The following is a 72,089-nucleotide window of genomic DNA, read 5'->3' as shown; positions in this document are numbered from 1 at the left end:
GGTACAAGGCCCCTCAAAGTGTCATTGTGGCTCTGAACTGGAAGAGGAAGAGGTTAATCACGTCTTTTGTATAGGGAACTAGCCCAGATAGTTTGGAGTAGATTCTAGTGTAGCCCAGGAGGGTCCGTGGTGTCCACATTTAGACATATGGTGATCAGGTAGTGGCTGCACTGAGGGCAAAATAGGTATATTAAGTTCGTATATCGCCTTCTATCGATGCTGGTCTGTTGGGAGTTGTGGAAAGCGAGAAATAGGGCAGTTTTTGATGGGAGGAAGATGGTGTGTACAGAGGTGGCGAACCAGGTACTTCAATAGCTATAGGTATTATTTCATTGCCACTTCCCGGAGATACCGTGTTCCTTTGGTTCTTGGGAGGCTTTTCAATCTGTTGTGTCTGGGCCGAGACGGAGGGTTTCGATTCTTCCGGTTAGTTGGGTGGCCCCTGTGACAGGGTGTAAGCTGAACTCAAATGGCTATACTAGGGGAAACCCGAGGACAAGTGGGGGTGGAGGTGTGGTTCGAGATTGCGAAGGGAAGTTCATCCATGGCTACTCATGTTTCATTTGTTCTTTGACGAGTTTACATGTGAAACTTAAGGCCATGCTTTTTGGGTCCGATTATGTTTTGCTCGGGGCTTGCATGTGTTGCATGTCGAGGCTGACTCGCTTAGCTTGGTGAGAACTATGCAGGGGCGACAAGGTTGCCCGTGGAGGCTGCAACGGGAGGTGGATGAGTTACTAAGCTATTAGCAGTATTTTCGAGAAATTACTCACTGTTATAGAGAGACGAACAAGCCCGCGGATTACTTAGCCAACTGGGGAGCAGATACGGGGCATGAGAGCATTTTTAATAGCCACGGCGACTTGCCTGCCGTTGTCCGTGGGGAGATTAACATGGATTGTTTGGGTTGCCCTAATTTTGGTAGGAGATTTTTATGACTTTCTATTATTTTGATCAATAAAATTATATAATTTCCAATAAAAAAAACAAAACAACTCGCATTTTTACTTTTTATTATATATAGTTGATCAAACATTACATTTTGTTGTAGTCTTATTATATGTTATTTTACTATTCATAATTGATTAATTCTAAGATCTAGCTTGTTTAGATGCATATAAATAGTTGGATTAAATGCACTAAACTGCCCTATACAAGTGGAAATGGAAAAGAAGGAGAAAAAAGAAACAAAAATAAATAGCATATAGGGGCCTATCATTCTAAAACATCAAGCAAGGAGGCAAACTACCTGTAGTTGAAGTCGAAGGCAGTAAAGTGTAACCAGAGTTAAGGTTCAAAGGGGTTTAATGCATTTAACCTTCTTTTAGTTACGTGTATATTGTTTAATGTAATTCCTACTTTTTCTTTTATTTTTTCAAGAGATCGATCATAAACCAAGTGAAGCTACGTCTTCTTGTATATATCACGAACAATGCTTTGATTTTTGTTGTTAGAGATTACCAATACTTAGTTTTAGATTTCAACTATTTTGATCTTGTTTGTGATGCCATTATGTAGAATGACTTAAAAATGGTACACCTTTTAATATATGTAGAGTTAGTACTGATGGATTTTTGCAATACACTCAAGTTAAATTCCTAAATACACCCGTTTTGCTACATGTATATAGATTGTTCTTGTAATATAGGGTGTATAAAGTTTCATTCCACGAGGAGCGTAAAAAAAATTACTAGATCGTTAATTAGCTCTATCATTTATACAAATATCAATTAAACCAATGAAAAAAAGCAAATACTCTACTAAACTTGGAAATACGAAGAATAACTTGTAGAGGAAAGCTTGAGAGAAAAAGTAACCAAATTTCAAAGTTCTAGGGAATAGATTCTACTAATGGTCAAGAAATTGAATGAAAAGGTTTTACTCTTGCTAGGGATTCATTTCTCAAGTTAACCAAAACTCACTCTCATAATGAATCGGTTATTATTAGCATTAGGTTTTCCTACTCTTATGGTGAAATTCTAAGTGATAGCTCATTTCCTTCATGAAATGTGATAAGAAATTGATAAGTGTATATTTTAGATCTTTTAGTGTGTTGTGGTTATTATAGGAACTAAATAGTTAGGATTCTAACAGAATTTTGCATTTTGTAGTTAAGTGAGAAAATTTGCAGTTCTACAGAGTTAACTATGAAAATTTTATGTTTTTGTAGGTTTTATTGATTCGATCATGAATTGAAGAGAAGTAAAAAGATACTTGTGTGATTAATGATTTGAATTGGAAATCATGTAACATGAAAAGGACCAAAAGATGAAATGCAATCAAGAAATAAGAAGAAAAGCATCAGTAGCGATGGCACATTTTGGTACTTTTGGCTATATCTTAAGCTACAAACTTGGATTGAGATGATTCTTCATTCATTTTAAAGTTAAGATGAAGGCATATAATTTTGTAAAGACATTAAAATCCAATTCTTACATTTTCATAGCCAAAAATCCAAATTAGTGAAATACTTTTCTTGTGCAATGCTTTCTAAACAGTCATTAGTTTATTGACAATAACTCAGCCTCTAGATCTACAAATGACTTGATTTTTTGGAAAACTAATTCAAAGAACTACAACTTTCATGTTTTGCTCCATAGAGAAGAAATTTTCATATCAATCTGAGCCCGAATTGCTGGAAGGATCCAAGGCAGAAGCTCAGTAAGAAATTGACAAAACAGAGAAGCAGAATCCGTAGCAAAATCCTTGACCGGATTCTGGGCTGAATTCAATCTAGCTAGGTATACGCGGCCATATTCTGGGAGAGATTCTGGTCAGAAATTACAACTACAAATTGGTTTCAACTCAATTATTTCACAACTTTTGAGGGACAAATCTACAGAATTTTGAGCTATAAAGTGGAGACTCTGGAACCAATTTTGGACCATTTGTTCTTTATTTAAACAGATTTTGAGCAAGAATAAAAAAAAAAAAGGTTTTTAGAGGTTCAGGTAATAACCACATAAAAAGTAGTTCTTAGTTCTTTAGTTTAGGTTAGTATAGGATAGTTTAAATTAGTTAAACTCACGTGATATAGGTAATATCTCTTAAAACTTGTATAATAACTAAACATGAAATCCAATAAAAGAAAAAATTTGATAGGAGATTAAAATCCAAATAGACCACATAATGAAGATAAAATCCACAATTGTATTATAACTAAACACGAAATCCAGTATAAGATAGAAAGTGGTAGGAGAGATATCACCTTTGTCACATTAGTTCAAATTCTCTATCCTTGCTCCTCAATCTTCACCCAAGTTTAGTTATACGGAAAAGAGAATGAATCTAACTAATCTAAACTATTCTACACTACCCTAAATTAAAGAACTAAGAAACTAGCTAAGAACTACATGTTTAGTGGTGTGTTCTTGCACTTTCCAGACTTCCTTCTGAAATAAAAGATACAAGTTCTATTTATAGAGAAATCTTCAAACCCTTCACTTGTATTTTCAATGTAAACATAGCTCCAATAAGTCAACTTTTTTGCTTCCAAACTAAAGCACATTGATAGGGAGCAAAATTGCTATTCAATTTATGATTATTTTCCTCTTGATTTTAGCCAAATATTATATTAATTGATAGATTCTACTGATATTTGGTATTTGGTGCTAATTGTAGGGAGGTGGAGTAAAAAGTGATAAAAGAGGTGATTTTTCAAGAGTTGCTGTCAAGTCTGGAGACGTGGGATTCACGGGTGGCAATTTTCCAATTCAAGTTAAAGTCCTGAGGGATATGTTTCCTAATACAATTGGGAAACGACTTAGATTATTAGGAAATATATTTTTCTTAGAAAAATTAGGAAGTTTAATTTATTTTGGAAGCTCGAAAATAGGAGCAAAAGTGGAGGCCAACTTGGTGTGATTAGTACTTCAAAAAGGCAACAATTTGGTTTCGTTTGGAAGTCTTTGGACATCTATTAGTCTCGGACAAAGCAAGAAACAAAGGAGGAGGGGAACGAATTTTTAGAGAGAAATTTTCTCTCCAAAGGATGTGATTTTTCTCTTGATATTTTGCTAGCCGTTCTTCCGATGAGGGGCGGCTAAATCAATCATTCTAGCCTGAGAATAGCTTGAAGACTTTGTTCTACAAACTGTGAGATCGAATCAATTACACTGTTTCTTTATTTGTTGGTATTTATTCGTTCTTTGGTTTTAATATTTATGATTATTATATTATTTGAATATCAAAAGGTCTGGTATTTGAATTGACTTGATAGTCGATTGCTAATTGAAGTGATTTAATCCGTAATTGTTAGATTATTTTAATCCCGGTAGCAACTGGCATAATTAGGTTTGTATTAAGGGAACGAATAATCTAATTTAAAGAGACCCTCATAGCGTGTTGATTGATTAGAATTAGCCTCTTCTAATTATTCATTCAATTGGGAAATTAAATTTCTATGGTTGTACCTAGGGTTGTTTCCTGATTAGAGAAATAGTCAATGGTCGTACCTTGACTATCGACAAAATTAGGAAGAGTTGGCTTTTATGCTAGAACTAATTTATCAACAAATAATTGAATTCATCCTTGCATTTAGGATCGATTTATGAACTTTGTCCAGCAGTTATTTCTCTGGCTAGAGTTTTGCTATTATTGATTCAATTTTATTTTATTTGTGTTATTTTGATTTTACTGAATTTGATTGATTAATTCCAAGTATCTCCAAAATCCTCCCTACTTTGAACCTGAGGAGAAATGAATTTCTCCAATCCCTATGGATTCGACCCTACTTACCACTGTATATAAAATCTATATTTTAATTGAGTAGGTATTTATTATTATATAGACTCAATACATATTTATAGAAGAAATAAAATCAAGAATTGTTAATAGAATCTCAATTTTGCAGCTACGAATCTTCTATAAAAAGTCCCTTAAAAGGTGTGAAATAATAGAGTTGAAATCAAGTTGCATAAGTTGCTGTCGGAATTTTTGACCAGAATCCCTCTAGAAATCTAACCAATTCTTTGGGGGATTCAGTTCCCCTATTTTGTCCATCATTTGCTCTGCCTCTACCTCAAATCCTTCTGGCAATCCCTGCGAAGATTCTTGGAAGGGTTCGGCCCAGTTGTCTTTTTCGACAAGTTTCTTCACTTTCATGTTTTTGTAATTCAAACCACCTTTAAAACTTGCCAACCTTACGAACTTTAGGACTTCAATTAACATATTGCAAACTTGTTTCTTTTCCAAGATAAAATTCATTTCCAATTCCTACAAAAACAATAAAAAACATGCAAGTAAAAGAGACAAAAGTCTCATTTAAGTAAAAGTAGTACTTAGAACCAATTCTAACCAAAATGGACCATTTTCTTCTTATAATATTATAAAAGTGACTAAACGTAACATAAAATATCATTCAAATATAGTACAAAATAGACACCTATTAACTCCTCCAAACTTAAATCATTATTTGTCCTCAAACAATCCAGATAATCACCAATAATGACTCAAGTGTAGAAACACTATATACATTTTTTTTTCAAATTCATTTCCTTATAATTCTACAAATTATGTTATCATTCAAATTACATTAAATACTCATAATTATACCCTAATTTCAACAAGTTAAATTTAATCTCTCACTCTAATCTAATTTCACAAGCAAGTAAATCACATAGTCAATTCATAGCTATCGTCTTTCTACAATCATCTTTAACTCATATACAAGTTTTAAAGAAGGATTTATTCACTTTTACAAACACTATCCTACTCAAATTGTGAAAGTAATTTTTTGATTCTAAGATCAACATTTTTAGATGAAAACTCTCAATTACTCAACGCTTCACTTATTTGAGTTATTTTATACACTCTCAATTCAAATACCTTTTTACGAGAAAGTAGATATTTTTAGATGAGAACTCCAAGTTACTTGGTACAAAAATCATTGGAGTAGAAAAAAACTCTTATTCTCTTCTTTTTTTTCCCTTTTTTTTTCAAAAGAAAAAAATAGTAAATAGATATTCTTTCTTAGCAAATACATAAGAATAATCAAAGAAAGAGTATAATTTTTATTAACTATAGCAATCACTCACTTTTAAATTTAACTAAAGAAGAGAAACTTCATTAAACATGTAAAATTATAGGCATAAATTTTCCAAAATTATGAGATATGCTTTCTAAAATATAAAAATCCTAATTGCTTAATAACTATGTTCAAGTCAAATGAGGACTAAATTTTCAATATATATATATATATATATAGTTAGCACTTAAGTCTCTCTGGAATGAGAATTTTTTCTCTCTCTATATAGAGAGTAAAGTCCCCCTTGTGGGTGCCTTAAACTGTCCAAAATTCAAATCATTCATACTTCTTCCTTCCCAATAACTTCAACCTTCTTTCACTAAAAGCATTGATCCACCTTGCATTCAACAAACAATGATGAAACCGTGTTGCAACTATGATGATTTCTGATCTGTTTCTCCTCACGATCGTCTTCAAATAGTATGATATGCTACATTCTGGTCCAGGTAGCTATGTCTGTCGTAGGTAATCATTTGGCTAGCTCGGTCAGATCTGATATTTTCTTCTCTAATTTTAACTATTTTTAGCTTGATCATATTTTCTTCCAGCTTAGTTTCTACTTGTTTGTAGTGTATTTTCTTCCTTGTTGTTTTTAGTTTTGCAAGTTTCTTTGTGTCTGGTTCGTGTGTTGAACAGCTGGCTACTTTAGTTTTAGAGACAGGTCTCAAGTATGATTATCGCCTTGTAATTGCAATGGAATCCTGCAAAGCGGTCTGATGGCTGAGGAATTAGAAGAAGTGTTAAGGAAATTCGACTTAATAGACAAGAAGGCTGATGGTGTTCAACTAGATAGGGGGAAGTGTATCAAGGAATAGAGGACTGCAAAATGAGTATTATTGGTAAGGTAGTGCGAGAAAAAAATACAAATATATCTGGAATCAAAAGTTTCACATTACTTTCACAAGTAATGTGTGGCCGTTTTCCAAAAATTTGAGGGTCATTGAGATTGGAGTTAATATGTTCCAGTTCATCTTTAGTAATAGACATGATATGGATAGGATATTTAATGGTAGACCCTGGATTTTTGATAATCTACCATTGGTTCTTCTCCCTTGGAGGGAAGGGATTGAACTTGAAACAGAAGCGTTTTCTGAGACATGGATCTGGGTTCAAATATGGAATTTACCGCTTCATTGGGTTACTAAGGAGATTGGGAAGAGGATTGGGGGAGTTTTCGATAAGGTGAGTGAGGTGATAATTCCTCCCGAGGGGGGAGGGGAAGAGGAAAGCACCTTAAAGTATTGGTGGAAATGGAACTAAACCACCATATTCTCAGAGGCACTACAGTCAAAATGGGGGGGAAAACTAAGTGGATTGAGTTTAGGTATGAAAAATGTCCAGATTTCTATTATTGTTGCGGAATTATAGGCCATAATGAGAAAAATTGTAAAGTCAAAGGTGGAAACATCAATGAGGAAACACAATATGGACATGGTTGTGAGCTAGCTCTTCCAGAAGTCCAGCTAAGAAATTCAATGGGGCCAAGTTTTCTGAATCAAATAATAGAGAGGAACAGGGTAGTTCTAAGAGTATGAGAAAGGGTAATAAACAGTTGCTGCTGACTTGGCGAACTGATGAAAGGAGCAGAAGCCTAAAAGATGAGACAGCTGGTGGGGAGATGTGAAATGTAAAGGTCATGAGAACCTAGATAAGAATTTTGAAGGAGTAACAGTTGAACAAACAACTTTAGTGGGGGGGGGTTGAAGAGAAAGTGTGATGAACCAAAGGAATGGGCTAATGGGGGGTCAAAATGATCTAATAAGGGAAGAATTGGATGAGAGGAACCTAGAGAGAGAGGAACAAATTTTTGTGACAGAAGAAGGGAGTAGACTAGAGGACTGTGATTTGATATGGATTGATAGGAATGGGGAAGGAAGGAGTGAACAGGGAGAGGTGGTCGGGGAAAAGTTGGAAGCCGAAGGTTCCAAGGATTCAAAGGGAAGTAGGAAATAGCATATAGGAAAATACAAGGGGAGTAAAGGGTGGAAAAGACTAATTCAAGAGGTAGGAAGAAGGAAACCTCTTAGAGAGCAAAATACTAGAATGGGGACTTAGAAATGGAATGCTAAAAGGAAGCAAGATGGTATAGATGGAAAGGAAAATGAGAGGTTTGTGGATGGTAGACAGAAAAAGGGTAAAGGAATGGCTATGGAAACTGAGGAGATCATAGTGCTGAAGGTGGTAGAGCCCGACCTAAATGGGGCTCCAAAGTCCCTATGAAGGCTCTGGTGTGGAACTGTCAAGGTGCTGAGAGCCCCTTAACAGTTCCCCAACTCAAGGAGATTGTTAATCTCCACTCCCCAGAGGTGGTCTGTTTATCAGAAACTAAGAATAGGAAATGTTTCATGAATAAATTAATGATGAAACTGCGGTATGATAAACTGTTTGTAGTTGACCCTGTTGGTAGGTCAGAAGGGCTGGCTAATATGTGGAAGAAAGAGCTAGCAATTAGTAAAGTGTTATTTACTGAGTTTACTATAGAACTGTAGATTGAAGGAACTGGTGGGAAGACTAAGTTGTGGCTCATCTGTGTGTATGCAAGTAGTATTGAGGAAATCAGAGAGAAACAATGGAACATTATTATAGAGAGGAAGGCTTTATGAAGAAAAAATTGGGTGATAGCTGAGGATATGAATGATATTGTAAATAATGATGAGAAGTGGGGTGGTATCAGGAGGCTTGAGAGTAGCTTCAGAAAATTAAAGAGTTTCATTAGAGTCAATGAGCTGATAGACATAGGTTTTGAGAGTCTTTCGTGGACTTGGTGCAATAACTGGGAGGAAGAATGTGAGATTAAGGAAAGACTGGACAGAATTATGGTTAGTAGACGATGGAAAAAAGATCACAGAAAAGCAAAATGTATACATATACAAAATGAGGCATCAGATCATTGCATGTTATTGCTTGATACTAAGCCAGGCTGTAAAAAAATGGAAGAAGAGGTTCTATTTTGATAGAAATTGGCTCACAAATCCAGGGGTAGGAGAGGTAGTCAGTAGAGCTTGAAGTAAACAGCAAACTGGTTCAAGATTTTATAAATTTCAGCTTAAGATAAAGGAGTGCAGAATGGCTCTTTTGGACTGGAGTAGGCAGCACAACAATAATGCTAACAGACAAATTCAGGGTATAAAGCAAGAACTGAAGGAGCTACAAAGGGGTAGTCAGGATAATAGGGGAGAAAATGAGGGAACTGAGAAGGAAATTGGCTGAGGCATATAGAAGAGAGGAGGTTTTCTAGGGTCAGAAGGCTAGAAGCTGCTGGTTAAAAGAAGGGGATAAAAATACAAAGTACTTTCATGCCATTTTTTAGGGTAGGAGAAGAAGGAATACCATCTCAGCTTTGCAGAAGAGTGGTTGAGAATGGTGTAAATCTGGGGAGGAGATTGAGAGGCACTTTAATGGCTTGTTCACTTCTTCTAATCCTCAACATTTTGACACTATTTTGGAGGGAATTCCTCAAGTAATTACAAGATAGATGAATTCAAGGCTTGTGAGACCCATGTCTGAAGAGGAAGTCAAGAAAGCTGTATTCTCCCTATATTCTAATAAAGCACTTAGACCTGACAGTATGACTCCTATCTTCTTTCAACAGTTCTGGCAAACCATCAAATTCGATCTTATAAATGCCATTTCTAGCTTCTTCCATTCAGGAAACCTATTAAGTGCCATTAAGAGCACCATGATAACTCTCATTCCAAAAATAGATAACCCTGTTTGTGTGTCTCAATTCAGACCAATAAGCCTATGTAATGTGGTCTATAGGATCAGCTCTAAGATTCTAGTTAATAGGTTAAAACCTCTATTAAAGCATTGCATTAGTGTGAACCAATCTGCCTTTATCCTAGGGAGACAGATCATTGATAATATCATAATTGCATATGAGTCAATTCATTGTTTGAACAATTTGAGGAGTGGGTCTAATACCTTTATGGCCCTAAAATTGGATATGCCAAAAGCATATGATAGAGTAGAATAGCAGTTTGTTATGAAAATGATGGAGAAAATGGGCTTCTGTCAAACTTGGATCAGGTGGATCTTAAAATGCATGTCTTCTGTGACTTATTCTTTCAATATAAATGGTGACAGTTGAGGATTTGTGAAACCAACTAGAGGAATCAGGCAAGGAGATCCCTTGTCCTCTTACCTATTCTCGTTAGTTACTAAGGCTTTTCTAACCTATTGAAAAAACCAATGCAGGTACAGAGGTTGACTGGGTTCAAAGTAGCTGATGCTTCTCCAGCTTTATCTCACCTCTTCTTTGCAGATGACACGTTTATTTTTTGTAAAGCCAACAAGGAGGATGCAGATTCTGAAGCTATATGGGGAAGCCTCGAGCAGATTGTTAATGTTGAGAAATCATCAGTCTTCTTTGGCAAGAATACAGGAGAGGATAGGAAACTAGAGGTATTGAGTGTGTTAGGGGCATGAAATTAGCAAAACAAAGTAGATACTTGGGTCTCCCTATAGTTATTGGAAGACCAAAGCAGCAGGTATTTAGTTATATAAACGAAAAAGTTGTGAGCAGAATGGGAGGATGGAAAGAAAAACTCTTAAGTTAGGCAGGTAAAGAAGTGATATTGAAGTCAGTAATTTTGGCTCTTCCTACCTATGCAATGAGCTACTGTAAATTGCCAAAATCTTTATGTAAGAACATCTGTAGAGAAATGGCAAAGTTCTGGTGGGGGGATAGTGAGGAGACGAAGAAAATTCATTGGATTGAATGAGAAAAGCTATTTGATATCAAAGGGAAAGGGAAATTTGGGTTCAGGGATCTCTAATGTTTTAATAAAGCTATGTTAGCTAAATAGCTTTGGAGAGTGTTGACAAATCCGGGCATGCTGGTCAATAGGGTGATTAAGGGCAAATATTTCAAAGGTACATCAATATGGAAGATAAAGAAAAGATGAGGTGATTCCTGGATGTGGAAAAGTATTCTTAGTGCCAGAGACCTGCTAGAAAAAGATGTTCGTAAGAGAATTGGAGATGGAAGTTCTGTTAATATATGGAAGGATAAATGGATAGTGAAGAGTGAGGACGGAATGGTGCACTCCAATAAACCAAAAGAATGTCAGATTTTAAAAGTGCAAGAGCCGATTAGCAGTGGTAAGTGGAAAAAGGACTTGTTGTAGACTCTATTTAGTGAAGAAGACTGTGCTAGAATAGGGAGCATCCCACTGAGTACATGTGGTAGTAAGGATAGACTTGTTTGGCTTAGGTCCAATTCTGGAGAATACACTTTCAAAACTGGTTATGTGCTGGCTAAGGAGATGTCAAGCAGAAAAGGGATAACACAATTAGTAGGGGGAAATAACAGCAAAAATGAGGAAAACTCAGGAGCATGGAAATTCTTATGGAGCTTAAACATAAAACATAAACTGAAACATTTTATATGGAAATGCTTACGGGGAATATTGCCAGTTAATGAGGTGCTAAAAAGGAGAACTGGGAGAGGAGATGACAAATGTGTTTGGTGTGGAGAGCAGATAGAAACTTTGGAACATATGCTAGTCTTTTATAAGAATATTGAATTCATATGAAAAACTGCACCTATCAGGTGAGATGGATTGCAGGAATTCAGACACAATTTCTAGCATTGGTGGAACAGCATTATGGATGCTAAAAAGAGGGTGGAGGGGAGAGACCACATTGCTCTCACTATAAACATTCTGTGACAGGTGTGGAAGTCTAGGAATGGTGTCCAGTTCAACAGGGAGGAAAGGTGCCCTAGTAAGACTGTAAATAAAGCAATGCAAGAATGGTTTGAGTACAAGAATGCAAGCAATGAAGTTGGTATCAACCAAGGCACTGGGAAATGTACAACTACGGTGTGATGCCCCCACTTCTCCCTAAGGCGAACCAAAGGGTATTCGTGAAACGCTTGCCTAGCTCTCGCCAAGACTCAAGCAATTCTATTCAAGCTCATTATCGAACTACAAAACACACGTAAATAACTTAAATACAGTAAATGCGGAAGCGTTCAAATTTAACAATATTCATCCATAATCCAACCAGTACGTCGGGGATTCAACATACATCATAAATCCCAAATATACATCATGCCCCAAAGATTACATTTCAAATCCAAAAGTACAACCCAAAACCAAGGCATAGTCAAAAGGTAATAGAAATCCTAAACAAACGTACATCAGGAGGGTTTCTCCAATACACCTCCGAGTTCAAACCTGTTAAGGAAAACAAATCTACAGGGTGAGCAAAAACGCTCGTGAGGCCAAGAACACACATGCAGGCACACAGTTCAGGTAACAAGCCCAAGTAACAATTCAAGTAATAACTTGCAAGTAATTTATAATGCTAACAAAAATGTAACCAGAAACAATTTAAGAATATGGTAGCTCTCAGGAGCTAAGTTCTACGTTTTGCCGATGTCATTCGTATATCTTTCCGCGATGACTCTCCGTCAACCGGGTTGATATTTCATATCCATAGTTTACCACTTACTTCTCATCCGTCCACCATACACCGTTTCGGGCCCGCATGACGTTTATAAGGCGATACTTCACGAGTATGCCAAGCGAGATCTCTCATTAGATCAAACTTATCATGTGAATCTCATGGCTCACCGAAGTTCCCGACCAAACCCATGCCGGCTCGAGTTCTAAGGTCGGCTTATGAGTTTGGACGTCCCCCATGTATCATGTAAGTGTCGAGGAGATCCACTCCAACGACGTATGCAATCATAGCATACCATGTCATGTATTCAAGCATTTGACAGGTTTAAACATGTATTCCAGGTCATGTAAACTAGGCAAATCATGTTAAGCATGAGTCATTTGTTTCAAATGAGAACGAGTGCGATAAAGTACACACTCGACTCTATTTTCGAAAAAAAACCAAGTAGGCTAAGCATGTAATCAAGTCCATAGAATTCAAGTAGTCAAACACTTGACACTCACCGAGTATTAAGTGCAAGTATGGTCAAGAAAAATTCAAGCGTCCACCGTAGGATCCTCTTGAAGGTCCCCGTGTGCGCCTGAGCAAATAATAGTGAATTATTATTCACACAACCTAATTACCGAGAAATAATTCATGCACTATAACAATCTAGGGAATTTCGTGAAAAGGAACCTTAATTACTTGTAAATCGAGGTTCAAGTAGCGTTTCATAAAGTACAGGAGCATTTGGGTTTTTATCTTGAAAATCGAGGTTAAAACGTTTGCATAATGTCGAAAGAATAAAGAGTTCTTGGAAAACTCTATTTCCTTGAAAGTTGGAAAATTTCAGTTTTGATATGGATTTTTGAAAAATCGTATCTCACTCGATAAAAGTCTAAAATTGGAAAACATTATACCGTTGTAAACCTTTCGGAAAGTACTAAAAGTTTTTAGAAGACACTTTTCCACGAATCCAAGTGAAAAGTACTCAAAAATGAGCTTAAAGTTGCTATTCCAGAACATTCAGAACTGAGCCGGGGTTGGTTTTTCGCTAATTTTGGAAATTCCACAAAATTCACACGTTGCGAGCTAGCCTCTGAATCTTGTAATTCAATTAGAGGTGCAAGTAAGGTTTAGAACAGAATAAGCGGATCGAAAATCAAAGTTTCGAGCACCAAGATATGGTAGCTCAAAATTGGGGAAAATTCAAGACTGTTGAACAATTTCCAGATTTGGGTTTCCGACTTTGGACCTTTAGTTAGGTGTCGAAATGGATTTGGACTGGTGCCAAATTTTGCAGTATAGTACTCCTATATGAAGGGTATCTCTCTATCAAATTTCATGGAAAAATACTTTCGGGAAGGTGGTTAACCAATCAACCAAAATTTTGAAATTACTAAGGCAAAACTACCATTAGCTCCATTTCTCTCCGTTTCCAAACATTCGACTAAGGAACCTCCAGACATGGTTCATTTGTCCAAGAAAAGTCTAAGGAACATACATGGTACATTTGGTAGGTGTTTAGCACCAAGAAATTCATTTAGTAAGACCACAACAACTCTCACATCAAATCTATCCAAATCCAAGGGTTTTCAAGAACAAGACAGTCACCGTATTTTGATCATAACTCACTCAATTTAACTCGAATTTGAGCATGGTTGATAGGGTTGGAAAATACATACATAGGGATATAATTTCACAGAAGAAATTGTTTTAAGATTCAGCATGCAACTGACTCGAAATTAAGCCTAAAGTTGCAGCATCATCAAATCATTCCAGCAGAACAAAGAAACAGGGCAGCCTTCTTAAAATGATTGGTTTGGCTCACACACTTGGAACCACAATGTGCATTTTATACCATTGGAAAGGTGTGGATGTCTAGTTCAAATGCCACCGACGGCACTCAATTTCGACGTCGGAGGACAAAGTTACGGCCGAAACACTATCACTGGACAGAGCTACACGGAAACAGTTTTCTAGTTTGACTAGTTTCACAAAGAAATTCATTTGCCCAACCAAACCTCAATATTTTCCAATGAGAATTTTTACACAACTAATACAACATATAAACATCAAATTCAAGCCATTATATCATCAAAATTTGGCCTTAAAATAACCGAACAAGGCAAGGGCAGAATCTAAATTTTTCTATCCCATGAGTTCCTTGAGGTTTCTACTAATTATACTCCATTAATCCACCATTTCAAACACTAAACCAACATTATAAATAGCATCAAACACCATATCAACCATCAAGACAGAGGTGGGAGTTCATAGAGCCCACCTTCCATTTTTTTCAACAACAACAACAACCCATATGAAATTAAGAGCTAAAAGGTATACTAGAACTTCCAAAAATTAAAATCAGAAAGCTTGATCATGACTTACTCTAGTTGGTGAACAAGTCAGAAATTTCGGCCCTTCCTTGCTCCTAAGTGAGCAGTGAAAAACTCCCCCTTTTTAGCTAGATATGAACTCCAAGTCTTAGGCTAAGTAGTGTTAAAATTTGAGAAGATTTGGTGGTGATTTGAGTAAGATTTTTAGAGGAAAATGTTGAGGAGCTTTGGTTGTTCCTTTGTAGTTTGCTAGCTGGCTATGGAAGTTTGGAGAAATGAGATGTTTGGTCTGACCCTTTGGCGTACAAAGAAAGCTTAATGTCTAATAGTTTAGATGCGCAAAAGTCAACCGCAAATAGTACGCATACACGTGCGTTTTGTGCTCGATTTCTCTTAAATTTGTTGCACTAGTGCACTAAACCTCTAAGGCACTTTCATTCATATAAATATTATTCATTCTTGATTATCCCAAAATAATGGTCCAATGTTCCTCAATTAATCGCGGGCGTGAAAACGCGTATTTCCAATTTAGGCGCGATAAAATAAAACCTTCAAGAAATTCTTGTAACGATCGTACCACTAACTATTACTTGAGTACTTAAACCTAAATTTACCTATTTTAAGACCATTGTACATGTCTCAAATTTTCCGGCTTAATGTATTCCCAATTGGCTAAAGTTTTCAGACACGTTTTCACTTTTTCACTAAATAAGTTTCTAAGAAAAATAATTTTTGGAACGAGACACTTTTAAAATATAACGAAACTATAAAACATGTACTTAGGTCTAATAAGGCTAGAAAATATTATTCGTGGCAAAAATCTAAATAAATAATTAATTAAGCCAAAATTAGGGATTTTAAAATAATAGATTTTCAAGTCCTCACATCCTCTCCCGCTTAAGAAATTTCGTTCTCGAAATTTACCTTAATTGGCAAACAAGTCTGGATACTTCTCTCTGATCATTTCCACTACTTCCCATGTTGCTTCCTCAACTCCGTGGTTCCTCCAAAGAACTTTTACTAGTGGTATCTGCTTGTTTCTCAATTCCTTCACCTTTCGATCCAGAAGCATTACCGGTTTCTCCACATAGGTCAAGGTTTCATCAATCTCAATACTCTCCGGTTGCAAAATGTGAGAAGGGTTTGGATGATACTTCTTAAGCATAGATACATGGAACACATTATGGATTCGAGATAAACTCGGCAGTAATTCAAGCCTATAGGCTACATTCCCCACACGTTGGATAATCTTGTAAGGTCCTACAAATCTCGGTTGTAACTTCTTTTCTTTTCCAGACATCAAACTTGCTTTCAAAGGTGTAATCTTGAGAAATGCCAAATCTCCAACAGTAAACTCCAAATCCTTTTTTTCGATTATCAGCATAACTCTTTTGGCGGTTCTGGGCAGCCTGAATTCTTTGGCGTACCAACTTTACCTTTTCATTGGCTTCCTCAATCCAAGATACTGTGGTCGGATCTAAGATTTTTCGTTTACCCACTTCGTCCCAACAAATTGAAAATCTACATTTTCGACCATAAAATGCCTCATACGAGGCCATCTGAATAGAAGAGTGGAAACTATTGTTGTAGGCAAATTTCACTAAAGTCAAAAACTTATTCCAACTCTCCCCAAAATCCACAAAGCAAGTTCTCAGCATATCCTTAACGGTCTGAATTGTCTTTTCAGACTGTCCATCGGTCTGGGAATGATAATTAGTACTAAAATTCAATTTAGTCCTTAATACCTCTTGCATCTTTTGCCAGAATCTCGAAACAAATCTCGGATCCCTATCGGACATGATACTTACAGGTATTCCATGCAACCTAATGATCTCATCCAAATACAACCTGGCCAACTTCTCCAACGGGTATTTCATGTTAATCGGCAGAAAATGGGCCGATTTGGTCAATCTTTCCACTATTACCCAAATCGCATCATGACCTCTATGTGTTCTTGGTAATCCCGATACAAAATTCATAGTGATATTCTCCCATTTCCATTCAGGTATTTCTAGATGTTGCAAAAGTTCTGATGGTTTCTGATGTTCGGATTTAACCTGTTGACAAATTAAGCATGTTTGGACAAATTGGGCAATTTCCTTCTTCATGTTCTCCCACCAATACAGACTCTTCAAGTTCTGGTACATTTTATTCCCTCCTGGATGTACCGTAAACTTTGATCGGTGTGTTTCTTCTAAAATTTTCTTTCTAAGCCCTTTATCTTTTGGCACAACTACCCGATTCGGAAGTCTCAATATTCCATCTGACCCAGATTAAAATTTGTCTTGTCTCCCATTTTAACCTTTTCAGCCCATTTTTGCACTCCCGTATCCTTTTCTTGAAATTCCTTAATGCGTTCCAATAAAGTGGAAGTTACTATAATATTTTCCAAAATTACCTTCCTTGGTTCCAATCGAGGATTCCAGTAACTCACTTTTTTCAATAATTGAAACTCCTTAATCATCAATCCAGCCATTTGCACTTGACGGCTCAAAGCATCAGCCACTACATTAGCTTTCCCTGGATGGTACTTGATCGTACAATCATAGTTTTCCAGAAATTCCATCCATTTACGTTGCCTCAAATTTAGCTCTTTTTGAGAAAATAAGTACTTAACCCTTTTGTGGTCTGTAAAAACCTCAAATGTCACTTCGTACAGATAATGCCTCCATTTTTTTAACGCAAAGACCACAGCTGCTAACTCCAAATCATGAGTAGGGTAATTCCTTTCATGCGGTTTCAATTTCCTAGAGGCATATGCTATCACTTTATCATTTTGCATCAAAACACATCCCAAACCTTCCTTAGAGGCATCCGTGTAAACCACAAAATTATCCTTTCCGTTTGGCAAAGCTAACACAGGCGCTCTTGTCAACCGTCTTTTCAATTCTTGAAAACTTTTCTCACACTTAAGACTCCATATAAACTTCCCATTTTTCTTGGTCAATTCAATCATGGGTCCAGCAATTTTCGAAAAATCCTGAATGAATCTCCGATAATACCCTGTTAATCTAATAAAACTCCGAACCTCGGTAGGATTTTCCGGTCGTTTCCATTTCGAAACAGTTTCAACTTTAACTGGATCCACTTTAATCCCATCCTTAGAAATTATGTATCCCAAGAAAGTCACTTCTTTTAACCAAAACTCACACTTGCTAAACATAGTATACAATTGGTGTTCCCTTAAGATTTGCAAAACAACGCTCAAGTGTTTCTCATGGTCTTTCACATTTTTAGAATACACCAATATGTCATCAATAAAGACCACCACAAATTGGTGTAGATAAGGTTCAAAGACCCTATGCATTAAGTTCATAAAAGCAGCAGGAGCATTCGTTAACCCAAATGGCATCACGGCAAACTCAAAATGCCCATATCTTGAGTTAAAAGCAGTCTTGGGTATGTCCTTCTCCAAAATCCTCAACTAATAATAACCCTGTCTCAAATCCAATTTCGAGAACACTACAGCCCCTTGCAATTGGTCAAATAATTTATCAATGTGGAGCAATGGGTATTTATTCTTAATTGTAATATCATTCAAGTCTCGGTAATCTATACATAGCCTCAAACTCCCGTTCTTTTTCTTAACAAACAAAATTGGGGCGCACCACGGAGAATCACTCTCTTTTATAAAATCTTTTTCTAGCAAGTTTTGCAGTTGCAATTTTAACTTCTTTAATTCCGCTGGGGCCATTCGATATGGCGTCCTAGAAATAGGGGTTACTCCCGGAGTTACATCAATTTTAAAGGCTATTTCCCTTTCCGGGGGTAGGGACTCCAATTCTTCAGGAAAAACATCAGGAAAATCTTTCACTACAGACATGTCCTTCAAATTCACCTTATCACTGGGGGTGTTAATAAGAAAAACAAAATATCCTTGAGCTCCTTTACTTAATAATTTTCTAACCCGAATTCCTGAAATAAGTGCAGACGAAACTAATTTACCCCTTACATCTAATTTCAGGGTTGCTTCTCCTGGAATACGTATCTCTACAATTTTCGTCCTACAGTTTAACTGAGCATTATAACGGGCTAACCAATCCATCCCTAAGATTACATCGTATCCCTTAATCATCACTCCCATCATATCAGCCAATAATTTTCGTTCCCCAATCCAGACTTCACAATCTTGAGACACCAAGTTAGCAATTAGACTTTGATCCCCAGTAGGCGTTTTAACCTCAAGATCATATGGTAACTTAATTGGCTTCAAGTCTATCCCACTCATGAAATTAGGGTTTACAAAAGAATGTGTAGCACTTGGATCAATTAAAACCCTAGCTAAACGGTGAAAATTTGGAATTGTACCTTCTACCACCTCAGTTGCCTCAGGAACTTGTTGATAATCCAGTGCATAAACTCTGGCCGGTACTTTCGGTTGACTCCCTCCGGCACTGGTTTGCTTAGAGGGTGACTTTTCTGGTCTTTGCGTATCACCTCTCGTTTTCATTTTGTTTGGACAGTTCGCGAGCTGATGCTCGGTACTACCGCAAGTCAAACACTTCCCAGACTTCCTCCAACAGTCATTTTCAGAGTGGTTGGATTTTTCGTAGTACCCACACGTAACTTGAGGGGTCACCGCCGAACCACTAGAAGGCGCCCTTCTTACCTGTGTCAGTCCACTACGACCTCCTCTAGATAAAACTCCTCTCGAAACTCTAGCAATCCTTGGTCCTCCCACTTCTCTTCCCATTTTAGAAGGCTGCGCACTTTTACTAGCTTGTTCAGAAGTATGGCTAGAAAAGTTTCTCTTTCTACTGTGGAAGTCTCTCATTTGAAATCTTGCACTCTCAACCCTTTGTGCCTTCTCTAAAGCTTCAATAAATGTAGAGATTTGGGCTGCGGCCAGGCCCTCTTGTATCTCCACATTAAGTCTCTGAACAAACCGTCTAATCCTTTTTCGCTCATTGGTCACCAGTTCGGGAGCGTACTTTGAAAGCTTAGTAAATTTTCCTTCATACTCCGCTACACTAAGAGTTCCCTGTTTCAGCTTGATAAATTCATCCTCCATCTTCTCTTGAATTAAGAGCGGAAGAAATTTCTCATTAAATTTTCTTGTGAAATTCTCCCAAGTCCAAGGACTTTGAGTTCTCTTCCATTTTCCTTTTATCAGATCCCACCAAACACGGGATACTCCCTCAAATTCGAAAGCAACGAAATTCACTCGCCTATCTTCAGTGTAGTCTAAAACAGCGAAAATATTGGTCATCCTTTCTAACCAATTCTGTGCTACCTCAGGATCAGGTTCGCCGAGGAACTTAGGCGTGTTAAATTTCAAGAACCTCTCTAAGGCTCTATCCTCTCCTCTTTCTTGACCCCCAGGTTGGTTGAATGGTCCAGGACCTTGTCTATCAGTTAGGCGCTCTAGTATATCAGTCATCCTATTAATGGCAGTAGCCACTTGATTACCCTCAATATTTTCCTGATCTTGGATCGGTGCAGTTGCCGATCCCTGGTCACCTCTTTGAGGTTGGGTCTGTCTAGTCCCTCGCCTACGACCTCGACCACGGTCTCGACCACCTCTTAGTCCTTCCATAACCTATGCGTGCCTAGTGTAAAAAATAAATAAATAAATTATACGGCGCATAGTAGAGAGCAGGAACCAGTCAAGAAACATCGGAAATAACAATAATTTACATTCATTAACATATCAAGTTCATACAATTAGCAAGTCATGGGGTAGTCACAAAAATATAGCACACACGTGCCACAAGAGTACTTTTAGTCACGGAAGACTAAAGTAAAAGCATGTGCTTCAAAAATAAGCCGCACAGTCATGCAAAATACAATGGTCTCAGCACTTAGCATCACCCCTGCTAATACTAGCTATACTAGTCAAAAGGATCAAAAGAAAGGTCAGTCAATCTAAACCTAGTCCGCAGCAGGACTATCAGGAGGAACCTTCTTCTCAAGATCCTCCTCCTCAGAGTCCTGAACTACACCCATTGCCTCATCCACTAGCCTAGTGGCATCAGTTACGATATCGGAAACCCGACTACAGACCTCCTCCCTCAACCTAGTAAGTTGAGCCCTAGTACTTTGAAACTCATCACGGACCACTGCAGATGTGGCCACCTCACCCTCGATCACCTCTTCAAGTTCGGCAATCCGCTCACCCTTAGCGCTAACCATCTCTCTAATCTCGTCCACCTCTATCTGAAGATCCCTATTAAGATCCACTAGCTGACGACGCTCGTCATCCAGAGCAAGCACAAGGTGGTTCAGGTAAGTAAAGGTAACCCTACACGTACATCGGGGATATCTGTCAGATGGAAAGTAGCGTACTCGAGCTCCCCCAGTCAAAACTCGATAATAGATAGGCCTATGAGGCGCTATATGACCATTCGCATGGCCATTCCAGTCAGCTACCAGAGCTCCATTTCCATTTTCCATCCCTGCAAAATAATAGCACCTTTCGGGTTAGAAATTTAAATCGCTATCTAATTCGGATGTCGTTTATGCATGCCTAACCCAATTGATAAGTGACTAATTTACGTAATAATTGTAAGACATTTCATATTATTTTTAGTCACTTTGGTTATATTATTGGAAGAATATGAATCATTTTGGCTATAATTGGTGAAAAATGCTTTTGTTCAATTAAATGAGGTTTTTATCACTTTTTACTTGGATTTTGTGTATTTTGACAGTTTTGACACATTTTCGTATTTCGGCTATAACTTGAGTTACAATGATCGGATTGGGATGATTCTTGAACCCATTTGAAGATAAGAGATAGATCTACAACTTTGGTGAAGACATCTGAATCCAGTTTGAAGGTTTTCCAGGTCAAAAAGCCGAAGTACAGAGTCAATTGCTATTGGTCGAAACTAGAACAAGGCATGGAGCAGGCAAGGGTATTTCGATCATATCTCAGCCTACACAGATCCAAATGAGGTGATTCTTGATGCATTGGAAAGATAACTCAAAAGGCTACAACTTTCATGTTTTAGACATGAGCTGGTTCAGCCTCTAACATCAAGAAAGGATCGGTTGAAGTTGAGCCAAAAACAGAGCAAGTGATCCACACTCGGATCCACTATTCATCCGAACCCTCGGCTGTTTCTGGGTTAGTGGATCCGAGCTCGGATCCATACAGATCCGAGGTACTGTAGCAGCTCGGATCACTGTAGCAGCCCAGATTTACTGTAGCAATCCGGCCGGAATTTGGCCGGATTTGTGGCCGGATTCCTGGCCGGATTGTGGTCAGAGAAGTCTGCTTTTTACGCGGAAAACTCAATTTCACCTCCACCAACTCACATGGGATGCTATACATGTGAGAAACATTCCCAGCTGTAAAAGGGAGATGTAATCCTCATTTCTTGACCAACCTTTCATCATAAAAAGAGCCAAATTCATTGGAAAAGGAGGAATGGAGTAGATAGCAGAGATTGGAGTTCATAGCAGAAAAATAGAGAGTGAGCTACGGGAGAAAGCTTGAAGCTGCAGAAATGTAGCTCTTTCATCTTCCTAGTGTTAGTTTAGCTTAGTATAGAGTAGTGTAGCTTTTCCATTCTTGTTTATTATCTAGATTAGGATGAAGATGGAGGATGAAGAAGGCAAGGAAGAAAGCTCATGTGACAAGGGTTGTATTCCTTCCAAACTCTTTATCTTTTGTACTTGATTCCAAGTTTAGCTAATATACAAGTTCTGGATTTTGTGTTTAATATGTGTCTTTAAAGTTTATACCTTGGGTTTGGTTGAACTTTCTATGATTGTGAGTGTTTATTCTTTGGTTATTTGACTGCTATGAATTAAGCAAGTTATTTAGCACTTTGGCTCTTTAAATCATGATTAATTTGGTACCATTGATTGTGATTATCTAAGGTGTTGTTTCTGCAATGAAAATTGAGATTTAACACTAGTTCAAGAGGTGCTAAACATAGGGAGTACACTCACGAAAGTAGAGGTGCACTTATGTGGTTTTTAGTGATTCATTTCATGTAATTTCATTGAAGAAATGAACTTGTAGCTAATTTCATAACCATGAAAATAGGTATGGATTAGTTATGAGTATAGTTGATTCACTACGAAAGTAGGTTTCACATGTTTAAGGAAATTACACTATAATTAGCCTAGATGTAGTACTCAATGATCCAAATATAGCACTTGCATGAGTAGTTAGGGATGCCACAACCTAAGGAGCTTTTATTTGCTATTTTTTTGTATAATTTCAATAGGTTTTAATTTGCTATAATTCGTTGATAGTCTAAATAATAGAGAAGCTTTAGTAATACCGGTAATTGTTCACTCTTCCCTGTGGGATCGACCCGATATATACCCTAAACTACTAGTTTATCTGTATACTTGCAGTGAACGGGTGTAATTCGGTATTTTTTAACTTGCATGTATGTAAAATACCCGTCAAGTTTTTGGCGCCGCTGCCGGGGAAGATTTGGCAATATCGGTGTGAAGAGCAACTTTATTAGTTTAGACATAATATTAGTTATAATGTGAATGTTATTTTCTGTTATTTTTGTGTTTTATGTGTATGTGTTTCATTATCTATTTTTCTTACTAATTTTGCTTTTGAGGTTTTTTAAAAGTAATTTTAGGTAATGAGAAGGGTAGGTCAATTTGGAGGACAATGCTTGAGAAGTGGAAGATTGGAAATGGATGGTTACCAAGTGCAAAGCTCCTTCAACAGAGGTAACCAAGAAATTACTGAAGGTATGTCTTTTGAAGATTGTTTGAAGTGCTTAAAGGCAAAATTTGATGTAATCATGTTACAAGTTCAAATGGACACAATTATGCATAAAATTGAGCAAGGGAGGAATGTTAATGTTTTTAATTCTTATCATGTGATTTGTGACTTGTGTGGAGGTTATCATGCTACTAATACATGTATGCAAGCACAAAATGTGGATTATTATGATGAATTAGAGCATTACAATCCTTGTTTTGATCAATATAGTGCTAATTGGAGCAATTCTCCTGCTTATGGTTGGGATGATCAATGTACTTATAGTGATTATTCATGTTTTTATGATTACCAACCTGAAAGTGTCCAATATGAATCAAAACCATCTTGGGAGTTGGCAATAGAAAGGCTAGCTAATGCATCTTTGCCTTTGGAATTAGAGAATGAACCATTAGCTAATGATTCTAATGCATCTTGGGAGCTAGCTGTAGAAATTTTTTTTAATCAATTTGATTTAGCATTAGAAAAGCTAGCAAATGCAACCTCTGACCGTTTTGATAGGATTGAGGAAAGGTTAGATGAATTAGCTTCTCACTTTGGTGATATACATGAGCAATTGAATGTATTGTGTGAAGTTATTTCTTCTAATAATTTGCAAAATGATCCTAGCATGAATGGTGAAAATGTTGTATGTGAAAATGGATTGCATTTTGTTGAAAATGATGAATCTCAAGAGTGTTTTAATGAGCAAATATCCATTTCACATGATAATATCTTTGGAACTAACTTTGAACCTCAAGAGGTGAGTTTTAATGACTCAATTTTCACCCCTCTTGAGGAGTGCATTGAAAGTATAGGTTCTAAAGGTATTCCTGCTCAAGATACTCTCATGACATTCCCTTTGGTAAGTTCTCAAGTGGTGTATATTCAAGGTAATATCTATGAAACACTTGGAATATGTAAGTCACTTCCATCTCTCACATCATTAGATTATGTGACTTTTGCTATAAAGTCACCATTTAATGATCCACCACGACCACAAATGGTGGATTATTCGCTAACAAAGCCTCCTTGAAAAATGAGGTGATATAGTCAAGCTAATGACTATAAAGAAGCGCTTGTTGGGAGGCAACCCAACGATTTCTTGTTTTTAGTAAGTTTTGGTTGTTTGATTAATGTTTTTGTGTGTGTTGTAGGTGGCAATGGCAAGAGTTCATGCAAATGATCTCAATTGCAAAGGTGTTTATATTAAGGCAAAGGGAGTTTTCATGTTCAATTGCTGCATTTCATGCATTTAAGGTGTTTCATGTTTAAGTTATATTCATGCATGATCATGTTAAATTTGAATTTTATTCAAAGAACATGAAGTAGGTTGAATGTGGAAGGTTGGCCAAGCAAATTTGGAGGAAAAACTGCAGAAAACAGCTTTTTCTGCAGCAAATCCGGCCATAAATCCGGCCAAATGTTGGCCGGATTGAAGGCCGGATAGTCAGGGGAGAAAAGAAAATTTTTTCGAGCATTCTGGACAGAATCCGGCGGAAAATCCGGCCAAAAACTGGCCGGATTGTAAAAAAAAAAAAAAAAAAAAAATTTCTGCCCAGAATCCCTCCACGAATCCCTCCAATTTCTGGCCGGATTGTGAACAGTAACCTGCCTAAGATGAATTCGTTTCACGGATTCCTCACAATTTTTCTCCCTTCTTCTTCAACCCAACTCACACACTAACACCTCAAACACACACTACTCACTAAACTCACTCTTTTCACCATCCAATCTTCAAACCAACTATACCAAAACACTCCCCTTTTACTTGAGAGATGATTTCATAGCTAAAAAATTCTTCAAAAACAAGTCTAAATTCGGATTTTAGCTTAGCAAGAACAAGGGTTTCAAATTTTTGAACTCTTCATTTGAGGCCGAATTGGAGTGAAATTTTTGGGGGTTTCATCACCATTGGCATCCATAATCATCAACCAACAAGTTTGAGGTAACAAATCTTCACCAAATGTTGTTATTTGAATTTTGCCAATTTTTATTTTTTTTTTCTATTTTTGGGCAATTTCGAATTTTTTTCATTTTGTGAAGTTTGGTGCTTTACATTGTGCTTATTGAGCTTATTGATGATTATTGGTGATGTTTAACTCATGATTTTGTCATTATTTGGTGAAATTTTGCTAATTTTATGCTTAATTTGGCTTAGTGATCAAGTTGCATATTAAGTGGCCAATGTAGCATTTTAATTAGTTTTGTGGGAGTTTATGATATTCATGTGAGTAATTTAGATTACCTAATGAATGAAAAGGTGCTTGGTTGAATAATTTCGTAAATTCTTAGGTAATTCTAAAAGAAGAGGTGAATTGAAGATGACCTTAATTGATGAAATTCATAAATGCACTTATAATCCTTGTGGTTCAATGGTTTTTAGTATTTCATGAATTCTCAAGAAGGTCATCTATATTTTGGTTTGGTGTGTTTGTCTCCATTTTGAGATTACTTTTGTACTTGCGGGGATTTGATCATTGATGACAAAATGTATATATGGAACTTATTTTGTTCATGATTGTGGATTTTTTGGTGTGAAATTAGCTTCCCTTTGCTTTGGATACTAATGCATATATTTGATTAGCAAAGATTAGCTCATTTCATGTTTTTATCCCTTGAACATTGTATGGTTCCACATGCTTGATCATTTTTCCTTTTTCCTTGAATTGCATGATTTTGTTGATTGCAACCTTTTATTTTTAAGAAATTTATTTGTTTTGATTTTGTCTTTTTCAGGGTGCAATAAGTGAACTCTCCATTCTTTCTCAAATACGGTTGGAAATTCATCATTTGGACATGGATTCGGATTGCGCAAGTTCAATTGAGCAGTATTTTCTTTTACTCTATTTATTTTCCTTTTCTCACATTGAGGACAATGTGAAGTTTAAGTGTGGGGGAGGAAAATATTGAACTTGCATTTACTTGCTAGGTGATGATATTTTGGTGATTTAAATGCTTAGAAATGTTGGAATTATGTTTGAATTATTTGCCATGTGGATAATTTGCTTGAAATTGGGTTTGTTGGCAGGAAGTTTTCATCCATTTATATGGGGAAACTCCGTCAAAATTTTTCTAACATCTTGTCCAATATTTCACTATGGCCCAAAAGTTCTTCAATTTTTTCATTTTTATTTCAAAAAGGGCTAAAGTATTCCAACCTTAAGTGTTTAATTCTTCCAATTGTTGAAATGTTATATGTATTTTGGAAAGTTTAGTCCTCATTTAACTTGGAAATGGTTATTATGCAATTAGGATTTTTACATTTTAGAAAGTATATTCGGTAAAGTGAGGAAAATTACGCCTATAATTTTACATGTTTAATGAAATTTCTTCTCTTTACTTAATTTTATAAATAAGTGATTGATATAGTTGATAAAAGGTTATACTCCTCCTTTGATTATTTCTATATATATTTTTTTTTCTATGAGGGAAAAATAAAGAAAAAAAAAAGAAAAAAAAAGAGAAAAAAAAAGAAAAGAAAAGAAAGTAAATAAAAATTGTTCTACTCCAATGATTCACCTACCGAGTAACCGGGGGTTGGCATCTACAAATGTCGACATTCGCGTAAAAAGGTACTTGAATTAAGAGTATGCATTAGCGACTTGAATAAGTGAAATGTTGAGTAACCGGGGATCTTCACCTAAAAGTGTCGATTTTCGCGTAAAAAGGCATTCTCACTATTTAAGTAAAATTTGTGTGAATAAATCCCTCTTAGTTATAGAATTTTGAGAAAAAGATGATTATAAGGAGGAGGAAGGCTATAAATTGATTATGTGATTTACTTATTTGTAAAATTAAGTTAGGGTAAGAGATTAAGTTTAACTTGTTGAATTTAGGGTATAATTATCTTTTCTTTACTTGATATTATAAGTATTTAGTGTGAATTGAATAATTGTATAATGATTATTTTCCAAGTCTTGAGTAATTAAATTGGACAAAGTGCATATATTGTTTCACCTCTTGAATCATTGCATTTGATTATGTGTGAATTGCTTGAGGACAAGCAATGATTTAAGTGTGGGGGAGTTTGATAAGTGACTAATTTACGTAATAATTGTAAGACATTTCATATTATTTTTAGTCACTTTGGTTATATTATTGGAAGAATATGAATCATTTTGGCTATAATTGGTGAAAAATGCTTTTGTTCAATTAAATGAGGTTTTTATCACTTTTTACTTGGATTTTGTGTATTTTGACAGTTTTGACACATTTTCGTATTTCGGCTATAACTTGAGTTACAATGATCGGATTGGGATGATTCTTGAACCCATTTGAAGATAAGAGATAGATCTACAACTTTGGTGAAGACATCTGAATCCAGTTTGAAGGTTTTCCAGGCCAAAAAGCCGAAGTACAGAGTCAATTGCTATTGGTCGAAACTAGAACAAGGCATGGAGCAGGCAAGGGTATTTCGGTCATATCTCAGCCTACACAGATCCAAATGAGGTGATTCTTGATGCATTGGAAAGATAACTCAAAAGGCTACAACTTTCATGTTTTAGACATGAGCTGGTTCAGCCTCTAACATCAAGAAAAGATCGGTTGAAGTTGAGCCAAAAACAGAGCAAGTGATCCACACTCGGATCCACTATTCATCCGAACTCTCGGCTGTTTCTGGGTTAGTGGATCCGAGGTACTGTAGCAGCTCGGATCACTGTAGCAGCCCAGATTTACTGTAGCAATCCGGCCGGAATTTGGCCGGATTTGTGGCCGGATTCCTGGCCGGATTGTGGTCAGAGAAGTCTGCTTTTTACGCGGAAAACTCAATTTCACCTCCACCAACTCACATGGGATGCTATACATGTGAGAAACATTCCCAGCTGTAAAAGGGAGATGTAATCCTCATTTCTTGACCAACCTTTCATCATAAAAAGAGCCAAATTCATTGGAAAAGGAGGAATGGAGTAGATAGCAGAGATTGGAGTTCATAGCAGAAAAATAGAGAGTGAGCTACGGGAGAAAGCTTGAAGCTGCAGAAATGTAGCTCTTTCATCTTCCTAGTGTTAGTTTAGCTTAGTATAGAGTAGTGTAGCTTTTCCATTCTTGTTTATTATCTAGATTAGGATGAAGATGGAGGATGAAGAAGGCAAGGAAGAAAGCTCATGTGACAAGGGTTGTATTCCTTCCAAACTCTTTATCTTTTGTACTTGATTCCAAGTTTAGCTAATATACAAGTTCTGGATTTTGTGTTTAATATGTGTCTTTAAAGTTTATACCTTAGGTTTGGTTGAACTTTCTATGATTGTGAGTGTTTATTCTTTGGTTATTTGACTGCTATGATTTAAGCAAGTTATTTAGCACTTTGGCTCTTTAAATCATGATTAATCTGGTACCATTGATTGTGATTATCTAAGGTGTTGTTTCTGCAATGAAAATTGAGATTTAACACTAGTTCAAGAGGTGCTAAACATAGGGAGTACACTCACGAAAGTAGAGGTGCACTTATGTGGTTTTTAGTGATTCATTTCATGTAATTTCATTGAAGAAATGAACTTGTAGCTAATTTCATAACCATGAAAATAGGTATGGATTAGTTATGAGTATAGTTGATTCACTACGAAAGTAGGTTTCACATGTTTAAGGAAATTACACTATAATTAGCCTAGATGTAGTACTCAATGATCCAAATATAGCACTTGCATGAGTAGTTAGGGATGCCACAACCTAAGGAGCTTTTATTTGCTATTTTCTTGTATAATTTCAATAGGTTTTAATTTGCTATAATTCGTTGATAGTCTAAATAATAGAGAAGCTTTAGTAATACCGGTAATTGTTCACTCTTCCCTGTGGGATCGACCCGATATATACCCTAAACTACTAGTTTATCTGTATACTTGCAGTGAACGGGTGTAATTCGGTATTTTTTAACTTGCATGTATGTAAAATACCCGTCACCAATCACTAGTACGCTTCCAATACCTCTTAAGGTATAACTTAATTATCCAGTTTCAGGTCTTAAGGGTAGAGTATCTAATATGTCTCCCATATAGATTTCTAACCTAAGCTAACCTAGCGCTCTGATACCAACTGTGACGCCCCCACTTCTCCCTAAGGCGAACCAAAGGGTATCCGCGGAACGCCTGCCTAGCTCTCGCCAGGGCTCAAGCAATTCCATTCAAGCTCATTATCGAACTACAAAACACACGTAAATAACTTAAATACAGTAAATGCGGAAGCGTTCAATCTTAACAATATTCATCCATAATCCAACCCGTACGTCGGGGATTCAACATACATCATAAATCCCAAATATACATCATGCCCCAAAGGTTACATTTCAAATCCAAAAGTACAACCCAAAACCAAGGCATAGCCAAAAGGTAATAGAAATCCTAAGCAAATGTACATCAGAAGGGTTTCTCCAGTACACCTCCGAGTTCAAACCTGTTAAGGAAAACAAATCTACAGGGTAAGCAAAAATGCTCGTGAGGCCAAGAACACATATGCAGGCACACAGTTCAGGTAACAAGCCCAAGTAATAATTCAAATAATAGTTTGCAAGTAATTTATAATGCCAACAAGAATGTAACCAGAAACAATTCAAGGATATGATAGCTCTCAGGAGCTAAGTTCCACATTTTGCCGATGTCATTCGTATATCTCCCCGCGATGACTCTCCATCAACCGGGTTGATATTTCATATCCGTAGTTCACCACTTACTTCTCATCCATCCACCATACACCGCTTCGGGCCCGCACGACGTTTATAAGACGATACTTCACGAGTATGGCAAGCGAGATCTCTCATTAGATCAAGTTAATCAAGTGAATCTCATGGCTCACCGAGATTCTCGACCAAACCCATGCCGGCTCAAGTTCCAAGGCCGGCCTATGAGTTTGGGCAACCCCCATATATCATGTAAGTGTCGAGAAGATCCACTCCAACGACATATGCAATCATAGCATACCATGCCATGTATTCAAGCATTTGACAGGTTTAAACATGTATTCCAGGTCATGTAAACTAGGCAAATCATGTTAAGCATTAGTCATTTGTTTCAAATGAGAACGAATACGATAAAGTACACACTCGACTCCATTTTCGTAAAAAAAAACAAGTAGACTAAGCATGTAATCAAGTCCATAGAGTTCAAGTAGTCAAACACTTGACACTCACCGAGTATTAAGTGCAAGTAGGGTCAAGGAAAGTTCAAGCGTCCACCGTAAGATTCTCTTGAAGGTCCCCGTGTGCGCCTGAGCAAATAATAGTGAATTGTTATTCACACAACCCAATTATCGAGAAATAATTCATGCACTATAATAATCTAGGGAATTTCGTGAAAAGAAACCTTAATTACTTGTAAATCGAGGTTCGAGTGGCGTTTCATAAAGTACAGGAGCATTTGGATTTTTATCTTGGAAATCGAGGTTAAAACGTTTGCATAATGTCAAAAGAATAAAGAGTTCTTGGAAAACTCTATTTTCTTGAAAGTTGGAAAATTTCAGTTTTGATATGCATCTTTGAAAAATCGTATCTCACTCGATACAAGTCTAAAATTGGAAAACTTTATACCGTTGGAAACCTCTCGGAAAGTACTAAAAGTTCTTAGAAGACACTTTTCCACGAATCCAAGTGAAAAGTACTCAAAAATGAGTTTAAAGTTGCTGTTCCAAAACACTCAGAACTGAGCCGGAGTTGGTTTTTCTCTAATTTTGGAAATTTCACAAAATTCACACGTTGCGAGCTAGCCTCTAAATTTTGTAACTCAATTAGAGGTGCAAGTAAGGTTTAGGACGGAATAAGCGGATCGAGAATCAGAGTTTCGAGCACCAAGATATGGTAGCTCAAAGTTGGGGAAAATTCAAGACTGTTGAACAATTTCTAGATTTGGGTTTCCGAATTTGGACCCTTAATTAAGTGTTGAAACGGACTTGGACTGGTGCCAAATTTTGTTTCGATTTTAATGGTTATTTCCCGTTCCGGGGGTAGGGACTCCAATTCTTCAAAACATCAGGAAAGTCTTTCACTACAGGCATGTTCTCCAAATTCACATTATCACTAGGGGTGTTAATAAGAAAAGCCAAATATCCTTGAGCTCCTTTACTTAATAATTTTCTAACCCGAATTCCTGAAATAAGTGCAGACGAAACTAATTTACCCCTTACATCCAATTTCAGGGTTGTTTCTCCTGGAATACGTATCTCTACAATTTTCGTCCTACAGTTTAACTAAGCATTATAACGGGCTAACCAATCCATCCCTAAGATTACAACGTATCCCTTAATCATCACTCCCATTAAATCAGCCAATAATTTTCGTTCCCCAATCCAGACTTCACAATCTTGATACACCAAGTTAGCAATTAGATTTTGATCCCCAGTAGACGTTTTAACCTCAAGATCATATGGTAACTTAATTGGCTTCAAGTCTATCCCACTCATGAAATTAGGGTTTACAAAAGAATGTGTAGCACCTAGATCAATTAAAACCCTAACTAAACGGTGAAAGATTAGAATTGTACATTCTACCACCTCAGTTGTCTCAGGAACTTGTTGATAATCCAGTGCATAAACTTTGGCCGGTACTTTCGATCGACTCCCTCCAGCACTGGTTTGCTTAGAGGCTGACTTTTCTGGTCTTTGCGTATCACCTCCCGTTTTCATTTTGTTTGGACAGTTCGCGAGCTGATGCTCGGTACTACCATAAGTCAAGCACTTCCCAGACTTCCTCCAACAGTCATTTTCAGACTGGTTGGGTTTTTCGTAGTACCCACACGTAACTTGAGGGTTCACCGCCGAACCACTAGAAGGCGCCCTTCTTACCTGTGTCAGTCCACTACGACCTCCTCTAGATAAACCTCCTCTCGAAACTCTAGCAATTCTTGGTCCTCCCACTTCTCTTCCCATTTTAGAAGGCTGCGCACTTTTACTAGTTTGTCCAGAAGTATGGCTAGAAAAGTTTCTCTTTCTGCTGTGGAAATCTCTCACTTGAAATCTTGCACTCTCAACCCTTTATACCTTCTCTAAAGTTTCAGTAAATGTAAAGATTTGGGCTGCGGTCAGGCCCTCTTGTATCTCCACATTAAGTCTCTGAACAAACCATCTAATCATTTTTCGCTCATTGGTCACCAGTTCGGGAGCGTACTTTGAAAGCTTAGTAAATTTTCCTTCATACTCCGCTACACTAAGAGTTCCCTGTTTCAACTTAATAAATCCATCATCCCTCTTCTCTTGAATTAAGAGCGGAAGAAACTTCTCATTAAATTCCCTTGTGAAATTCTCCCAAATCGCTATCTAATTCGGATGACGTTTATGCATGCCTAACCCAATCACTAGTACGCTTCCAATACCTCTTAAGGTATAACTTGATTATCCAGTCTCAGGTTTTAAGGGTAGAGTATCTAATATGTTTCCCATATAGATCTCTAACCTAGCGCTAACCTAGCGCTCTGATACCAACTGTGACGCCCCCACTTCTCCCTAAGGCGAACCAAAGGGTATTCGCGGAACGCCTGCCTAACTCGCGCCAAGACTCAAGCAATTCCATTCAAACTCATTATCGAACTACAAAACACACGTAAATAACTTAAATACAGTAAATGCGGAAGCGTTCAATCTTAACAATATTCATCCATAATCCAACCCGTACGTCGGGGATTCAACATACATCATAAATCCCAAATATACATCATGCCCCAAAGGTTACATTTCAAATCCAAAAGTACAACCCAAAACCAAGGCATAGCCAAAAGGTAATAGAAATCCTAAACAAACGTACATCAGGAGGGTTTCTCCAGTACACCTCCGAGTTCAAACCTGTTAAGCAAAACAAATCTACAGGGCGAGAAAAAACGCTCGTGATGTCAAGAACACACATGCAAGCACACAGTTCAGGTAACAAGCCCAAGTAACAATTTAAGTAATAGCTTGCAAGTAATTTATAATGCCAACAAGAATGTAACCAGAAACAATTCAAGAATATGATAGCTCTCAAGAGCTAAATTCAACATTTTGCCGATGTCATTCGTATATCTCCCCGCGATGACTCTCCGTCAACCGGGTTGATATTTCATATCCGTAGTTCACCACTTACTTCTCATCCATCCACCATACACCGCTTCGGGGCCGCACGACGTTTATAAGGCGATACTTCACGAGTATGGCAAGCGAGATCTCTCATTAGATCAAGTTTATCATGTGAATCTTATGGCTCACCGAGGTTCCCGACCAAACCCATGTCGGCTCGAGTTCCAAGGTTGGCCTATGAGTTTGGGTGACCCCCATGTATCATGTAAGTGTCGAGGAGATCCACTCCAACGACATATGCAATCATAGCATACCATGTCATGTATTCAAGTATTTGACAGGTTTAAGCATGTATTCCAGGTCATGTAAACCAGGCAAATCATGTTAAGCATGAGTCATTTGTTTCAAATGAGAACGAGTGCGATAAAGTACACACTCGACTCCATTTTTGAAAAAAAAAACAAGTAGGCTAAGCATGTAATCAAGTCCATAGAGTTCAAGTAGTCAAACACTTGACACTCACCGAGTATTAAGTGCAAGTAGGGTCAAGGAAAGTTCAAGCGTCCACCGTAAGATTCTCTTGAAGGTCCCTGTGTGCGCCTGAGCAAATAATAGTGAATTATTATTCACACAACCCAATTATCGAGAAATAATTCGTGCACTATAATAATCTAGGGAATTTCGTGAAAAGGAACCTTAATTACTTGGAAATCGAGGTTCGAGTGGCGTTTCATAAAGTACAGGAGCATTTGGATTTTTATCTTGGAAATCGAGGTTAAAACGTTTGCATAATGTCAAAAGAATAAAGAGTTCTTGGAAAACTCTATTTCCTTGAAAGTTGGAAAATTTCAGTTTTGATATGCATCTTTGAAAAATCGTATCTCACTCGATACAAGTCTAAAATTGGAAAACTTTATACCGTTGGAAACCTCTCGGAAAGTACTAAAAGTTCTTAGAAGACACTTTTCCACGAATCCAAGTGAAAAGTACTCAAAAATGAGTTTAAAGTTGCTGTTCCAGAACACTCAGAACTGAGCCGGGGTTGGTTTTTCTCTAATTTTGGAAATTCCACAAAATTCACACGTTGCGAGCTAGCCTCTAAATTTTGTAACTCAATTAGAGGTGCAAGTATGGTTTAGGACAGAATAAGCGGATCGAGAATCAGAGTTTCGAGCACCAAGATATGGTAGCTCAAAGTTGGGGAAAATTCAAGACTGTTGAACAATTTCCAGATTTGGGTTTCCGAATTTGGACCTTTAATTAAGTGTCTAAACGGACTTGGACTGGTGCCAAATTTTGCATTATAGTACTCCTATATGAAGGGTATCTCTCTATCAAATTTCGTGGAAAAATACCTTCGGGAAGGTGGTTAACCAATCAACCAAATTTTGAAATTACTAAGGCAAAACTGCCTTTAGCTCCATTTCTCTCCGTTTCCAAACATTCGACAAAGGAACCTCCAAACATGGTTCATTTGTGCAATAAAAGTCTAAGGAATATACATGGTACATTTGGTAGGTGTTTAGCACCAAGAAATTCATTTAGTAAGACCACAACAAGTCTCACATCAAATCTATCCAAATCCAAGGGTTTTCAAGAACAAGGCAGTCACCGTATTTTGATCATAACTCACTCAATTTAACTCGGATTTGAGCATGGTTGATAGGGTTGGAAAATACATTCATAGAGATATAATTTCACAGAAGAAATCGTTTTAAGATTCAGCATGAAACTGGCTCGAAATTAAGCCTAAAGTTGCAGCATCATCAAATCATTCCAGCAGAACAGAGAAACAGGGTAGCCTTCTTAAAACGGTTGGTTTGGCTCACACACTTAGAACCAAAACGTGAATTTTATACCATTGGAAAGGTGTGGATGTTTAGTTTCAAATGCCATCAACGGTACTCGATTTCGACATCGGAGGACAAAGTTACAGCCGAAACACTATCGCTGGACAGAGCTACACGGAAACAGTTTTCCAGCTTGACTAGTTTCACAAAGAAATTCATTTGCCCAACCAAACCTCGATATTTTCCAATGAGAATTTTTACACAACATAAAAACATCATATTCAAGCCATTAGATCATCAAATTTTGGCCTTAAAATAACCGAACAAGGTAGGGGCAGAATTGAAATTTTTCTATCTCATGAGTTCCTTGAGATTTCTACTAATTATACTCCATTAATCCACCATTTCAAACGCTAAACCAACATTATAAATAGCATCAAACACCATATCAGCCATCAAGACAGAGGTGGGAGTTCATAGAGCCCACCTTCCATTTTTTTCAACAACAACAACAACCCATATGAAATTAAGAGCTAAAAGGTATATTAAAACTTCTAAAAATTGAAATCAGAAAGCTTGATCATGACTTACTCTAGTTGATGAACAAATCAGAAATTTCGGCCCTTCCTTGCTCCTAAGTGAGCCGTGAAAAACTCCCCCTTTTTAACTAGATATGAACTCCAAGTCTTAGGTTAAGTAGTGTTAAAATTTGAGAAGATTTGGTGGTGATTTGAGTAAGATTTTTAGAGGAAAATGTTGAGGAGCTTCGGTTGTTCCTTTGCAGTTTGCTAGCTGGCAATGGAAGCTTGGAGAAATGAGATGTTTGGTCTGACCCTTTGGCGTACAAAGAAAGCTTAATGTCTAATAGTTTAGGTGCGCAAAAATTAACCGCAAATAGTGCGCATACACGTGCGTTTTGTGCTCGATTTCTCTTAAGTTTGTTGCACTAGTGCACTAAACCTCTAAGGCACTTTCATTCATATAAATATTATTCATTCTTAATTGTCCCAAAATAATGGTCCAACATTCCTCAATTAATCGCGCGCGTGAAAACGCGTATTTCCAATTTAGGCGCGATAAAATAAAACCTTCAAGAAATTCTTGTAACGATCGTACCACTAACTATTACTTGAGTACTTAAACCTAAATTTACCTATTTTAAGACCATTGTACATGTCTCAAATTTTCCGACTTAATGTATTCCCAATTGGCTAAAGTTTTCAGACACGTTTTCACTTTTTCACTAAACAAGCTTCTAAGAAAAATAATTTTTGGAACAAGACACTTTTAAAATATAACGAAACTGTAAAACCATGTACTTAGGTCTAATAAGGCTAGAAAATGTTATTCATGGCAAAAATCCAAATAAATAATTAATTAAGCCAAAATTACGGATTTTAAAATAATAGATTTTCAAGTCCTCACATACGGTATGTAGTAGATAGACTCCTCCTCTATAATGAATACTGATGCTAGTTTGAACATGCAAAAAAGGAAAGTTGGATGGGGGATTGTGGCAAGAAAGATGATGGTGGTTTGATTGGAGCCTGGACAGTAAGTGAAAACAGACTTGGGGAACCGGCTGTGGAGGAAGCTAATGGCAATCAGGAAGGCCTTAAACATTGCAAAACAGAATGGTTGGGAGAAGATTATGATACAATCAGATTGCAAAGGAATAATTGACAAGATTAACATGAAGCGTGAGGAAGATCTAAGCATTGGAGTCATTTTGTTTGATATTTTAAAGATCAGACTGGACTTCACTGAATGTTCCTTCTCCTTCATCAAAAGGGAAGTTAATTGTGTAGCTCACCAATTGGCAAAGTTTGCCATTAACTTGGTAGATGAAAATGTGTGGCAGGAATCATTTCCTGAATGGCTGAATAGCTTAGCCAGTAAAGACGTAGGAGCAAGTGCTCTAGTTTTGTAACTTTTACATTTGATTAATGAAATTGTTATCGTTTGAGAAATATATATATATATATATATATATATAGTTTCAACAAGTAGGAGAATCACAATGCTTATGGTTTGACCAAATCGACCTTTTTTCAACACAAAATAACACATAGTTTAAAAAGTTTTGGGTCATAGCGAAATTTTGAAAAAGATTTGAAAATATTTTGATAGAGTTTCTCTTTATAATTGGATGAAACTCTCTGCAACAACCCAATTTTTCAAGAAAAATTCCACATGGCAATTTTCTCAAACATAACTCCAATATTTCCAATGCATTTAAATTTACAAAACATCATCACAAGGTATAAAATTGCAAAGTCCATATATTCCCCTCACCCATATTTAAATTTCACATTGTTCTCAATGTGAGAAAAGAAAAATAAAGAGATAGTAAAAGGTGATATACCCCTATTAAACTTGCGTCATCCAAATCCGATGCCTTGTGATGGATTTCCAACCAAATTTGAGAGCACGAAGCAAGGAGAGTTCATTTAGCACACCACTTCAAAATAGTAAGATTAAAATAAAACAACAACTTAAGAGTAAAATCTTGCAACCATCAAGAAGTAAACATGCAAATCAAGGAAAAATGGGAAAGGGGCAAGCAAGTGGAACCAACACAATGGTTAAGGGATGATAAAAGCATGAAGTTAGCTAAATTTACAAAACAAGTATTTGCATGAATATCCAAAGTAAAGGTAAGCTAACTTCACAAAATATGCGAATAATCATTAACAAAGTGAGTTCCACTTATGTATTTGTCATTATTGTCCAAATTTCCAAAGTTCCCTTCAAGTACAAAGTAATCCCAAAATGGAGGCAAACACACCAAATCAAAATGTAAATGACCTTTCTAATTATTCATGAAATGTGAACCACAAATATTATAAGTATATTCATGAATTTTTTCAATTAAAGGTCATTTTTTAATTCATCTCAACTTCTAAAATTACTTCATAATTCAACCAATGTATATTCTCATACATTAGATAATCTAGAAACTCAAATGAATATCATAAAACTCCCACAAAACTAATTTAAATGCTATATTGGCCATTTAATATTCAAAATTTTTCACCAAGCCAAATTAAGCATAAAAATTAGCTAAAAAGCACCAAATAAATACAATAAACACAATGCCCAAGATTTATTTATCACTAACAATCATCAATAACATCAATAAGCTCAATTAAGCACACTAAACTTCATTCATTAATGAAACTCGAAATTGCCCAAAAATAGAAAATATTCAACTATGGAAAAATTGAAATGACAAAGTTTGGTTACCTCAAACTTTTTAGGTGATAATTAGCAATGCAAATGATGCAAATAGCTCAAAAATTTGGCTCCAAACAAGCTCCAATTGAAAGATTCAACAAAATGAAAACCTAGTTCTCTTGAAGCTCAAACTCAACTTTTGAGTTGTTTTTGAAAGATTTTAAACCATGAAAACTACTCTAGATAATGTTAGAAGTAATTTCGTGAAGTTGGGTTGAAGATTTAATGGTGAAAAAAGGAGTTTGTGGGTGGTGTGTGTTTGAGTGCATGAGTGTGTGCGAGTGAGAAAGGAGAAGAAGAAATGAAATGAACAATCCAGCCCAGGCTTCACTTTTGAAGCTAAAACAGCTAGAATCCGGCCAGGGATTCTTCGAGGAATTTTAACCAGGGGCCAAAATTCAAGTGTTATCATGTGTTCAAGACTTAAATGCAAATTTCAACTAAGAAAATGCATCTCACACACTGATTTGCACTTAGAAACAACATTTTCATGCATGAACTTTGGATTAGCATGAAATGTAAACATGCATGAAAAACTTCAAATAATAAAAACGAACATGAAAGCTCCCTATTTGCCTCATTGAGATATACTTGTGCACTTTTGATGAATTGCATGACCCCTTAAAGTTGTTGTTAGGGAGAAACATCTCGAGAGAATCCACCAAAGAACCCAATATTTAAGTCAGGAACCCAACTCTAATCCAAAAACTTAAACTATTAGGTTTTGATCCCTTACTTACATATTAAGTACTCTTTTTCCCTCTCTCGAACCAATGTGGGACATAATCCTTACTCATGAATCTAACAAATCTCCCCTTTCATGAGTAACCCCTCACATTAAATCCAAATTTACAAGCTTTTCTTCAAGCCCATTTTTAATACTCAACACAAACCCACCTTATCATCTAAGGTCACCTCTTCTTCTAATCATGGACTCACTTTTTTTCAATATCCAAATTGGATTCTGGACCCCTGCCAACCCTGGACTCCTTGGTCTAACCCTAACCAGACCCCCTGCCAAGCTCATGGTGCACCTGGTCCAACTCCAACCAAACTCCTTGGCACTTCCGTCCACTATCAAGAAGAGAATTTTTACCAGTCCAACTCCAAGAAAGATCCACTTGCCCATGAGTAGCCCAGTCTCGCAATCTAAATCTCTGATCACCTGATAGGGAGAAACATATCGAGAGAGCCCACCAAAGAGGCCAAAATGTAAATTAGGAACCCAACTCTGACCCAAAAGTTTAAACTATTAGGTTTCGAGCCTTACTTACATATTAAGCGCTCTTTTTCTATCTTTTGAACCAATGTGGAATATAATCCTTTACTTATGAACCTAACAGCTGTAATCTGCAAAACACACATAAATACAAATTAAATAACATAAACATATTAAAAACAAGAAATCAATTGATTACCTCCCAACAAGCATTTCTTTATAGCCATTAGCTTTACTACATAACCTTATTTTTCAAGAAGTTTTTAGTAAAGAGTAATCCACTATTTTAGGACATAGTGGATCAACAAAAGATGGCTTGATTGTATGAACTATACATCCAAATGATAAGAGAGATGGAATTAGCTTACCAATCTCAAGTGAGTCATAGATATTACTGATAGGTTTTTGATATAAGTACAAGTTTAATTTCGAATTACACCTATTTTACTGCAAGTATATAGGTCAAATTAGTAATTTAGGGCATATATCGAGTCGATCGCATTGGGAGCAACCTTACAAGTACTAAGACCTTACTTACTCTATTATTTAGACTAATAATCAATTAAAGCAAGAGAAGTTGTAATTACTACTATCTAGCTAGTCTTAACTAGATAACTTGCAAGATAACAATGGAGAAAATTCACTAAATACTTGAGTCTAGGGATGTAGGTTCCACTTATGGCATGTAAGATACAAGTAAATAGATTTATCTCTTGTTACAACTCTTATTTAACTAGGGATTCATTTCCAATATTACCAAATCTCATTCTCATGATGAAATGGCCTAAACTAGACTAGTTTTTTCTATTCTCATGGTGAATAACTAGATCTACTCTTGTTTCCTTCATGAAATGCAAGGTTAATCAACTTAAGTGTATCTCTATTCTCATGAGTCTACTACTTAAGCTCTATTATGTTGTTCCATCATGATTATCAACTTCCATTGAATAATAACAACTAATAACTTGCTGTTGGTGATCAAGCAACAACAAGTGATGAGCATGCATAATAGACAAGTTAATTCAAGGTATAACAACTATAAATCATATTCAATTCATATCAAATAGTCATAAGTTTCATCTACTCCCTAGATCTACAAATTAAGCTACTTATATGATATATGACAAGAAAGAACATTGTTTCATTGCATGAACACATATTGAATCATAAGCAAAAGATGGATAAAGAAAGCTTAGCCAAAAAGTAAAGAAACTCCCAATAATCTTCTATTTCTTTAACAAAATGAGTTGTACAATGAAGTCACCAATTGTTCTCACAATGTTCTAGTTAGAAAAAACAAAACAAGACTAAAAACCAAGCTCTAATGCTAAAATCTGATGATAACTCCCTCTAATGTCACTTTCCTCCCTTTTCTAATGATTTTTACATGTCTAGTGTTAAGAAAGTCAAAAAGTTTTTAATGACAAGACATAAAGCTCCTTTTCTCTTCCCAAAAGATCCCTTGAACATGTGCAGCCAAAATTCTTATCTAGAGTAGAGCTGGAAAGTGGTGTGAAAATAGAGCAAGTGGCTGAGTAAGTTGCAGAATTCTGGCTACAATACGTGACCTCATGAATACGTGACTTTGGGTCGCGTATTGACAACTCGCATATTCATCTCTGCAAATTTAGCGCCAATTTAATTGATATTTTCTTAACAATGGAGGCCGAACTAGCTCTTATGCAAAACATAAAAGTTATAGCCCTTCAAGTTAGCTTTCTAATGCATCAATAATCATCCAACTTGGAGCTCTATGGACCAATAAAGGACCAAAATACTATCAATTGGTCAAAGCTCTGTTTCAGCTTTCGACCATACAAATGCACTTCTGTATTTCAACTTTTTGACAATGAAAATGACCGAACTGGACTTTGATATCTTCATACCAAATGTAGATCTATCTCTTAGGTTCAAAATGGTATAAGAATTACCTCAATTTGATGTGTGTAGCTCAAGATATAGCCAAAATACGATAATGTGTCAAAGATAGAAAACTTGCATTTCTTCCTTTGAACATTTTACACTTCATATCTTCTTTTTATAACTTGAAATCATCAACAATCATCCATTTCTCTTCTCAATTCATGCCATTTGATGATTGAATCGTTAAATCATGATGTTTTTACCGTTAAATCTATAGAAATGCAGTGTTCACACTTTAACTACAAAATGTATATTTTCACTAAAAACTTAGTTAATTAGCTAAAAACATGACTAAAACACACCAAAACTAAGTAATAAAACACACTTAAAACACTTAAAATATGCACTTATCAATTACCTTGAATGCATGTCACTTGAGTACTCAACAAAAGAGACATTGTGAAGATTTGTTAGGCGATAATACCTTGAAGACTCATACTTTTAACACATTCCTCAAGAAAGGTAAAAAAATGAGTCAGTAATGCTCACTTCTCGAGATTCAAAGCAAGTTTCAAAGATATTATCATGTGAAATGGATATTTATTCATTAAAACACAAATTAGATTCATCATTTTCATCAACATATAATCCACTTTCACATACAACAATCATACCATTCATGTTAGGGTCATTTTGCATATCACCATATGAAATAACTTCACATAAATCATGTAATTGGTCTTGAAATCTACCAAAGTGAGAAGCTAGTCCATCTATTCTTTCCTCAATCCTATCAAAATGATTGAATGTCATATTAGCTAGTTTTTTAATAGCTAACTTCCAAGGTTGTCTAGACCTATTAGTTGCTCTTTCAATAGCTAATTTCCATGATGGCTTAGATTCATATTAGATAAATTGAAGTTGGTAATCATAAAAATATAAAGAATCATTATAATTACATTGATTATCCCAAGCATAAGTATATGAATTATTTCAATTTGGACCACATTGATCTAAATAAGGATTGCAATGATTAAATTCATCATAATAATCCACATTTATACTTGCATACATGTTTGAGTAGCATAATAATCTCCACCCCAATCACATATCATATGATTAGAATTAAAAGTATCAACACTCTTTTTTTTTATCAAGTATATGCATAATGATGTCCAATTGAACTTTTAATGTTATATAATCAAGTTTAACCTTTAAATTTCTTAAATCATTCCTAAAAGGCATATTCGCGGTCCTTTCTTAGTTATCTCTATGCATGGAACTTTACACATAGTAAGAGTCCATTGCCAGACTTTCATTTCTCATGCATTGTTTGCTCATATTTACTAGTCTCCTTGAGTCCCTAAATATACTTTCGAAGTAACTCAAAAATAAATTTAGTCAAGAAGAATAGGTGACTCAACACATACAAAAATACACAAACACAAATTCAACAAACATATAACAAAAAACTAGGCACAACAAACTCAAGAAAATAAGTAAAATGTCAAAACTAATAAAGATGCTTTTCACGTCGATATTACCCCAAATTTTCCTCAGCAATAGTGCCAAAACCTTTGCGATCATTGCGCATACATATAAAAAGAGTTCAATCCGCAATCACGTTTTATATTTATAAATTCCTAAATACCTTACTCGTGATTTTTTAGAAGTATACGAGTCAAAATTGAGTACAAGGTATTAAGGGTTGAATCCAAAAGGAAGAATAGACAATTATTGGCACTACTAAATTTCTTCTACTATTTAAACAATCAACAAATAGAAGGAAATAAAACTAAGCTAAAATGTGTAAGAAAATAGAAAATGAAAATTTCTTAGATCATGGTATTCTTAACTGCTCATGCAAATGCAATTTTTGAATTTTTAAGCACTACAACCTCGACTAGTTATGGCTTACTTTCCTTATGTATATAAAACCTACTTAAGTAGTGAATCAACTATACCTTTAACTAATTCTTACCTACTCTTGTGGTTATGAAATTAGTTACAAGTTCATTATTTGTATGAAATTATATGGAACAAAGCTACAAAGGTACACCAATATTCTCATGAGTGTACTCCCTAAGTTTAGTATTTCCTTGAACTAGTGTTAAATTCTAATTCTCATTGCAAATCTAATACCTTAAGATTATCGCAATGAATGACTAGTTAATCATGATTATAAAAGCAAAAGTACTAAATAACTTATTCAAAATAATAGCATCAAATAATCAAGTAAACATCACTAACAAAATATAGAAAATTTATCCAAAACTCTAGACATAAATTTTAGAAACACATAATAAAACATAAACTTGTATTATAACTAAACATGATATCCAATACAAGATAGAAAGTGGTAGGAGAGCTATCACCCTTGTCACATGAGTTTAAAATCACCTTCTTTGCTTCTCAATATTTATAGAAGATATAAGGTAAAGAATTGTTGCTAGAATCTCAATTTTACAGTCACAAATCTGCTATAAAATGTCCCTCAAAAAGTGTGAAATAGTAGAGTTCTATAAATTAAAGAACTAAGAAACTAGCTAAGAACTGCACTTTTAGTGGTATGTTCTTGCACTCTCCAAGCTTTCTTTAAGACCAAAGATGCAAGCTTTATTATAGAGAAATCTTCAAGCCCTTCACTTGTATCTTCAATGTGAACATAGCTCCAATAAGTCCACATTTTTTGGCTTCCAAGTTAAAGCACATATTTATAGAAGATATAAGGTAAAGAATTGTTGCTAGAATCTCAATTTTACAGCTACAAATCTTCTATAAAACGTCCCTCAAAAGGTGTGAAATAGTGGAGCTGAAATCAAGTTGTGCAAGTTCTAGTTGAAATTTCTAACTGGAATTTTGGCCAGATCCTTGGAGGGATTTGCTTCCCCTGTTTTGTCCACCATTTGCTCTACTTCTATCTCAAATCCGTCCAACAATCCCTGCATGAATTCTTGGAGGGATTCGGTCCAACTTTCCTTATCGATAAGTTTCTTCACTTTCTTGCTTTTGTGATTCGAACCACCTCTGAAACTTGCCAATCTTGCGAGCTTTAGGATTTCAATTAATATATTGTAAACTTGTTTCTTGTCTAAGATAAAATCCATTTCCAATTCCTACAAAAACAATCAAAACATGCAAGGAAAAGGGACAAAAATCTCATTTTAAATATTAAGTAGCATTTAGAACCAATTCTAACCAAAATGGACCATTTTCTTCTTATAATATTGTAAAAGTGACTAAAAGTAACATAAAATATCATCCTAATATAGAAAAAAGTAGTTAGTTATCAATGAGCTTAAACATGAGCCTAATATATGAAACTTGAAAGCTCATCAAGCTTAATCGAGGTCAATCAAGTTTCACACACATACTATATATATACATTTATATATATATATGCATGTATAATTTTTAAAATTTTTTATTTATTAGTATGAAATATTTATTTTGTCCCTTGTCTAAAATTATATAAAATATAAATTTATATTTCTTCAGCTCAATTGAACTTGAATTAAACTTGATTGGGCTTGATTTGCACAAGTTCGAGTTCAAGGTCGACTCGAACTCTAAGGTCAAGCTCCAGCTCAAACCTAAGTTTTTTATTTCAAATCGAGTTCGAGTAGTGCAATACTCGACTTTGACTAGACTCAACTCGACTCCATTCTATCTCTATTGATTACAAATGCTTAGGTGTCCTTCCAAGTCCCAACGGGCAAGTCAATGTCTATGTTTCAATTGGCTACCACGACCCAATGGTGTCATTCAATTACTGCAACTAGCAAGCTACTCGTTTTCTTGTATGCCCGCACGAATCAACTTGCAAGCAAGTTGAAAGGATGAGAAAACTGGATTTTGCATTGTTAATTGGATTTTTTTTATAAAAAAAAGGAGAAAAGAGTTTTTTGAGCAATGACACTAAATTCTGTCCCACAATTTATTGCATATAATGCTCCACTTCTTCTGAGGTTTATTAGTTTTTCTTCCATTGAATAGCTTATCTCCATTTATCCTTAAATTTATATGACACCTCAAAGAAGCATTCAGGTAAAAGAATAACTTTTGGATTGATTATGCTTTGCTGCCTCAGAGTAGGGAAATTCTTGTAGTAAACAAGCAGTAATTGGACTTCAATCTTTTAACATTGCGCCTTTAAGGTTATATTCATTTCACTTCTCAAAAGTTATTCCGATTTCTAAATTAACTCAGTTTAGCAACAATTTCAGTTTTCATAGAAGTGTCATACTTGAATAATTCAAATACATGAGAAAAAGGGTTAACAAATTATAATTGATTACAAATTCTTTGATATCTTTCTTTTTTTTGGGTGCCCAAGTGGAGGGGGGGGGGGGACAGCTATCTGGTCTGTAGGAGGATTCTTTAGATCGTTTCAGTTTTTCATTGTTTTCTAGTCTTTGTATTAATGACTGAACAAGAGCACTTTGATGGTTTTCGAACAACGTAAAAGGTTTTAAAAGATTGAAAACAATAAAAGGAAATAAATATCTAGTGGACATGGTAATATGGATCGGTCGGTGGATGAGCGTGACTAGCCATTGATAATTAATTCTTTAATTAAGCCGTCTTTAGTGGGTTGACTTAGGTACTAACTTTATTAATAACAATAAATAAAGTACAATGTAGAAGGGGACATAAACCATATTTCTACTAAAAAAAATCTGAGAATCACGAATGTTTAAGTGATCCGTACTTACATTTCACCGATAAGAGATGATTGAGAGTTTTTTTTTTAAAAAAAAAAGGAAAATGAAAAAATGATTAACTCTTTGAGGGATGGCTTCAAATCCTCTATTCCCAAAGTAGTCTCTGTCCCCTTTGTTCCTTATTTGTACAATTGCCACGTGTTTCTAGCCTTTTGTTAACCCAAACTCAAATAAACCAATAATAATCGGTTTACAAGTTTTGTTAATCCAAACTCAAACAAACTGATAATAATCTGTTGACAAGTTTACTCAAAATCAATTAAAACAGATAATTCAAAACTTTTTTTATTTTCTTTTTAACAAAAAAAGTCTTGTTGATCATAAACATAAAAATCAATTAAAACTCTTCTTTATTTTGTTTGAGTTTGAATTAACAAAACTTGTAAACCGATTATTATCGGTTTATTTGAGTTTGGGTTAACAAAAGATTAGAGACACGTGGCAACTGTACAAATAAAGGACAGAGGGGACAGAAACTATATTGGGAACAGAGGATTTGAAGCCTTGAGGGACAGGTCCCTAATCGAGCAACTATTTTCCTGGAAGACCGTTTTTGTAGAACTCTGTACCGACAAAATCGCTGTTCAGGAGCATGCTATATGGAAGAGAAACAAGAATTGAAAATAATGACTTGAAAATTAAGAAGATCAGATGATTGTTGTTTGTTCTCCTGAACTAAGATGTTAAGATTGCAGAGAATTTAAACTTGAAAATGATAAAGGATAAGGAAATTTTGAGGAAGGTCTTGATTTTAAAAAAGTGGCTAATATGATTATTAATAAAAGATTAAATTTGAGTGCTATATAACAACATTTAAGGTTCCATAATTGCTCATCTTTAGGTGGTGCCCTTGGCAGTGAATTGAATGTATGATATGCAACATGATGCTACAAATTAGATGAAATAGTAATAGTTTGCAGGGGCCTTCGTTTAGAGCTGAAATTTGCAGTATAGTACTGGTTACTTTTTTATATACTATTTAGAGGGCAAGAAATCAAGCCAATTTTCAGATTGTTCAGATTGTTAGCTGGAAGACAGTTAAAAGATGCAAAGAAAAATGGGAACTGTTATAGCTTGGAAACTAGATCAAGATATTTTTCTGTCTTTTTGTGTCTTCCCATTTAGGGGTGTGTCTTTGGTTGACACCAATTGGTGAGCAATTTTGATATATCAGTAAAAGTAGTAAGGTTACCTTGGAAAATGAAATAAAACACTGTGAGATCAAACTGATAACTAGGATACTTATCAGGGGAAATCAAAAAATCTTTTTGTTGTATACTAGCGTGACATAAGATGAGAGAAAACTTTTCCTTCGAGAATTCATTACATTTGCTGTCGTACATTTCAAGAAAACAGAAATAGATGGGGGATCCCGGACAAGAAACAAAGAAATCGATAGCCCAGTACTTCAAGATATATAAGGCACAAGTTAGAGTAAATAGTGGAACATTTTATTAAATGTAACCAGATTACAAACCATTAAATTTTGTAAGAAGGTTTTCTAAATGGTTCAATCTTTTATCTCAAAAAAAGCCTAATTTAAGCTGCAACTTAAACATTAAAATTATTGAACTAATTCTTGATAAAATTAAAAAATACATCATGCGACATGTTTGAAAACTGCTCAAGTTTTGAGGATCTTCTTCTTAGGGTTTTCTAGATCAGCTAATCCTCCATTGTCAAGTACCCTCTTGGTTGTCTTTTTTGGAGATAGATTGCTCTTGGCGAGGAAGTTCATGAACCATAAAGCTGACTTCTTTGGATATCTTGCATTTCTATCTTTGAAGTTTACATGAATAATCCCAAAACGAGCTGTATAACCCTCAGACCATTCAAAGTTGTCGAGTAATGACCATATAAAGTAACCCTTGACATTGACTTTGTCTCTGCAAAACGCAAATAAAAAAAATCCGAAGTTTACAATATGCACACAAATTAGTCCAAATTTGGAATACCAAGTCCCTCATCTTGGAAACTTACACATCCATAGCTTGTTTCACATATGCAAGATGATCATGATGATATTTGATCCTTGTCTTATCAATACGAGCTTCTGAGACAGTAAGACCAGGATCATTTACCTCATCAACACCTATCAAAAAAGGCAAATAAAGTTTGTCAATTTTCATATTTCTTGTAATACATGTTGTTTTTAATTGATGAAAACCCTAAAACTCTCCCATTGATTACCATTTTCAGTAATATAAATGAGCGGACTATTATAATGTGTTTTTACATATTGTAAGAGCTTGTAAATCCCAAGGGGATAAATGTACAGCCATGCAGAACCAGCCTGAAATTAGATCATATAAAATTGGTTAGTTGCAGAGCATTGATAACATATACGTCACAAATCTTATTAATATACCAAAGATTGGCAAATCACTGCAACTAGAAATGCATGGATTCTTATATTTTTAGCCAATGCCTGGACACATCCGAAATTAGTGTTTTTCTTACCCTGGGGCCGATGTCAGTTTTGCCATCAGGACCTACGGCTGTAAAATTTTCCGGAATGAAAGAAAAATAAGAATTAGGTTTGAAAAGAAGAAGAAGAAGGCGAGCAAGAAAACGATCAACGACTAGAGAATTCCAAGAACTTACTTTGAGTCTTAACTTGTTGATCATTGACATAGCTTAAAAGTTCACTTTTGGTCCCGGATGCATCACTAGCATATATAGAAGTATAATAATTCAATCCAAGAAAATCAAATGACCCTTTCAGATTTTGGCTCTCTTCTTTTGAAAATTTTGGAAGACTGTGACTTCACGATATCCCTCATCCTTTTTGGATAGTCACCATAGGTTATTGGTGACATAAACCTGCATACGAAGAAAGCATTAGATAATCAAAAGCAACTAAAGTTTTATGTTATATCAAAGCTCTAACTGATTTGTATTAGATCAATAATATCATAAGTTTGTTTTTCCCTTCAATTGGCTATAGCTTGCATATTGAAACTAACGATTGTGGCATATATATACCATCCGAACATAAAATCAGCCGCCCGCTCGACCGCTTCCTTGTCCTGTGGAGTATCATTAAGAGGCTCCCACCATTGTGACACTAGGGTTATTCCTATCTTCCCTTCTTGACCCTGCAAAAATATTACAACTAAACATCGATATCGAACTTTTCCTGGACTTTAGATGTAACTTACATGTCAAATTATTTTGCAATCTTAGAATTTCATCTAGCTAAATAGCCTACCTTAAAGGTTTCACGGTACACTTTTACAGCTTCAGCATGAGCAAGTAGCAAATGGTGTGCTACCAAGTATGGCTCTGTGCCAGGATTACCATCCACAGAATTGCCTGAAAATAGATGGTTGCATCTGTGTCCTGTATTGCCTTCTTTGATATGTTCGGCTGTGGATACACCCCTACCGGGTGCATGGGCACCAGTAGTGTAGCCATTATAGGCAAAAGTCCACGGCTCATTCAATGTGATCCAATGTTTCACACGATCACCGAATTCCCAAAAACATAACTCAGCAAATTCTCGAAAGTCATCCCTGTTAGATGGAGTAGACTTATCAGAGACACTACAAGAAAATTGCGTTTCTGTGACAGGCGAAAGTCGTCACTAAAAATTCAGAAGTCGTCACAAAAAAAATCAGTGACGACTTTTACTGCTGTCACAGAGCTGTCACTAGTTCTATGTCACAAAAGGGGGTCCATGTGACGACTGTTGAAAGTCGTCACAAACGATTTCGCTTTTGTGATGACTCTTGTCGTCACTCATTATTGTACATTATGTGACGACTTTTATTGTCACTAAGCTGGCTAAATTCTTGTCATAATCAACCCTTGGAGTTGTCACATTATGCTTCCGTTCAGTGACGACTTTTGTTGTCATTGTTTTCCATCCATAAAAAGTGACCACTTTCTGGTGTCACTAGTGAAACTTGTTGGCAGTGACAACTTTTTTATTGTCATTTATTTTTTTTGTAAAAAGCAATAATCTAATGTTAATTACGCAACATAGCTGCCAACAATCACAAAACGTTCATTGAGTAGCAATGAGAAAAAAAAAAGCCAACATACGAAAAGAAAGCCAACATTCATTTCCAATAGAAGATCAACCCAAATACATATATATATATATATATATATATATATATATATATATATATAAATGTTGCCTCAAATGAGTCATAAAGCATGCACCATCCAAAATAAGCCATTCAGTTACAATACTAGTGATTTCCCATCCACAATAGAGAGTAGTAAAGTTCTATACAAAAATATGAGCACGATTCCCATCTAGAACAAAACATGAGCACGATAGGCCTTGTAGTCTTCAAATCAAAAACCATCTTCACAGCAATGACTGGCTTCTTCTTCTTGGGAATCGTGTTAGAACCTACACGTTACCAAAATTGAAGCAATGAGCACAGGTGTTAAAACTGGAACTACACTTCTAGATAGGCACCATATTATAAAAACTAATGTCACTCTAATTTGAAATTATAGCAATCTAAGTAAATTGCTTAACACAAAAATAAAGTGAAATTATAGCAAATAAGACAATGAATGTATATTCTGTGAAATATAGAATAACAATACAAACACAATAAATATCTGCATGTTCACAAATATATATGCAATAACAATAACAATAACAACAATAAAATCCTAAAATCATTGAGAGCCTAGATGATCGTGAACCACACAGTATATCAAGAAAAAAAAAACACACACACACACACAATCACAGGTGCCTCTTTTTCCTTAGCACAAAAAAAAATTCTGATACAGAAAAATTTAGATGAGTTCGACAAAGAAAAAAGTGGAATACATCCCAAAGTGAAAAACCATCTCAAAAGGGGAACTCACGAAACCTAACTGTTGCCTCAATGAGACTTGCCAAATTAATTTAAAAGGAAAAATATTTCAACTAGCTGCAAAGTTATGTTTCAAGAAGCCACAAAGGCATACTCCCGCCTGAGAGCCACAAAGTTATGTTTCAAGTAGAAGGCAACTGCTCATACCTTCAAGACATATTGAAGTGCAGAAAAAGCAAAGTGTACATATGCCACATATAATAACTTTGACTGTCTTTAGCAATTAAGAGATGAAATAGCTATGCTAAAAATATTTGTAGATAAATTACACTTCCACTTGGAGCAGTAGATGCAATATAACGCATTTTGAGAGATGACAGGACAAAGGAACCTAAACCAATCCCATCTATTACATCTCAATGTGCTTTGACTGCCAGTGTCATGATCAGCAGCTCAGGGTAAATTAGTATACAAAAATGTTTCCATGGTAGTAAGGTACAGGAGTAACAGGACAACCTCTGTCCAGGTGCATCCATTAGTTTTGCAGCTGGATAGGCATAATCAATGAGATCAACAGAACACAAAGCTCAGAAGGTGCATTTACAAAGACATGCATGTTATTTCAATCTATTACTGAACTTTGCAACCATATATCCTTTTGATCTGTGTCTAAGGGGCTAAAATTACAAAAAGTAGAGAGATTGAAACGAAGTGAAATTCAAGGCATAGACTAAGAATGAAACATTAATTCCAGAGAACTGGTTTGTCAAGATTGTAAAAATGTTCTTACGGTATAGTCCCTTCAAATATACCTTGGTCTCCAACCTTGAGTAAGCCCAATTTGGTGAAAAATCAGTGATGCTAAATAGTTGATCTTGGGAGAGTGAGAAATTTAATGTGTCTGCATCCAGTTGCAGCTGGGTGGGAGTACAGGAATCACCAACCACATCCTCAGTCTGTATCACACTCCATGAGTATCCATTGGTTGATTGCAAAGGCAATTCCTCAACTTCACCTAATTCTTTAGCCATCCATCGGGAGAAGCTGTCCACTTTCTTCAAGCTTTCTTCTGCTTGGATTCCACTCAGATGTGGCTGCTTCAGAACCAAAGAGTAGTTTCCAGACCCTGCAGAAGGCATACCATTCTCAGCCTTGTAACTCATCATATATCCGGCTTCTACATTTTGTCGCAGTTTTTGCACGTCCCTTTCCACAGCTTCGTCTTCTTGCCCATCAGGCCTCATGTAAAATGGATCTGCAGCAGATTGAAGAAGTGCAGAAAGAGATTTCTGCTCCCATAAACTTCCTTTGCCATAATAAGCTGAATCCGGAATCAGATTCTGACCAAGTGGCACTCCTTGCATGGGCGATAAACAATCTCCCTACAAGCAAAATGCCAAAAGCCTAAGCTTGTAAATATGAATGATTAGATGAGAAATAATAGTCAAAGATGCAAATTGTTCAAGACACAACATAACAAACTCGTAAAAGTTTCAAAAGAAGGGAACACAAGCTATCAGAAAAAATGACTTGGCACATAATGAGGAAAAAGGGAAAATACAACTTTGATGCCGTTAATTAGGTCAAATGCATTCGTATTAGGCATTTTCAGAAGGCTTTAAGAATCTTTTAAGTTTGTTTTAACACTAATATACAGTCCAAGCAGTTATAGAAACTAGGGGTAACATGGATATCAAATTTAATGGAAGCATATTAACTGTCAAATTTTGTAGAATTTTGGCTAGCTCAAAAGAGTACAAGTGTCAACTAATTTTTACAGAGACTTAATTTTAGCTACATGAGCTGACAATATCTGGAAGGATTGAAATGCATAAACAAGCACTTAAATTTAAAACTGAAAAATCTGTAACCCAATGAGATTCTAGTGAAAGCATCCAGCATCATACCAAGGGAATAACTGTTTCATGCTAAACAATTATCCTCCCATGTGCCACTCTACAACTAGCAGCAAATTAGGACGATCCTGAACAAAAAAGTTCTGAGACACTAACCAACAAAACCAAGAGCAGCACAAATAATGCAGCAAATATGTGATCAGTCCTACCATTCAAAGAGAAAGTTTAATCATGTCACATCAAATAAAAGTGAACCTCTGTGAATGTTCAAAGGAAACTAAATGTTAAAATTGCTGACCAAATATAGGTTTGAAAACTTTAAAATTGCTGACAAAGGTTTTGCATATTAACACCCGTGATCAGCTCTAATACCACTCTTTGTTCACGTTAAACAGCAAGTGAACTTTGGGATTTGTAAACTAATTATTAAGTTTTTAAGGCAAATTATTATTAGCTTGAAAGAAAACAAGTTTCAAGTCTTGAAAAGTTTGCTACCTGCCAATTTGCTTGGTGTGCTGGGGGATTCCAGGACTTCTGTCCACCACCAACCATACCTGCCAACGTTTAGCCCAACATATTGATTCCCTTCAGTAAAGGAATTTCTAAGGATCAATTCTGCTGTTAGACCACTTGGGCATTTCAACAAACAGTAAACGAACATGAAAAATTCCAGCAATTCTTTGCTCAAATGAAGCCACGGTTGGCCCCAAAATCATCAGAAGTACAAGGGATTTGAAATTCAATCATGATATAACATGCGCATGCTAAAATTTGAACAATCAACGGGGCAATTGCAATAAACGAAGCCATGGCAGACATGCTTAGAGGACTTGGGAAGGAACTGAAATTCAAAGAAAAAGGGGCGACTTATAGTGCTCTTACTTGAGCGGTGGCGACGGCGATTATGACGAAGCCGAAGACGGTGAGTTGGAATTGGAAGATGACTAGGTCTGACTTCGTCCGAGAGCGTTCATCTAGTGTTACAGAGAACGGCAGCAGCCCAGGAGGTTGTGCGCGGTGTTGGCGATGGCAGACAGCAGCAGAGCGGACGCGGACTGGTGGTGACCTGGTTCTTCCTCCTCTGTCCGTTGCCGCGTCTTTCTCTCCTGATCTTCCTGTCAGCCGCCACTCTTCCTTCACTCTATTTTTTTTCTTTTCACGCTTAAGGCCTCCCTTCCAAGAACCCTAGCCGCTTCTCTGCTCTTCTGTTTCTCTTTTTCTCCTCTAAAACCTAGCCTAAATTTGTCTAAGTGTTGGAAGAGAGAAGCGGCGAGACTTTTGTTTGTGTGTGAACAACCAAAACGACGTCGTTTTGTAGAGATTTCAGCCACCCGCCTCGCGCCTCTTTCAGATTTCAGACTGGCGCTCTTTTTTTTTTGGCATCTAAGCACGTCTTTGAGATTCCAGGATTCACGCCTTTTGTTTCATACATCTTTTTTCTTTTTTTTTAGCCATTTTTTTTTTCAGGTTTCTTTTTTCATACTTAATCTCTTTTTTTTTCCTTAATCTCATCTATAAATATCAAATAAATTATTTGATATTGGTTTCTTTTTTGTGCATGTATATATATGTGTGCTTGTTTGTGTCTATATACATCTTTTTGGGTTTGGACAACTCAATATACAAATTATTTAAGAAATTATCTTACAATAAAACTTACACAATAAAACATGTTTCAAAAATTTAACATGCATAGAATCGCTTATATACAGTATAGCACTTCTTACTCATGCTTATACTACTCTTTGTCTATTACTTAGTTTTTATAATAAATTAAAAGAAACATGTAATCAAATATTCTGTTAATTGTGTGGCAACTCTCAATCTTATTGCACAACAGATATTTTACTGAATAATTTTAATTTCGTATATACCCATTCCATATGAAAATAATTATTACTTATGATGTATTACACGTTATACTAATCTTTCACAGTGCTAACATTAGACTACAAATTATATTCAATTACACTTTTTCAAATTATTTCAGTTATTGATTTTTGGGGGTTGTTATAAGGAATAATAAAAAATTTGTGAAAAAATTTTTATGCTCAGACATGTCTATTATGTCAATTTAGCAAAAATTACAAATATCTAAAAATAGTTTGTTATTATATCATTTGCATTTTGCTAAATACGTAATGAATAGGGGCTAAATTATAAAATTAGGGTGTCATATCTTCAGTGCTTTTGCTCATATAAAAGAATTGGGGGCTAAATAATAAAATTAGGGTGCCATAGTAGAATTAGTGAAATTTGATGAAAATACTATAGAATTGCTTATATACAGTATAGCACTTCTTACTCATGCTTATCCTACCCTTTGTCTATTACTTAGTTTTTATAATAAATTAAAAGAAACATGTAATCAAATATTCTGTTAAATGTGTTACAACTCTCAATCTTATTGCACGACAGATATTTTACTGAATAATTTTAATTTCGTATATACCCATTCCATATGAAAATAATTATTACTTATGATGTATTACACGTTATACTAATCTTTCACAGTGCTAACATTAGACTACAAATTATATTCAATTACACTTTTTCAAATTATTTCAGTTATTGATTTTTGGGGGTTGTTATAAGGAATAATAAAAAATTTGTGAAAAAATTTTTATGCTCAGACATGTCTATTATGTCAACTTAGCAAAAATTACAAATATCTAAAAATAGTTTGTTATTATATCATTTGCATTTTGCTAATACGTAATGAATAGGGGCTAAATTATAAAATTAGGGTGTCATATCTTCGGTGCTTTTGCTAATATAAAAGAATTGGAGGCTAAAAAATAAAATTAGGGTGTCATAGTAGAATTAGTGAAAGTTGATGAAAATACTGTAGTATACAGTGATGCAAAAAGTTGTCACAAAATTGGAATCGGGTAGACCTTCAATGACAACAAGTTATGTTGTCACTGTAGAGAGAGCATTTGTGACGACTTTACTTGAGTTGTCATAAAATCATTTCCCGCGGCATCAAATGAGATGCGCGCCAACTATTTCGTGACGAGTTGAGAATGACAACTTCCAATGTTGTCACTAATTATGCTTGTGCTGTACTCATCAGTGATGACACCTAATGTCGTCACTGAATTAGGTTATCTGTGACAAGATTTTTGTTGTCACATAAATTTTTGTCACTGAAAAATATATTTCTTGTAGTGAGAGAATCACATAAAAGATCTAAAAATTTGTAAACATGTAGGAATATTTTAGGCTTCCTTGATCTAATTCACAAATGAAGGTTTTACCGTTTATTGGTAGCTAAGATGAGCCTTTCAGATATATTATTGTTCAAAGCTGCCCTAATTAACATTTTAAATACTATTTCCTGAGTAAAATACTTTACATTAGTAGGCTTACTATACAATTAGCTGAGGAGGGAGACATGACATGCCTAACAAAAAAATAGTCAAGGGAAGTATATCACTGTTCAGAAAGAAATTATTAGTCCAGAGAAGGTAAATATAAAGTTAGAGAAAAGAATTTCATATGGAACAATTATGTAGGCTAAATTGCCAGTTGGGTACTCCGAATTGTATATCAACATTTAGCTTTCGTGCTGTGTAGATCACTTTTGATATATCTTCTGACGTACTCCTATATACAATGCACCATTTGCATTAGTTTAAATTTAGTTTAGTGTAATGTCCTAATCACCTGATGGCTACGAACATGGTATACGAATCTCCTCTCTCTCTCTCATAGCATATGAAACTTCCTGCTCCCGTGTCACATATTTCATGTATTTAATATGGAGCAATATGTTATTAAACAGTTGATGAAATTATATAAGACCGAATTACACCACTTACACTATTCTCCGACAGAGGAAACCGCCATATTCATCTTCCAAAGTTTGGGGTACATCCCAGTGGAAAAGAGTCACAAAAGGCTTGATACCTGCAATAGTGTGTTTATATTGCATGGGGTTAATTCGACTCCCAAAAAAAGAAAAAAAAAGGCTAATGCTATGTTTGGACGCTTAAATTACCTAGAAATTGTCGCAAAATTTACGACTTTCATAAAAGACACACACTTTTTTTTGTACTCTTACAATAAAAAGTAATGTATAGGAAATGCCTTCCACACAATTCCTGCCAATACCTTGGGAGACTTTTTATTGAACTTCCATAAAAAACAAATAAAAAAGAACTCACCATTTGCCAAGAGCTCATCGATAAGATTGTTGTAGTACTGTATTCCTTCTTTGTTCACACCAGCATTTAGTCTTCCACCTGTTATTTCAGTTTGGATCAGAGGCTTCTTATTCAAGTGCTCGTTTGTGGTTGAAAGTATAACATGTGTGCCTTAGATTTTGTCCTAGTATATTCGCGTGAAGATATTTCAAATGTTCATTTTTCTCTTGTTTGACCATTGTATTCTTCTTGCTTACCAGGCAGTACTCTAGACCAGGAGATTGAAAATCGGTATGCATCCAAGCCAATTTTCTTCATCATTTGGACATCTTCCTGCACTATTGAAAAGCTTGAATATTAGTAGCACTAAATGGTCGTGCTCATTTTTCACTCAAATTTAATATTCAACTATTCATGCATCCTTTAATTTGTATAAGTTTCTCTTTTTAGTAATCATATATAGATCACGGTACTTTATAAGTTGAAAAGCTTTACCTTGTAACGATGATATTGATCAATAGCCACATTTCCATTACTTCCATCGACCACTTTATCAGGTCTTTGTTCAGTAAATTTGTCCCATATACTAGGGCCTCTACCACCTTCTTCTGCAGCACCTTCCATCTATCACCCACAAAAGGAAAATATTGTGATAACAAGAAAGCATTCATTTTTTAACCAATCCATGACTTGAGAAACTATCTCCAAAATTAGCAGGACTTATATAACTTTTCTTTTTCAGGTAAAATTGAATGTTGTATTAAAATCAGATAATAATTGTCTCACGCAAATAAGACATCTGCACTACAGTCACTGCCGGAACCATGTGGGGATGTTGGGCGCCAAAGGAGCTATCTTGCATCTTTTGCAAAAAGCTTAGGGGGCAAAGATAATTTGGTCGAATGTATAAGTGAAAATATTAATTTTTTTTAAGAGGATATAAAAAAATTTCTAAAATTTTAAGCGGGCACGATCTAAATTTTACAAAGATATGTGTGAAAATCTTCAAATTTTTTAAAGGTACACAAAAGAATTTTGTAAATTCTTAAGGGACACTTGCCCCTCCCTGCACCCTTACTTCCGCCACTGACTACAAGAAGTAGCAATATTAAATTTGTAAAACCTATATTGTTCACAATAATTAAGCAGGAACAAGACTTAATTTACCTGATAAGCAGCCGATGCACTTCCAAAGATGAAGTCCTCTCCAAAATCGGCACGGCTGAGATCATTTGTGACATTGCTTTTTGCTGCCATTTCTTGAAGCTACACTTCCTTTGTCTTGATTTCTGATGATCAATTGATATGAAGTTTTGAAATATGTTTTCCTGAATAAGGTCTGTTATTGAATACTTTTGAGTTGTGGTACTAAAGCCATGATTATACAGGGTTTATATAGGCACCATTATCTAGGAAACGAGTAGATGTTGCGTGTATTGACTTTCATTTTTATCTTTTTTATCAGCAAGTTGGAAAGGCTGCGCTTAGACTTTGACCGGGAAAATAGCATCCTTTTTAAAATCACCACTATCTTCTGCCAAATTAGATTTCTTGAGACCACCGTTTGCTGGCACTCTGAAATGGTTAGAGGATAGTAATTGAAATCAGAGGCTAAAGTATGCATGGCCTCCCACTCTGTGAAGAAATTAGCATATAAGATTTAGCTTTAGAAAAAAAAAAAAGGAAACAGATTTTTCTTACCAATTAATCGGAAAAAAAATTATTCTGATTAAGTCTGAATTAAGATGTCTTAATATTAGACAGGACTTGCTCTCATCATAAGCTTCTATTGTTTTCTTGCTACCTTCCTTTTGTGGACTTTATTAAAGGAAAAGTTCATTATTTTCTGATCTATTAAAAGTTAAAATCATGAATTCGTGTTAAATGTTTGGACAATGTAATGGTTTTTTTTTTTTTTTCAAAGAGACGTCGCCTCAATTATCACTTTTTCGCAACCTAATAAGAGCAAAATACTAATTAGTAGAACACTTCAAACTGCTTTTAGCTAAAGAAAGAAAAAAGTGTAATCAATAAAACTTAATTTAGAGCAAAATAACTAATGAGTAGAGCACTTCACCCCTCTTTCCAGGGGATCGCTTCAAATTGTAGTGTAGGAAAAACGGGGAAGAGAAAGGAATCTGGGTGAATATTGTTAAGCAAAACGCCCAGAGGAAAAGAACACACAAATTAATATATTAACAATTAAATGAAACTTGAAAAAAGAAATCCACAAAAATACCTAAACAAAGCATATTGCTACATGAAATTGTTTAAATTCAATTGTTTGATTGAATAAACCTAATGATCAAAGTATATAGCAGCAAGCAAAAGAAATTCCAGATATATCTTGCGCGACCTTAAAGCTCTAAAATTTTCTGAAACAATGTCAATTACTTGAAATATTATTTAAAATAATTATTACAATACTTTTTACAATGTGATATATATGAAATAAAAAAAAGTATGTTGAAAATTGTATTCATAATATGAATAAATAATTTTTTTTAATAAATAATGTCAATCGAAACACATGCCGTGTTGTTTGCCTAAACTGGCAAAAAGTTCCTCTCGTCGCCCCTCCGTCTCTTAAATGTTGAGTTGCTTCCTGCCAAATCAGTAGCAAAGAACATTTTTCTGTATTTATTAGGCATAGAGGTGTTTTTAGAACGTGTCACTGCAAATCTATACGTAAAATAGATGTTTTATTCAAAAGCAAAAATCCGTTCATGCCTTAAGTTTTTTTTTTTTTTTTTATGTTCTTGATTATTTTTTGTCTAAGTTTTAGAATTTTTAATAAATAAAAGAATTTAAAACTTAAAATTCCCCAAAAAGTAACTATCGTTGATTCTAATGGATTGCTTTTTGCAGAACGTAACCTAGGGCGACCCTTATGCATTGTACAATTGTTTTACGTGTGAATTAATATTTCTGTAATAATTGCTAGAAAAATAAGCAAGTTATAGAAATGATACTCTATTTTATGTCAAACACTAATTAGGTAAGCTACATAACGCGTTAATCATGACAAGATTGCATGGGTGTCCTCCAGTCGGGTAGATGTTTTTCAATTGGCTGCCAAGACCCAATGGTATTATTCAATTACTGCAATTTCCAAGCTACTTCATTTCTTTTAAGTCCATACGAATCAACTTGCCAGGAAGTTGAAAAGATGAGAAAACTGGACTTTGCATTGCACTTTTTCCTATGTAGATGTTAATTGGATATCTTTTTTAACCAAAAAAAAAAAACTTTTTAAGCAATGGCACACCAATTTCCGTCTGACAAGTTACTATTTATAATGGCTTATTAGGCTTTTCTTCTTCTCTTATATAGCTTATAATCTCCATCTTATCCATAATTTCATGTAGCACCTCAAAGAAATAACTTTTGGATTGATCATGCTTTGCAGCCTTAGAATAGGGAAATTCAGGTAGGAAGCAAGCAGTTATTGGACTTCGATCTTATATCGTTGCTCCTCCAAAGTTATATCAATTTCACTTCTCAAAAGTTACTTCCATTATAAATTAACTCAGTTTAGTTACGATTTCAAATTTCAAAGAGTGTCATACTTGGGTAATTCAAATTCTTGAAAAAAAAATAAAGGGTCAAAATATTATACTAATTGATTACAAATTCTGTGATTTTTTTTTGTTTTTTTGGCTATTGACAGGTCGTCGAACCTATGCAATAATAAATACCTGCTCAAACAAAATATAATTTCTGTAGATAGTGATAAGCAGGGTCGAATCCACAGGGACTGGGGATAATTTATTTCTTTTAGAGTCCGAAGTATGGGGGGTTTTTGGAGAATATAAAATAACTAATTAACTAACTAATAAAACAACTAATAGAAATAAATAGAAATTAATCAATAACCAATATGACTCTAGCCAAAGGTACAACTTTTCAGACACGGTCCATGCAACTGATCATCGATGCAAGAGTAATTCAATTACTCATTAATAGATTGGTTATAGTTGTCATACACGCGATGAACAACCAGTCTTTCCTTAATTTCTCGATAGTTAAGGTACGACCGTTAACTATTTCCCTAACCAAAAAATAACCCTAAATACGACCATAGGATTTAATTACCCGATTGCACTAATAATTAGAAAAACCCAATCCTAACCAACAAACGCGCTACGAGGGTTTGTTTAAGTTAGATCATACGTTTCCTAACATGAAACCAATCATGCTAGTTGCCACTGGTATTAATCAATTGAACAATTACGGGTTCAATCAATTAATTTGGCATTAGATTATTAAGTTAATTCGAATATCGGGCCCTTGACATTCAAATAACATAACAAGCATAAGCAATTAAATCAGGAAACGCACAAATACCAATAAATAAAAGAAATAAATAAAATAATTAGATCTCACAGATATTCAAAACCGAGTCTTCAAATTGACCTTCGACTAGGAAAACTTGGGCACGCCTCATGAGAAAATCTCCAAGTAATTTAACTGAGGTCCTGGCCATCAAAGGAATCAAGAAAGAATAAAACTAAACTATGCTAAAAAAAACTCTCTGTAGCCTTTCTTACGATTGTCCTTATATAGCCAAAAGGAAATGACTCAAGTTATCTATCCAGTGGTCCCCACGAATAAGGAACAAAAACAACTCTCAAAGCTTCCTACGTTTCTTTCCTTCCAAAGCTGAAAATGACTCAATGCTTTTCCGTGGTCCCCGCTGTAGATTTCACAATCAAAGTACAAAAGGCAAGGCCTCTTGATATTTCCTCCTCTTTTTCGTCTTTCATTGCTCTTAGGACTCTTAAGTACTCAAGACACTCCCAATTAGCAAAAGAAATGCAGTCCGCGTATGTCACCATGTGAGCCAAGTCTGTGGCTTATTTGAAGTCTCAATTATCTTCAAAAAGTCCCTCCTTTTTTGTAATTTTCTGCTTCACTCCTTAAAATTGGGTCCAATACCAAATATAAGTACATTTCAACAATTAAAACAATATTTGGCAAGGACAAAGAGGGAAATTAACCATAAAATTAACAACAAATTATGCCCTATCAATTCCCCCCACACCTAAATCATGCTTGCCCTCAAGCATAAGAACAGCAATTGAACACCAAAATTTGACAATGGCTATTGCTCTAACTATCATAATGCCAAGATACCCAGAAAAACATATATCAAGCATCACAGTTAACATCCAAGAAAGACCACTCTGGTTAGCTTCCCAACCACCAACTCCTCCAATTTAAAGCAAACTAATCTAAGAGAAAGGAATGGTTGCTCACATTTATCAACAAATGGTCCAACTATTAACCAAAATCTCGACATTAAGATCACAAACCGGCAAGTTGACTTATTCACATACTAACACAATCTTTATTTTATTATTTTTTTCTTTTTGTTTTGTTTTTGTTTCTTTTTCTTTTTTTTTTTTTGAGTAACAAAAGACTTAGTCTATAGCCCTTAGAGCCTTTTGACGCGAACTCCAACATTTGATAGATGGAGGAGCTCGGTTACACAGCTCCAATCGCTACGAGACCACGCACTCATAGCAATTACTACTTTTTGACGCGAGAATCGACACTTTAGATGAGGATCCCTGATTACTCAGTAGTAACCACTAGCGGAGTACAGTCAACTCTTATTTACAACCATATAGCACAATAACTAAAAATAACACCAAAAATAACCGCAGCTAGCCTCAAATTTCCAAACATGAAGAACTAAAATTAATAATTGGACCAATTCACATGAAAAATGCCAGCAATCATTTCCTATGCCTAGAAAAGTTAACCAAAAATTAGAAAAGTCAAGCAATTACCGATATTCACCAAAGAGATATTCCTGAACTCAACCACATTAACTTAATACCCTTTTATTAATAAAACTTGGCAATAGCATAATTAGAGGCAACAATCCAGCATCACAACTTGGTATTCATTTAAGGACTGACCACTAGAAAGAAAAAGAAAATAAAATAAATGAAAGATAGGCAAAAACTAACTAAAAATAAAGGAAAAGCCCCTAGAAACTAAAAACAAAAATACTAGCACCCCAACTGATCTCCCCCCACACCTAAGTCACACATTGCCCTCAATGTGATAATGTAAAAATAGAAGAAAAGAGAGAGGCAACGGTACTTCCCTGAAGTCATCAAAACAGGGGCGATTCCGGTGGAAATTGTGGATCAAGGCCTGCATGGTGCATAAATGCCACCAAATTCTGCGCCATGTTATGCAGGTTGACGTCACAGTGGGTCATCCGAGTCTCTAGTTTCTCAACTCACATCTGGAGCTAGTGCCAGTCGTCGGCCCCTGGGCGGTCCCCTGCTTAGCCAAATGCAATAACAATGCACCCCAAAACCGCAACAGGTGCTCCAATGAATTTAGCAATTGAAACGAAAAGGACAAAATACTCCCACACAAGGCAAATAAAAGCAACCTACTTCAATAAGCAACGGAAATGGCACAGGAGCCGTCTAATGCACCAATTAAATGCAATAAACCCCAACCAAAGACAGCTCAATAGACTCCAGGCAGAAAGTACCAAATGATACTCAATTGACACCAAAAGCGATCCCAACAAAGCAGCAAGATCGAAGGATACTCAGTCACAGATGCTCAATCATATCAAAATAAGAAATTGTAAGCAAATTAGCACAACCAGTGCCACTGGTGCATGCACAAGAAAGAAGTGAACCACATGGCCAACCCAATTAATAAAATGCACAACTGAGGCACCCCAAAGGCTAGAAAAGTACCCTAACAACACAGCAAATTGAATGAATATGCACTAGGTCTCCAATTCAGTCAAAATAAGATCAAGGGGCACGATACAGAAACTAACAAAGCAGAACTCAAGTGATACCAACAGGGACCCCAACAGAGCAAAGAATTCAACCAATTGGAGCAAGTGAAACTCAACAAATGTCACCAATTGGACATTCAATTACCCACTTCAAGCGACCAAACCTTAAGAATTTTAAGAATCCCAGCAACCACCGATTAGAATTCGAGAAAATTTAAGAATTGTAAAGTAACGCCGCAACCAGTACCACTGGTGTATATACAGGGAGGAATTAAATCAAACGGCCAACAATTCAATAAATATCAGAAAATATCCCCACATATGGCAGCAATTAAACCCAAATCTGTCCAAAAATTACCCTAGAAAATGCCCAAATCAACACCTTTTTTTATCCTTCAAGAAACCTAAACCCAAAAGCTCAAATTCCAGCAATTTAAGGACCCCAAAAATACTAATCAAGGTTGAAGATTCAATACCTCCACCTGTCAATTTTGACAGGTGGGAGGGGCGTGGCTGTGGGTGGCGTGACAGGTGGGGAGGCACGACACCGAGGGTGGAGCGAAGGAGACCACAGCGAGCGGCGTCGAGCGACGTGAAGCTGGTGGCAGCTGCTGGATGGAGAGCGGCAGGGGGAAAGGCGCGGCCCGCGGCTGTCGCGCCTGGTGGTGTGCGCAAAACAGCGGAGAAAGGGAGAGCTGGTGGAGAGCGCGAGGTGAGCAAGAGTGAGAGAGGAGCGAGCTGGAGGCAACGGTGGCGCTCTAGAGCTACTGGCGGCGCGCGTGGCGATGGGCTGGCTGGTGGGGAGACGAGCTGAGGTGGCGTGTGAAGGAGAGCTGGTGGTCGTCCGTGAGGTGGAGCTTGGAGGCAGCGGCAATGGCAGTTGGGCAACAGGAAACTGGCGGCGCGTGGCTGCTTGGTGGGCTTCAGGTGGCGCGAGGTGAGTGATGGACCGCGAGGTGGAGGGGAAGGGCCGCGTGCGACGAGCGGAGAGTGGCGAGTTAGGTGCGGCTGGGCAAAGCTGGCGGCGTGGGCTTTCGGTGGCGGACGAATTAACAATGAAGGAAAAGTGGAAAATAGGGGAACTGCAGAGAAGAAGAAGAAAAGGAAAGGAAAGAAAGAAAAGAAAGGAAGAAAGAAAAAGAAGAAAGAAAGAAAGAAAAAGAAAAGAGAAAAAGAGAAAAAAAATAGTTTTTGGGGTTTTTTTTTCAATGTTTTTTCCAAAATTTTTCCCGAATTTAAATTTTCAAAAATTTGAATTTTTGAAGAAAATTTTTTTTTTTTGAATTCATTTTTGGGTCGTCAAACACCGCGTGGGCACGCCAAGATTGTAAAACGTCCACTGACCATGAAACTTGAATTGAGACGCTTAACGCGTGCCCTCCTCGCGTGGGCACGCCAAGATTACCTATTCTGGTCATAGTGAGGAAATATCAAGAGTGATTAGTACCCAAGTGAGAAACGACATACTTAAGAAATTGAACACAAAAATAACAAAATCAACAATTGGGTTGCCTCCCAAAAAGCGCCTTTCTTTAATGTCTTTAGCTAGATATTGTTATGTCTTGTTCATGGAGGATAAAATCTTGTGGCTCGCTTCAATACTTCATCTTCAATGTGATCCTGGTAACTCTCATAGATGGAGTAATCTTTGAGCACACATGCTACGGTCTTCCATGGACTAGTTGATGGCGCTAAATAATCAAGCAGTGATCTCAATTCTTCATCCACTCCTCCATCAAGAGCACTCAACGGTTCAAGATATTTGACCATAGCTACTCTTAACTTATTTCTGCCATGAGATTCAAAAACTTCTGGTATAATAAAATCAATCTCATTAACAGAAATTATAGAGTAAGAGTCAGGAGAATATAGATTAAGAGATGGAGGGGGTGTCAACACATTTGATGATTGTTCACTGGATTCTTTCATTTGAATGGGTTGCGATTGGGGTTCCATTTCTTCCTTTTCGGCTTCTTTTTCAACTGCATCTGTACATCTCTCTTCTTGAAACTCTTGCAGCTCCTCATCACTAGTCAGGCAAATTTCATCTCATTTTCTTCTAGATCAACAATGGTTTTCGAGGGCAATTCTTTAATTTGATCTGCCAGATTACTCATTGCCTCCCTCATCATTCCATTTCTCTTTTGTGCCTCCTGTTGAAATTGGTATGTATTAGTAGCTATTGATTCAACTATTTCTTCAAGAGACATACTTGATAGAGATGATGATTCTTGAGACTCATACTGCTGAAAATTCATTGGCCCCGTTGTATAATTATAATTGGAGTTATCCCACCATCATTGATCATACCCGTTTGAATAAGAGTCATACCACGTTTGAGATCGAGGTGAAGAATCTCCAAATTTTTTTGTGAGATAATCACTCAGGTAGTCTTGATATTCGGGGCACATACCGGTTGAATGATCCCTGGCATAACAAATTCCACAGGTTGCAGCAATCATTCTTTCAATAAGAGAGTTTAGGGCCTCTGAATATGCAAACTTAGAAAAAAAACAAGTCTCATTGTCTTCCCTGGAAACAAAATCCAGTCTATCATCAAAATACGGAGTGTTAGAAGCCATAAACTATATATAAAAAAATAAGAGAAAAATAAAAAAAATGAAAACAAGATGAACTAAAAAAGAAATAAATTAATCTGACACCAGTCCCCGGCAATGGCGCCAAAAATTGACAGGTCGTCGAACCTATGCAATAATAAATACCTGCTCAAACAAAATATAATTTCTGTAGATAGTGATAAGCAGGATCGAATCCACAGGGACTGGGGATAATTTATTTCTTTTAGAGTCCGAAGTATGGGGGGTTTTTGGAGAATATAAAATAACTAATTAACTAACTAATAAAACAACTAATAGAAATAAATATAAATTAATCAATAACCAATATGACTCTAGCCAAAGGTACAACTTTTCAGACACGGTCCATGCAACTGATCATCGATGCAAGAGTAATTCAATTACTCATTAATAGATTGGTTATAGTTGTCATACACGCGATGAACAACCAGTCTTTCCTTAATTTCTCGATAGTTAAGGTACGACCGTTAACTATTTCCCTAACCAAGAAATAACCCTAGGTACGACCATAGGATTTAATTACCCGATTGCACTAATAATTAGAAAAACCCAATCCTAACCAACAAACGCGCTACGAGGGTTTGTTTAAGTTAGATCATACGTTTCCTAACATGAAACCAATCACGCTAGTTGCCACTGGTATTAATCAATTGAACAATTACGGATTCAATCAATTAATTTAGCATTAGATTATTAAGTTAATTCGAATATCGGGCCCTTGACATTCAAATAACATAACAAGCATAAGCAATTAAATCAGGAAACGCACAAATACCAAGAAAGAATAAAACTGAGGTCCTGGCCATCAAAGGAACCAAGAAAGAATAAAACTAAACTATGCTAAAAAAAACTCTCTGTAGCCTTTCTTACGATTGTCCTTATATAGCCAAAAGGAAATGACTCAAGCTATCTATCCAGTGGTCCCCACGAATAAGGAACAAAAACAACTCTCAAAGCTTCCTACGTTTCTTTCCTTCCAAAGCTGAAAATGACTCAATGCTTTTCCGTGGTCCCCGCTGTAGATTTCACAATCAAAGTACAAAAGGCAAGGCCTCTTGATGTTTCCTCCTCTTTTTCGTCTTTCATTGCTCTTAGGACTCTTAAGTACTCAAGACACTCCCAATTAGCAAAAGAAATGCAGTCCGCGTATGTATGTCACCATGTGAGCCAAGTCTGTGGCTTATTTGAAGTCTCAATTATCTCCAAAATGTCCCTCCTTTTTTGTAATTTTCTGCTTCACTCCCTAAAATTGAGTCCAATACCAAATATAAGTACATTTCAACAATTAAAACAATTTTTGGCCAGGACAAAGAGGGAAATTAATCATAAAATTAACAACAAATTATGCCCTATCAGCTATATGGTCTATTGTAGCACATGAAGCACGAGTTTGTAGAAGTCTGTGAAACATTCTTTGATTTGACTAGTATAAATTGCTAAAATTTGTGTTACAATATCAGTTTTATAAAGTAGTTACGACTTGCGAGTCAAAGATGTTGCAGGAACGACGCGTCCTAAAGAAGGAGGTTGCAGTTATGATAATTTTCTTGGCAATGATAACGGTAATATAAAGAAGGTATAAGGGAAATAGCACGAGTTTAGATCGTTTCAATTTTTCGTATGAGTGTATTTGGATTGTAAATTATTTGAGATAAATTTGTGAAAAAAATACTCATGATGCAAGCAAATCAATATATACAAATAAGATGTAAATAACGTATAATAATTTACATTACAAACATAATAATAATTTACAATTCAAAGGTGACTGTTTTCTGGTCTTTGTACGTACTCATGAGTGAACAGGAGCTCTTTGATGGCTTTTGACCAAAGACAAAGTTAAAAATTATTGAAACAATTAAAGGAAATAAATATCAAGTGGACGTGCTCATGGCTAGCCCACAGCGTTTTTTTTTTGGGTAACATATAGGCCTCGTTATGTACTTGAGAGGTGCAATGATGGTTTGAAATAGTGTTTCATGTTTTGTAAATTTATGAATTTCATACATTATACAGAATAATCCACTTATGATTAATTATTGGAAAATGGTTTAATTACAGTTCGTAACCTCATTCTAAGTTGCGGATGATTCTCTCATGAACTCAAGGTTAATTCTGGAAATTCTTAGGATTGAATTTGATTGAACAGGAAGAATTCAAAAGAATTGATGGAAGAAGCAGAGGATTGAAAACAAGGGGAAAAGAAAAGGGAGAAAGAATCAGAAAGAGAGGGAAAAGAAATCAATTGTCGTATCTGTTATTTTCATCAAATGCGGGTCCCACTTATATAACAAACTCTAACAGCATTTGTCTGATAGCTAACAACCGATTTAACTACCTAATGACATCATTAATTGGAACAACACCGTTTGCTAGTACTGAAGTTGAACCAAAACTGCACGGTTTTGCTAATATTTTGAGGTTACCTGCCCAATGCTCAATTTGAGCGTTTATTACACTAAAGACATGCAATTTGCATCTTGACAATCCTCTCCCCTTAAGAACAGACTTGTCCTCAAGTCTGGAATGTAAGAAACCGGTGCTCAATGAAAGGATTTGTCCTCCCAAGAAGCTTCTTCAGACTCCAATTGATTCCATTTGATTAGGAACTGAATGGTAGGTTGTCCATTTCGCATAATAACTCTTCTTCTCAGAATTGCCTCTGGCTGCAGTGGATACTGATCCTGTGTGTCTCACTCTGATAACTTGGTGGAACTCCCTTGTACTGGCCCAAGCTTCTTCCTAAGCAATGAAACATGAAACACAGGGTGTTGTTTAGTGCCTATTGGCAATTTCAGTTTATAGGCTACTGAACCAACTTTTTCCTCCACCTGGAAAGGACCATAGTATTTGGCAGACAACTTGAGGCACTTTCTTACTACCACCATTTGTTGTCTATAAGGTTGAATCTTCAAGAACACCCAATCTCCCACAGAAAATTCCCTCTCAATCCTGTGCTGATCAGCAAAGTATTTCATTCTTTGTTGAGCCTCGACTAGGTGGTCCCTTATGCAATTGGAGATCCTATTTCTTTCCTGGAGCATGTTGGAAGCTGCAGGAACTACAGAATCTAAATAAGGCCCCAATGGCAGAGGCACTGGTTTATATCCAAACAGTGCTTCAAATGGTGTCATATTAAGGCTGGAGTGATAGGTAGAATTGTACCACCACTCCGCCATAGATAGCCATTTGCTCCACTGTGATGGCATTTCTCCTGTCATGCACCTCAAGTAATTTTTCACACGCTGATTGAGCCTCTCAATTTGACCATCAGATTGAGGGTGATAAGAGGATGTATAATGTAGTTCTGTGCCCATAACCTTGAATAGTTCCTTCCAGAATCCACTGGTGAAAACCTTATCCCTGTCAGTGATGATGGATTCAGGTAATCCATGCATCCTATATATGTTGTCCAGAAAAGCTTGTGCAACCACCTTGATTGTAAAGGGGTGAGTGAGCTTAATAAAGTGACAAAATTTAGTGAACCTATCAATTACTACTAGTATGGTATCATAACCTTGTGACTTAGGTTGTTTCTCAATGAAATCCATAGAAATGTGAGTCCCAGCTTGGGTGGGAATTGGAATTGGTTGTAGCAGGCCAGGGTAAGACACATTCTCAAATTTGTTTCTTTGACATATATCACAGTTTTGTATGAAGGTTATCACTTCCTGTTTCATTCCTGGCCAGTAAATAGTGACTTGATCTTCTGCCGACAGCTGTTCTGCCCAGAGTGCCCTCCTATTGCTGAAGCATATAGCACTTGAATGATTTGATTTCTGATGTCATTGGCACCTCCCACATAAATTTTCCCGTGATACCTCAGCAGGGAAAAGTGGCTTACGTTATTTACTATGCATCACAGGTCTCGAATGGAGTTCAAGTTAATTACTTCACCACAGAAAAGGAGCTCCTAGCCGTTGTTTTTGCTTTAGAAAAATTCAAATCATATTTGTTAGGTGCTAAAGTTATTATGTATTCTAATCATACAGTTTTGTAGTATTTGTTGATGAAGAAAGATGCGAAATCAAGACTGATTAGGTGGTTACTGCTTCTACAAAAGTTCGATCTAGAGATCAGAGATAAAAGAAGAGCAGAAAATTTAGTGGCTGATCATTTGAGTCGCATACCAGTTGTTGAAGAGGAATTCCCATTGAGAGAAGCTTTTCCTGACGAACAATTATTTTTCATTAATTCTTCATTGTCTTGGTGCACTAATATTATTAATTACATAGTAACTAGTAAATTACTTACATGATGGTCCAAGGCGAAGAGAGAAAAGCTAAAGAGTGATGCTAGATATTACACTTGGGATAACCCTTACCTATAGAGGTAGTGCGCGGACCAAGTAATGAAAAGATTTGTAAGTGAAAATGAATTTCATTCGATACTAACCTTTTGTCACTTGTTTGCTTATGGAGGTCATTTTGATCCAAAGAAAACGGCTCGTAAGGTTTTGGAAAATGGGTTCTATTGACTTTCCTTATTCAAGATTGCCTACATGTTTTGTAAGTCTTGTCATAGATGCCAAAGAGTAGTTAATATTTTTCGTAGAAATCAAATGCCACAAACTCCCATGTTTTTTGGTTAAAATTTTTTATATTTGGAGTATTGATTTTATGGGCCATTTTCCTACGTCATTTGGTTTTCTTTATATATTATTGGGAGTAGACTATATTTTCAAATGGGTAAAAACTAAAGCCACCCAAACTAACGACTCAAAAGTAGCTTCATATTTTATAAAGTGCAATATTTTTTAATAATTTTGAATGTCAAGAGCCATGGTGAGCGATAGGGGGACACATTTTTGCAACAAGACAATAGTTGCATTTTTTAGAAAGTATAATGTCCTTCATAAGGTGTCAACATCTTATCATCCTCAAACAAATGGTCAAGCGAAGGTCTTGAACAAAGAAATCAAATCCATTTTGGAGAAAATAGTCCGTTCTGATAGAAAAGATTGGAATTTAAGATTAAAAAACACGTTTTGGGCCTATCAAACCATTTATAAGATGTCTACAGGGATGTCTCCTTATAAGTTGGTATTTGGAAAGCTATGCCATCTTTCAGTGGAATTCGAGTACAAGGCATTTTGGGCAGTAAAGTAATGCAATATGGATCTTGAGAAGTCAAAATTCATAGGAAACTCCAATTACAAGAATTAGAAAAAATCTGGAATGAGGCATATGAGAACACAGTGATTTATAAAGAGAGGAATAGAGCCTTTTATGATTAACAAATTTCAAGAAAGACCTTTGCGGTTGGTCAGAAAGTTCTTCTCTATCAATCGAAATTTAAATTATTTTCAAGTAAATTACATTCTCGTTGGATTAATCCTTTTGTAGTTACTCATGTTTCTCATTATGGTACAATCGAAATCTAAAATTTAAAAATGGACAAGAAGTTTGTGGTGAATGAGCGTCATCTGAAACCTTATTATGAAAGTTTTCCTATGAAAGAAATGGAGATAATGCAACTTGAAGACCCAACTTATACAAACTGAGCATATTTGGTCATGTCTAACCAAAAACATCAAAGAAAGGCGCTCATTGGAAGACAATCCAACTCTATTTGATAATAATTTCAATTGTGTTTTCTTCGTTTTCATATTTGTATTTCATTTTGCTCATTGGTGTTTATGTTTTGTAGTTGAGCAAGTTTGATTATATAGGTGGGCAAAA

General features: G+C 35.9%; 2 protein-coding genes and 1 pseudogene across 10 annotated transcripts; 1 reads left to right on the top strand and 2 right to left on the bottom strand.

Moving 5' to 3' along the window:
• The first annotated feature begins 36,793 nt into the window (after positions 1-36,793).
• Positions 36,794-37,126, top strand: LOC140008828 (uncharacterized). Its single transcript, XM_072053721.1, has one exon. It carries the CDS (start codon positions 36,794-36,796, stop codon positions 37,124-37,126), a length of 333 nt encoding a protein of 110 aa, XP_071909822.1.
• Positions 37,127-47,754: 10,628 nt separating this feature from the next.
• Positions 47,755-58,380, bottom strand: LOC113691833 (raucaffricine-O-beta-D-glucosidase-like; annotated as a pseudogene).
• Positions 50,391-54,166, bottom strand: LOC113694142 (calmodulin-binding transcription activator 3-like). Of its 9 annotated transcripts, none has more exons than XM_072053949.1 (4): positions 53,765-54,166; positions 53,378-53,484; positions 51,817-52,430; positions 50,391-50,605 (listed from the first exon to the last, which is right to left on the bottom strand). In XM_072053949.1, the coding sequence occupies exons 3-4, from the start codon at positions 52,388-52,390 to the stop codon at positions 50,439-50,441; spliced, it is 741 nt and encodes a 246-aa protein (XP_071910050.1). In that variant the 5' UTR covers positions 52,391-52,430; positions 53,378-53,484; positions 53,765-54,166; the 3' UTR covers positions 50,391-50,438. The 9 variants fall into 9 exon arrangements, with proteins under 9 accessions (XP_071910050.1, XP_071910047.1, XP_071910048.1 ...); XM_072053946.1 differs by having other exon boundaries at positions 51,817-52,408; XM_072053947.1 differs by having other exon boundaries at positions 53,378-53,467.
• Positions 58,381-72,089: the final 13,709 nt, after the last annotated feature.

Source organism: Coffea arabica, chromosome 6c (assembly GCF_036785885.1).
Source record: "Coffea arabica cultivar ET-39 chromosome 6c, Coffea Arabica ET-39 HiFi, whole genome shotgun sequence".
NCBI lineage: Eukaryota > Viridiplantae > Streptophyta > Magnoliopsida > Gentianales > Rubiaceae > Coffea > Coffea arabica.
This window is presented reverse-complemented; position numbering and strand designations above follow the sequence as displayed.

Bases quoted from the DNA above. Each gene is read 5' to 3' on its own strand.
- LOC140008828 (XM_072053721.1), top strand. From the start codon at position 36,794: ATGGCAATCAGGAAGGCCTTAAACATTGCAAAACAGAATGGTTGGGAG.
- LOC113694142 (XM_072053946.1), bottom strand. From the start codon at position 53,434: ATGGTTGGTGGTGGACAGAAGTCCTGGAATCCCCCAGCACACCAAGCA. The intron at 52,409-53,377 runs GTAGCAAACTTT...TTTTGCTTGTAG, and splicing joins CACACCAAGCAAATTGGCAG to GGAGATTGTTTATCGCCCAT. The intron at 50,606-51,816 runs GTAAGAACATTT...GGTAACGTGTAG, and splicing joins ATATTTGAAGGGACTATACC to GTTCTAACACGATTCCCAAG.